This window comes from Dermacentor variabilis, chromosome 8, assembly GCF_050947875.1.
Source record: "Dermacentor variabilis isolate Ectoservices chromosome 8, ASM5094787v1, whole genome shotgun sequence".
NCBI lineage: Eukaryota > Metazoa > Arthropoda > Arachnida > Ixodida > Ixodidae > Dermacentor > Dermacentor variabilis.
Window position 1 is genome coordinate 90956728 of NC_134575.1, and position 72089 is coordinate 91028816.

The window sequence follows — 72089 nt, forward strand, 5'->3', positions numbered from 1 at the left end:
TATAATGCAGGTCAACGAAAATGCGCTTTCTTAAAAAAAGCCATTTACCCACACTCACGTTGCGTCACATGCGTAGTCACGTCAAAAAGCCCGCGGATGTCTCATGGCACAACATTGATTCGTTTTTTTACATGTTCTGCATACTCGTTATCCAACGCTTTCTTCAGATAACTCTTTGTTGTGCGCCACATACGCTCTAAAAAGCGCTGCATTACATCTTTGGCGGTTTTGATGTCGTCATTAAAAATTTTTAATTCTGTAAAAGGTGGTTCTGTAGTGGTCTCTACCTTAAAATCCGTTGAAGTCGTGCTGACATGTAACGCTGAAAAAAAACGCAGCACATAAATCACTTGTTTCTAGAAAATACAAGCAAAATACATGTATTTTGCCACAAGTTAATGTACACACAAAAGGAAGACGGAAGACAACACGGGCGGCACTTCCAACTGCTTTATTAGTTTGGGCGGTGACAAAGGAATATATATACACATGCACGACGGCGCGGGCTGATTACACGAACTTATGTTATCCAGCGGTCAAACAACCTCGTTTTCGATTTGTATAGCGAAAAAGAGGTATCGCTAATGCAACTTTAACCTTTATTTTTATATAATAAGCTTCCATTAGCTCACGGGCTGCTTGATTTCTGCTTCTGCCAAGAATCTAATCTCAGAAAAATGTGGTTTGCACATGCAGGCCTTGCAATGTGCTGGCAAATGGGCCACACCATCCTTCATTAGATTTAGTTCATGTCCTCTGCCTCATTAAATTATGCAGCGTCCAGTCTATCCTATGCAGGACTTACCACACTCAAGGGGAATTTCGTCCACCACCCCGTAGCGCATTTGTCGTAGGGCGCGCCATGTTTCTTGCCACAGCCTTTCGAACCAGTCTCCTCGCGAGTGGTTCTCGAAGAGAGTCGAGCTAGTTTGACGGCGGTAGAAAAGGCAACGGGTACGCCATACCGGCCTGCCACCCTCTTGAGCTTATGGGAGATCTTATGAACATAAGGAATTACTGCAGGTCTTAGAGTTCTGGCACCTTCTTCCTCCCTTGTGGCACTAGTACCTTTAACCTTCCGTAAAAGAGTTTCGGTGACTGCTGGCACTAACGAGTCAAGGAACCGTCCTTCTTAAGTCCCTTCATCTGGTTATCGAACAAGGCCTGCATATTGTGCACACATGATTTTCTGAGGGCAGACTCCAAGCAGAGCATGGCACTTCCACACTTGAAAATTTTGGAACGACAATAATCATACGACAACAACCCTTTCTTGGCACGTGGGAAATTTTACCAACAAGCTTGCCCGTCACGACCAGATTAATCTTAAATCTAAGAATTGCAGATCTAAATATCATGTCCTTTAGCGAGCATCAACTAGGCCAACAAGCAGTTCTGTTAAAACACCAGCAATTGGCATATTGACGCATTTAACATATAAGTTAGGGCCCAAACCGAGACAATATGAGCAAATATACACCCTTCTCTGGAGCTCTTCTGCGTATGCGCGATCTGAACTTCATGATTGCGCGTGAACTGCAAAGAGCTGGCAAATATGTATACGTTCATACAGCAAAGCGAAAAAATTCTAGCAGGCATAAAAGTAGCACATCGAAATGAGCTGAAGACGAAGTTATATAGCTGGAAGAACTAGGTAATGTTATCCTAAAAATCTCTGATTCCCGATTGTTCTCACTTTATCCACACCGTACATGACTTAGAATTTATGCCATGGTTTGCAGATGTTTTGACATGTTGACAAACAACTGGCCGCTATTAACGATTAGCGGATGTCATTGCGCATAGTGAAAACAAACGCTGTGCTTTTTGCGGCTATTCGCTAAAAGAGGGACGCCGCTCTTGCTCAATGAAAGCTTTGCAGCATAAGGAATACAAGTTAAACTATGTACTTGGTAATAGCACTTACAATCAGATATGTACTCTTCTCAACTTTAAATAATACGTGAAACGCAACACCCTTTGCAACCTATCTGCGAGCAGGCACGTTTCACGCCTCACGCACATCAGTATGTGGCGTGATTGGCTCAGCGTATCTTTTCTCACTCCCTAATTTTATTAATGCCAAAATATAACCTTTTTTCTTACCGGAGAGGTCTCACCACGGTAGCTAAGTAAATGCATTTTTTTCACCAACGTTTTCAGCTCGCCTAGACAAAATTGCCGTTCCCCCTCCCCACTCACGTGCTTCCTTTCTTACGGAACGGAAAGTTTCAGGAGGTAAACTCAGAAATAGCCACATGAATAAGAAGGGAAAGGTTGGATTTTGGTCTGAATGGCGGCGGTGGTAGGGGAGAGGGCTCGAGTCTTGGCGGCGATTGCCTCTGCCATGCACACGCCGAAAATGTGCTCCCTGTCGCACCAAGAACAATCAGGCGAAAGCTGCGGCTTACTACGCGTCCGCATCAGCTCGCGTCTTATTGTGCAAAAAAACGACTATATTTGTACTTTTACAGTGGAGATGTTAGAAACTCGCTGGGTTTCTCTTGACGTCCACAGCTTCGCTGAGGTGAGGGAGCAAACGCTGAGAGAGAGTGAAACCAGAGTCAAAAATAGCATCGCGCAGCATAGGGGCGCCGCGAGGGTGGTTGTAGCCTAGCGACGGAGGATCCGAGCTGGGGAGAGAGAGCTGAGAGAGAGTGAAAGCAGAATATAAAAATAGCATCGCGCAGCATAGCGACCCGGCGAGGGGGCGTGGAGCCTAGCGGGGAGAAGGAGCGGTGCGGCGGCCACACAGGTGGTGTGACGTCATTGCTTTCCGATAAAAACCCGCGCGCTCGCTTCGGCAGTCTTTTTTCTCGCAGTGGATAAAAATTATGCGTGGCTCTGCTGTTGCAAACACCAGGGACCAGGGGAGCTGTGAGAAACCCAGCAAAAGTTAGACTAAGAGTGCGGTTTAGCACTACTTTACTGGCCTTCCCCCAGCTTCGCTGGTTTATGGCATTTGCGATACCAGAGCCACGCATAATTTTTTTGTAATATTACACCTGAACATTGACCAGAAAAGGGGGATGGTGCAAGGGAAAGGGGACAGGAATTGGAGAAAGCACTGATTTGGGAGCCTGAAAAGTACAGACGGCCTATTTCTTATAATTACATGATTTACACTAGTGAATATTATTACAATTTACTCAGATATTTCACCTCCCATTGGAGACTCACTGGCAAGCCGGCATGAATAGGGCGAGCTGACAATTAGGGCAGCCCATTTCAAGTGGCGCAAGCCGGCGGGCCGTTGCATCTAGTGAGACTAGAGAAACTTGGGGGCATTAGCTTTGTTCACAGCCGGTGTCAAGGTGCTTTCCAAATGAAGACAAGTTCATCCGCATGAGTGCTCTCCCCAGGCGTGTATGCCTATGATGGGCACATAGAGATTACAAAAGCAGATATATAGAAAAACGTTATTGAAGGGAAAATGGGGGACGACGCGTAGAAAATAGAATTGAAGAAAACTTATTATTTAAGAGAATTTTATGCGAGACGAGGCGCATAAGAGCCATAAAGAGCGAAGGTGTCGAGAAATGAGGGATGCAGAAACAGCGTCGCGTCAATGCCCGATCCCTCGACACCAGACGGATTCACCTACCCTGTCGCAACAGGTAACATGCCTCTCTGCAGTCTTCAGAGCAGCCGGGCATTATGAGACACGACACTGAAATCTCTCGGAGCTGCTACACCTTATTTTACTGCGAACCACGGACGTCGTAATTTTGACAAGCGCTGCTAAAACAAAAGCAGCCTGCATCGGACTGTCTGCTGCAGTGAATCCAGACTGTGAGCAAATAACAATATGCGTCATGTGATGTAGACTACAATACCATGGTTACAAGTTTCCTCCTATGATCTGAAACAAGCCGGGCAGTAGGTCACCGGAAGAGAGTGAAACGTGCATCAGATGCTCCTATGGAAATTCAGGTGCAAATCTTCATTCGTGGATATTAAATGCAGAAGAATATAGCTTCGTCACAACGCAGAACGCGCAATTGAGCAAAAGGGGCTTGCAAAATATTACCCGTCCTCTTCCATACGTTGCCGTGTACCGAACCACTGAATAGAAAATCTGGTTGGAAAATAACACTTATCCATTCTGTTACCTGGGCTGCGAAAAATTTCTTTTTTGCTTTTTGCCATTCTTTCCAGCGCCTTTCTTTCTCCTTACTTTCTTTTAGTGAAGTAATGACTGAAGGAGATCACACTACCATTTCCGTTCCCGAAAAACGGATAGACTACGGATTCTTATAGACCATTTGCGAAAAATTCAAGTTTTCTATGTTGCCCGGCTGTTGGGCGTTTTATATACAGCGAAGCTGTTTATGGCTTGAGTTCCGCGTATTTTTTTTCTGCGTCAACTAAAATGTGCGCCGATCCTGATGGTAGACAGGTTCCAAGCGCAATGCCACGTACCCCTTTTGAGTCCGGGTGGATGGCTCCGGAACCTGTAACGCGCTCTTTAACTAACCTTATTACACCTGGGACGAAGATTTTGCATACACAAGGGTAAGAACAAGTACTACGATCGGTTATTTCTCCAAAAGGCCAACCCCTGTCGGCCATGTCTACGTTCTCACCGCCTTCTCTTTGTCGGCGTTCCAAGCGATTGCGTATCTAAGTTTCCTTTTTTAGCACTCTCTCGTGGTGGCGGTGCCATGGGAACGTCACTTTAGAGCTTACCCGTGTCTAGTTTCCTCGGGCTTCTCGCGGCGGCGGTCCCGTCGTCCACACAAATAGATATAAAAAACAAGGGAAACAAGTTTCCGTTCGCCACTTTGAATTTCACATTCTCTTCTGTTGTATAGGCTGCGTATATTCCGTACTGCGACGTCCGGCATGCGCTTGCCGTTTTGTGCACGATCTTCATCGGTGGTGTTTGCCGCCCACAGGCAACGATTGCATTCTGGCCACAGTTCCTGCCCTCGCTCTTCGTTAGGCGCGTTCTGCTTCGGGAGTCGGGACTATACGCGAATATGATCCGAATAATATAGTAATAACAGAGGTGATACGACAATATGTGTGGGCACCTGTCATCACGAAGCCCACCAACAAAGGAAATAAATCTGTTCGTACCTTTTTTCAAGGGAAGAAGAAGAAGCGCCGAGCAGTGCAGACGTGGGAGCTTCGGCTCCGTTTCTTTTTCCATGCTCCGCTCGTCAGTTTTGAGAGTGCAACAAAAAAAAGCATACCACTGGATTCAAGAAGCGACGGCGAATCGACTGACACCAAGATTCGAGGTGGGGCTCCTATTTTCCCAATTTTACGGAACATTTTCTGCTCCTAGACGCCGACTTGAGCATAGCGGAGCTAAGCTTAGTGAGGAGTAGGGCCCTTGTTGGGCCTAGTAAACCCACCTGCCCGCAGGCATGGCGGATAAAAGCATGGACCATGAAGATTTTTCTGGAAATGAAAGAAACAACGCTCAGGACGACTTCGGCTGGCAAGTAGTGTCTGGCGAAGATCACGAGCTAGCACAAAGGCTCCGGATGAGGAGAGCGCATTGCCACGCAATCAGCGAGAGCATGGCGTCAAGAAAACCGCCGTCGGTGGAATGGTTAAGAATCGGGTTATCAGAGCTTCGAGAATGCCTCAGCTGCCTGAGGAGCACAGAAAGATCATTATACGGCCTCGAGGAAGGCTCCATTTGAACAAGGTGAGCACCACCACAATTGGTTCTACTGTCATCGAGGCGTCTGGCCTAACGGAAGACGAGGCCCGTGAAGATGTCTGCCCAGACTTCACTCAAACTGTCATCGTAGTCAGCACACCTAAGCCCGAACATGCTGCGAAGTACGTCAGAATCAAGTCTTTCAAGATCATGGAAGCGGAATACGAGGTAAATGCATACGAAGCGGCACCACATGCCACATGCGAAGGCGTCATCCGAAGAGTGGATGTCAGAGACTCCCAAGCTATGATAACAAGAAATATCGTGCATGACTTGAACCCGCTTGCGCTGGCTGCTGAGCGCATCAAGACGTCGGAATCGGTCATTGTACTTTTCGATGAACTCAAAGTGCCCAATTTTGTCAGGTACGGATCCACACCAGTGAGATGCTACCTCTACAGGAAGCAATTCGACGTGTGCTTCACCTGCGGAACGGTCGGGCACCGCTCTGATGTGTGTCCAACACCTGACTTTGTTCAGTGCAGGGGTTGTGGAACTCGCAACCCAGGAGATCAACATGTGTGTGTACCTAGGTGTAAATTTTGTGACGGCGATAACCCTACCGGCGACAAGTTTTGTACGAAAAGATTTCAAGTCCCTTACATCGTACGACTCTGTCGAAGAGAGCGCAACACGACTCGGTCGTCAACAAGAGCGCAGTCGGAGGCGCAAAGTTAAGGCAATCGTAAAGCAATCGCAAGGCAATAAGGCAATACTTGACGTTCTTTCGGATATGGGTTTAGGTAAGAGACTTTTTAACATGATTAACGGCTTTCTTAGAAATAGAACTGCACAACTCATGCTGGGTGAGCTTAAATCAGAAGCTAAGAATTTGGGAAATAGGGGCACTCCACAAGGGGCTGTGCTCTCGCCCATGCTATTCAATTTAGCAATGTCCAAGGTTGCAAGAAATCTGGAGAAAATTGAGTGTATACATTATGTGATATATGCCGACGACATAACCATATGTAGTGCCAAGGGCAATGTGGGACAGACAGAGACCAGATTACAGGAAAGTTTATACGTTGTAGAGAACACACTGAAAGACATGGGGTTGAAATGCGCGGCAGCCAAATCAGAACTCTTAGTCATTAAACATCGCAGAAAAGGTCATAAACCAAGAGGTTACATTCCGGAAGATGAGCCAAGGGTGTGCTTATACACTCATGAAGGACCCGCAATCAGGATAGTTGAAAACATCAAGGTTCTTGGGTATCACATAGATGGAAACAATACTAACTATAGAACACTACAACATATCTCGAATAAAACAGATGAAGTCATTAGGTCACTAAGGAGAATTACCAATAGACACAGAGGCTTAGGAGAAGACAGCGCTTTGAGGCTAATACATGCCTTTGCTCTCTGTCACTTCACTTATGTGGCTGAATTATTCAAATGGAAGCAGGCAGAACTTAACAAACTTCATGTGATGCTCAGGAAGCTCGTTAAAGAAGCCCTAGGGATACCCAGTAAGGCCGCAACCGACAAACTCATGAGTCTAGGGGTTCACAACACAATGGAAGAAACTGCAGAGGCCCAACAGCTAGCGTAACACGAAAGATTGACAAAGTCACGAGCGGGCAGGAACATATTACAGGCAATAGGTGCAGAACTGAATGCATCAAGGAGCCCAATAGAGGCTGAAGTAGAATTAAGGTCTGAAGTCAGGAACAAGATCAGAACCAACCCTCTCCCCAGAAACATGCACCCAGAATATAATGTCGAAAGGAGAAAGGCAAGAGCTAAAGCACTCTTGCAGGAAATAGAGCAGCAGAACCAACTGGCAGCTATGGTTGATGCTGCCTGGGTGAAAGGTAAAGAAGCATATACGGCCATTGTATCAAATTATCAAGGGAGGTGCAAGACGCTCTCACTATTTTTACCAAGGACCCCATAGTGGCGGGACAAGTGGCAATTGCTCTAGCAATCAGGAGTAATAAGTGGGCCTGCATTTACAGTGATTAGAAATCCGCTGTAAAGTGTTTTGATGAAGGCTACGTAGCTGGAGTTGCAGCTAAACTTTTTGAAAACATTGGGATTATGACAACTGAAATCCGATGGTTTCCTGCGCATATGGGGAAAGTGGACGAGACTCGGGTAAACCTCAATGAAGTTGCTCATGACTTGGCACGAGGACTTGCTAACCGTGACAGTCACAACCGAGCCGTTCACCATCAAGCCAGGGAATCTAGAGATCATTTAATAACATATAACGACGTTACCAAACATTACTATTTAGAACACAGACAATTCCCATTGCCACATTCAAAAGTGAACAGGGTTCAGGCAGTCTCATTGCGCTTATTGCAAACGGGTTCATATCCCACACCGTACACCATTAATAAAATATATCCAGAGAGGGAGATTAAGATTGACTGCAATGATTGCAATGGCATCATTGGAATCAGACATTTGCTGGCGGGGTGTCCCGTGACTGTCCCCAACCTCGTTGAAGAATGGACACAGTGGGCGAAAAGGACTCAAAGCCCATTGTTTCAGGACCAACTAAGGGCAGTCCAGAAGGCCCATGCTGTCGCTGAAAGGCTTGGCCTGACAGTGCCAACGTGGCCGCGGCGCGCCTTAGCTTGAGAAGTCGAGCCTCCGGACCTCATTACAATAAAGGTTTTCACACACACACACACACACCTTCGTTCAAAATCTTTTGCCACATCTGTATCGTGCACTACATAGCTACGCTGGTCATCCACGTTCACAGAGTGAAATGGCTCATGGTTTTTTATTTATTTTGTATATATATGCTGCCAATTCTAACGGGGATTTCAGCTTTTCTCAACCAACTCCATTCCTCCCTTAACAGCAGTCTGTCAAGGGAAGGAGCGCGACCTCAATGGCTTTATTATGCTTTCTGAGAAAATATGTTGTCATGGTTACGGAGGTCTGACGTTGCCGACGACAGGAAATGTATTTTTCTTAATTCGCAAGAACACCGCGTAGTGGTATATGGACTGGTAAAAGCGAAGCGGTTCAATGGTAAGAACACAGTGTTGAGCTAGTCCGTGTGCATATCTGGCCTTTTGTTGAACATATCTACAAAGGCATGGCCACGATGGGTTAGCTTGGTAACTATGGACTTTTAAACGATGTTCCTTACATATAAGCGGGCAAGGACAAAGAGCCCTTAAAACGGGGCTAAAGAAACTGGCACAAAACAGTGCGAAGTCGTGTTTCTGTTTGGTTCCATGCATGTACATATACAGGAAGTTTCAGCGAACACTTACAAAATTGTGTGAAGGTTTCCTGTGCCAGGTAGCGCAGTTCAAGTTCGTCAGGTGGTCTACTCGAAAAGGCGACACTACTTGTGCAAAATACAGTAATGCAAAACCATTTAATTACCAAAAATTCACTAATTACCTTTTCAATTCACCACATTATGATCCATATTGCAATTTACAAATTATAGACGTGGAGTTCGCAAACCGGATGCACTTGGAACGAGTTCTCAGGATGGCACCAGTTTCGCGATATTAATTTCCGAACATTGTGAAGAAATGCATTGGGGTTCCACTTAATCTGTTAACAAAACGTCTTTTTATGCATTGAAGACCATAGACAGAGAGAGAGAGAGAGGGAGGTAGAGGTGGTAGTCATCATCAGCAGCAGCATGGTTACGCCCACTGCAGGGCAAAGCCCTCTCCCATACTTCTCCAACTACCCCAGTCATGTACTAATTGTGGCCATGTCGTCCCTGCAAAAATCTTAATCTCATCCGCCCACATAACTTTCTGCTGCCCCCTGCTACACTTCTCTTCTCTTGGAATCCAGCCCGTAACCCTTAATGACCATCGGTTATCTTCCCTCGTCATTACATGTCCTGCCCATGCCCCTCCCCTTTCCTTTTTCTTGATTTCAACTAAGATGCCATTAACTCGCGTTTTTTCCCTCACCCAATTTGCTCTTTTCTTATCCCTTAAGGTTGGACCCATCATTCTTCTTTCCATAGCTCGTTGCGTCGTCCTCAATTTAAGTAGAACCCTTTTCATGGGCCTCCAGGTTTCTGCCCCGTACGTGAGTTCTCGTAAGACACAGCTGTTATACGCTTTTCTCTTGAGGGATAATGGCAACCTGCTGTTCATGATCTGAGAATGCCTGCCAAACGCACCCCAGCCCATTGTTATTCCGATTATTTCAGTCTCATGACCCGGATCCGCGGTCACTACCTCCCCTAAGTAGATGTATTCCCTTACCACTTCCACTGCCTCGCTACCTATCGTAAACTGCTGTTCTCATCCGATGCGGTTAAACATTACTTTAATTTTCTGCAGAATAATTTTCAGGCCCACCCTTCTGCTTTGCCTCTCCAGGTCAGTGAGCATGCATTGCAATTGGTCCCCTGAGGTACTAAACAAGGCAATATCATCAGCGAATCACAAGTTACTAAGGTATTCTCTATTACCTTTTATCCCCAATTCTTCCCAATCCAAGTCTCTGAATACCTCCTGCAAACACGCTGTGAATAGCATTGGAGAGATCGTATCTCCCTGCCTGACGCCTTCCTTTATTGGGATTTTGTTGCTTTCTTTATGGAGGACTACGGCGGCTGTGTAGCGGCTATAGATATATTTCAGTATTTTTATATACGGCTCGTCTACACCCTGATTCCGTAATGCATCCATGGCTGCTGAGATTTCGACTGAATCAAACGCTTTCTGGTAATCAATGAAAGCTATATGTAAGGGTTGGTTATATTCCGCACATTTCTATATCACCTGATTGATCGTGTGAATATGGTCTGTTGTTGAGTAGCCTTTACGGAATCCTGCCTGGTCCTTTGGTTGACAGAAGTCTAAAGTTTTCCTGATTTTATTTGCGATTACCTTAGTAAATACTTTGTAGGCAACGGACAGTACGCTGATCGGTCTATAATTTTTCAAGTCTTTGGCGTCCCCTTTCCAGTGGATTAGGATTACCGTTCTTCCAAGATTCCGGTACGCAAGAGGTCATGAGGCGTTGCGTGTACATGGTGGCCAATTTATCTACAACAAGCTGCCTACCATCCTTCTACAAATCTGCTGTTACCTGATCCTACCCAGCTGCCTTCCCCCTTTTCATAGATCCCAAGGCTTTCTTTACTTCTGCCGGAGTTACTTGGAGAATTTCGAATTCCTCTACGCCATTCTCTCTTCGATTATCGTCGTGGGTGCCACTGGTACTGTATAAATCTCTATAGATAGAACTCCTCAGCCACTTGAACTATCTCATCCATATTAGTAATGATATTGCCGGCTTTGTCTCTTAACGCATACATCGAATTCTTGCCAATTCCTTGTTTCTTCTTCACTGCTTTTAGGCTTCCTCCTTTCCTGATAGCATGTTCAGTTCTATCCATATTATACTTCTTCATGTCAACTGTCTTACGTTGTTGATTGACTTCGAAAATTCTGCCAGTTCTATTCTAGCTGTAGGGTTGGAGGCTTTCGTACATTGGCGTTTCTTCATGAGATCTTTCGTTTCCTGCGATAGCTTACGGGTATCCTGTCTAACGGAGTTGCCACCGACTTCTATCGAACACTCCTTAATGATGCCCATAAGATTGTCGCTCATTCTTGCAACACTAAGGTCATCTTCCTGCGTTAAAGCCGAATACCTGTTCTGTAGCTTGATCCGCTGAGGTGGTAATGGCCGGCGCGAAATACCGTACCCCAAATAAATTCCTAGTGACGCCGCTGAATCTGAATATTCTTTTTCGCCAAAGCTGGGCATAATCTACGCGCGGCTGTGCAATTAACAAATGAAGAATCCACGATTTATCTTTACGATGCTCAGCAAATTATCCTAAGGTGTGCTTCACGGGCATCTGAAGCAGAATCATTTCCTCTAAGCGTGAATTGTCGCTTTGATGTCGTCTCAGCGGAATGCCGGATCGATGTTGAGAGGTATATCTTAACGTTCTGTTGCTGCAACATTTTAAACTACCAGAAATAAATCGAGAAAGAAAACTGGTTTATTTCAATCATTCTTTTGTTTATTTAATTACAAAATACTACCAACCGTCCTTTATCACCTGCGGTAGGGGTGGGTCACAAGAACAACAATACACTCGGATAGAAATCGAAACATAATATGAAGCAAAAACGCGCGAGAAACGTCAATTTGAATTCAGAATCTTATCCGTTGCACGTATAACTAAACATGGCGAACAAAAGTGAAACAAAAACGTAGAGCTATCTCCGACCAATATACATCCGTTAAAAATATTTAAACAAACGTACCTATAACAACGAATTACAGCTACAAAGTCAGCACATTATGCTTTAACGCAAATCGTATCCATATGGGAAGTTTATCAAATGCAAACATAATAAAACACTTCGTGGTGCAGTAACCTGACATGCAAGAAAGAATAAAAACAAAAAACAAACTTCGAGATAAACGGCGCGGAATGATAAGTGAAGAGTGGTACATAAAACAATACCCAGTGTCTTGCGTGAAGTTGCTGGTGATACAGCCTCTACAAAATTCTACTCAAGACATGCACATGACGTCATTTGAAGTTCATTCCAGAGTGAGATAGATCTCAGAAATTTTTTAGGTGGCCGTTCTGCATAAAGGCATTACTGAGGTTCCGCCGTGCTTATCGCACATTGGTCTTGTGCGGTTAAACATCATGTGCTCGCTAAGATTTAGTTTTGTTGTTCCTTCTGGTACGCGCCATTTTTAGCCGGTGTAGCTTACGGCGACATCCTAGCATTGGCATTCCGGAGCGACTAAATCCGAAGTTTTTTCTTCACACATTGCTTCAGTATGCGCGATAAAATAACATGAGTGCTTTGTGATGGGCATGTTTAATGTGATAAATGTCGGTATATCTATACTAGAAACATACAATACTTGCATATTACAGTAATGGTTGAAGAAATGAAGACTCCGGAATCAGTTTAGTATTACTGGTTCAGTGCTAGCCAGAAGCATTTAAAATCGGCCGAGCTACATTACCAATGTGCATGCTTAAGCTTAGAGAGAGAGAGCAATACATTTATTTTAGTAGAAAGCTGAGAGGTCGGCGTGCATAAAAGTCCTGACCTGCTACTCAATATTGTGGTAAAAAAATTACATGACAGGGTTTTACGTGCCAAAACCACTTTTTCATCATGAGGCACTCCGTAGTGGAGGACTCCGGAAATTTTGACCACCTGGGGTTCTTTAAGGTGCACCTAAATCCAAGTACATGGGTGTTTTCGCATTTCGCCCCCATCAAAATGCAGCCGCTGTGGCCGGGATCCGATCCCGCGACCTCGTGCTCAGCAGCCTAACACCATATGCACTGAGCAACCACGGCGGGTAGCATTGTGGGAAAGTGACGGGAGTAAATAGGATTTAGACACTACTAATAACTATATACAGACTTGAGGGAAAGCTTCGTTAACAAACGATAGCCGGCAATCAGCACTCGAGAATAATTATAACCCTAATAATAATTGTAAATTCATCTCATCTATAGGATCTAATGCGCGCTTTATTGCTTTGTCTCTGCGTGTAGTAGTTAAGAGAGCCAGTTTAAGGGCGGAGAAGAAGGAAGGAAAGAAAAGCAAAATTGCAGCGCCGCGGTTTTAAAGCGCACCCGTGGTAGAGAAACGAAAGGCGATATAAGCGTGCGTGGCCATGATACGCACACGACAAACTGCCTTAATATATTTAGACTTGAGGGAAAGCTTCGTTAACAAACGATAGCACAGCAACCAGCACTCGAATATAATTATAACCCTAATAACAATTGTAAATTCATCTCATCTATGGGATCTAATGCGCGCGTTGTTGCTTTGTCTCTGCGTGTAGTAGTTAAGAGAGCCAGTTTAAGGGCGGAGAAAAAGGAAGGAAAGGAAAGTCTCGGAAGCAAAATTGCAGTGCTGTGGTTTTAAAGCGCAATCGTGGTAGAGAAACGGAAGGCGATATAAGCGTGCGTGGCCATGACACGCACACGACAAACTGCCTTAAAAATTTATACTTGAGGGAAAGCTTCGTTAACAAACGATAGCACAGCAATCAGCACTCGTATATAATTATAACCCTAATAGTAATTGTAAATTCATCTCATCTATGCGATCTCATGCGCGCGTTGTTGCTTTGTCTCTGCGTGTAGTAGTTAAGAGAGCCAGTTTAAGGGCCAGTTTAAGGGCGTACAGGAATTCTATAGCATTAACGTGCGGGTGGCAGGTCTTGTTGTGAAACTTAATTGGTACAAGTCTACGCCCCTACATGCAGTCATGATGACCAGGAAGTCGAAAGCTTTTATGAAGACGTGGAATCGGCGATGGGTAAAGTCAAAACAAAATACACTATACTGATGGGCGACTTCAGTGCCAGGGTAGGCAAGAAGCAGGCTGGAGACAAGTGAGTGGGGGAATGTGGCATAGGCTCTACGAATAGCAGATGATATGATGATGATATTTGGGGTTTTACGTGCCAAAACCACTTTCTGATAATGAGGCACGCCGTAGTGGAGGACTCCGGAAATTTTGACCACCTGGGGTTCTTTAACGTGCTCCTAAATCTAAGCACACAGGTGTTTTCGCATTTCGCCCCCATCGAAATGCGGCCGCCGTGGCCGGCATTCGATCCCGTGACCTCGTGCTCAGCAGCCCAACACCACAGCCACTGAGCAACCACGGCGGGTTAGGGGGGGAATAGCAGAGGAGAGTTATTAGTAGAGTTTGCAGAACAGAATAATATGTGGATAATGAATACCTTTTTCCGCAAGCGTGTTAGCCGAAAGTGGACGTGGAGGTGCCCGAATGGTGGGACTAGAAATGAAATCGACTTCATACTCTGCGCGAACCCTGGCATCATAAAAGATGTAGACGTGCTCGGCAAGGTACGCTGCAGTGACCATAGGATGGTAAGAACTCGAATTAGCCTAGACTTGAGGAGGGAGCGGAATAAACTGGTACACAAGAAGCCAATGAATGAGTTAGCGGTAAGAGGGAAACTTGAGGAATTCCGGATCAAGCTACAGAACAGGTATTCGACTTTAACTCAGGAAGAGGACCTCAGTGTTGAAGCAATGAACGACAATCTCATGGGCATCATTAAGGAATGCGCAATAAAAGTCGGTGGTAACGCCGTTAGACAGGAAACCAGTAAGCTATAGCAGGAGACAAAAGATCTGATCAAGAAACGCCAATGTATGAAAGCCTCTAACCCTACAGCTAGAATAAAATGGCAGAACTTTCTAGGTTAATCAACAAGCGTAAGACTGCGGACATCAGGAACTATAATATGGATAGAATTGAACAGGCTCTCAGGAACGGAGGAAGCCTAAAACAGTGAAGAAACTAGGAATAGGCAAGAATCAGATGTGTGCGTTAAGAGACAAAGCCGGCAATATCGTTACTAATATGGATGAGATAGTTCAAGTGGCTGAGGGGTTTTATAGAGATTTATACAGTACCAGTGGCACCCACGACGATAGTGGAAGAGACAATAGCGTAGAGGAATTCGAAATCCCACAGGTAACGCCAGAAGAACTAAAAAAACCCTTAGGAGCTATGCAAAGGGGGAAGGCAGCTGGGGAGGATCAGGTAACATAAGATTTGTTGAAGGATGGGGGTCAGAATGTTCTAGAGAACCTGGCCACCCTGTATACGCAATGCCTCATAAACTCGACTGTACCCGAATCTTGGAAGAACGCTAACATAATCCTAATCCATAAGAAAGGGGACGCCAAAGACTTGAAAAAATATAGACCGATCAGCTTACTGTCTGTTGCCTACAAAGTATTTACTAAGGTAATCGCAAATAGAATCAGGAACACCTTAGACTTCTGTCAACCAAAGGACCAGGCAGGATTCCGTAAAGGCTACTCAACAATAGACCATATTCACACTATCAATCATGTGATAGAGAAATGTGCAGAATATAACCAACCCTTATAAATAGCTTTCATTGATTACGAGAACGCGCTTGATTCAGTCGAAACCTCAGCAGTCATGGAGGCATTACGGCATCAGGGTGTAGATGAGCCATATGTAAAAATATTGGGTGATATCTATAGCGGCTCCACAGCCACCGTAGTCCTCCACAAAGAAAGCAACAAAATCCCAATAAAGAAAGGCGTCAGACAGGGAGATACGATCTCTCCGATGCTATTCACAGCATGTTTACAGGAGGTATTCAGAGACCTGGATTGGGAAGAATTGGGGATAAAAGTTGATGGAGAATACCTTAGCAACTTGCGATTCGCTGATGATATTGCCTTGCTTAGTAACTCAGGAGACCAATTGCAATGCATGCTCACTGACCTGGAGAGGCAAAGCAGAAGGGTGGGTCTGAAAATTAATCTGCAGAAAACTAAAGTAATGTTTAACAGTCTCGGAAGAGAACAGCAGTTTACGATAGGTAGCGAGGCAGTGGATGTGGTAAGGGAATACATCTACTTAGGGCAGGTAGTGACCACGGATCCGGAGCATGAGACTGAAATAATCAGAAGAATAAGAATGGGCTGGGGTGCGTTTGGCAGGCATTCTCAGATCATGAACAGCAGGTTGCCATTATCGCTCAAGAGAAAAGTTTATAACAGCTGTGTCTTACCAGTACTCACGTACGGGGCAGAAACCTGGAGGCTTACGAAAAGGGTTCTACTTAAATTGAGGGCGACGCAATGAGCTATGGAAACAATAATGATAGGTGTAACGTTAAGGGATAAGAAAATGGCAGATTGGGTGAGGAAACAAGCGCGAGTTAATGACATCTTAGTTGAAATCAAGTATAATAAATGGGAGGCTTGGGCAGGACATTCAAAAAGGTGGGAAGATAACCGATGGTCATTAAGGGTTACCGACTGGATTCCAAGCGAAGGGAAGCTTGGCAGGGGGCGGCAGAAAGTTAGGTGGTCGGATGAAAATAAGAAGTTTGCAGGGAAAACATGGCCACAATGAGTAAATGACCGGGGTAGTTGGAGAAGTCTGGGAGAGGCCCTTGCCCTGCAGTGGGCGTAACCAGGCTCATCATGATGATGATGATTATGATGATAATGATTATGATAATAATAATGAAGCAGTCCAAGGCGTCATCAATGCGTGGTAGTGGGTAGACATCTTTTCTAGTGATATTGTTTAAATGGCCATAGTCGACGCAAGAACGCCAGGTAATATCTTTTTTTTTCACAAGGCCGACAGGTGAAGCCCAATGGCTGGCTGAAGGTTCGATGACCCTTTTGCAAAGCATTTTGTGCACTTCTGATTGGATGACTCCACGTTCAGCATGCGATACGTGATAGGGATGCCGACGAATAGGATTAGTGTCTCCAGTGTTGATACGGTGGTGAACAACTGATGTTTGGCCTAATGGCCTGTCGCCGAAATCAAAGATGTCAAGGTACAATTCGAGGAGGAGACGCATCCGTGGTCTGTGCAGAGGTGAGGTCAGGTGCAATCATCTTCGCCAAGTCATCCGTTAGGGAAGCAGAGCTGGGAGCTGCAATTAGTGCTAAGAAACCGCTCTCGGCATTCATACTTTCAATGTGAAATTCAGAAGTATTAGAAACGCTAGTCAAGAACATGCCGGCTGGAAGCACATGGGGGCACAGGCTGAAATTCAGAAGCGGACGAACGACGTTGTTATTAGTAATCGTCACCTGCGTATGCAGAAGAGCAACGATCCGGTTCAGAAGCACGTAGGTGATGGTGCGAAGGACATATCGACCGTCGGGAATCTGTGGCTGTGCGGTCAAGGCGACCTAAGTGACTGCCTCAGGTGACAGACGCACATCTTGAAGCGAACACAAGTGCGGTGGAGCAGTGCTCGGAGCATCGGCGACTTGAGGCAGTTCCAAGTGAAGAATGCCGGTTGCGTAGTCGATGAGAGCGGAATGATGGGATAAAAACTCCAATTCAAGGAAGATGTCTTGAGGGCAGTTGTCGATCGCAGCAAAGAGAACAGAAGTAGGGCGGCCGGCTATACTAATACGCGCCGTACACATTCCAAGTACAACCTGCACGCCGCCGTAGGCCACACGAAGTACTCGGGTAGCTGCTGGGGTGACGATCTTCTTTATATGTATACGTAGGTTTGCACTCATCAAAAATACGTGGACTCCAGTGTCGACGAGTGCTTGGACATGTAAGCAGTCTATTTTAATATCAATCACACTTCTCTTTGTGGGCACAGATAGAGGATTTGCTGCAGTAGTGGGCAATGTAGCATGACCTCCGAGGGCTGCATTTCTTAGTTTTCCAAAAGGGTGCGGCCAAAAGCCACAGGGGATGAGAGGCGACGTGGCTGCGGTGAACGGGAGGTTGGGCGACGTGTTTGCAGTGGACGAGAATGGTGCCCGCGCGGCGATTGTGAGCGATTGTACCACGTGTTCCTAGCAGAGTTGCCGGCGCTGTTAGACTCCGGGGTGGGTGAAACATTGCAGGCATTTCCATTAAAACGGCTCAGGTTGGTCGGCGTGCGAGGTGTTGAGGGCCACGAGTTGCGACAGTATCTGGCGACATGACCAACGTGACAACAGGTGAAACATATCGACTGGTCGTCTGCAATTCTCCACTTATTCGGGTTGCGATAACGTGGAGCGAAGCGTCGAGGCGGATCGAAAATAGCAGGAGGGCGTTCATTGGCTCTGGGGTTGGTGACAGCACAGACAGAATATAGGCCATAGTTTTGAAGTTCCTGTCGAACGATGGCTTGCACGAGCGGAACTGTAAAAGGGGTAGCATCAGGGCTACGCGAACAGAAACCTGCGGCTGCCATCGCGCCCTGTTCACGTCGAACGATTCGCACCACGTCCACGGCGAGGCATGCTGCTGTGCTGGCTAATCTTCACACGTAGACGTTTCAGCAGTATTGGGAAGTTTGGTGAATGGGTGCAGGACGCGTCGACTTTTGGCCTGCTCGAATGGTCGGCACTCTTTGAAAATAGCATCAACTGTGGAGCAGCTTTTGCACATGAGCAGAATAAAGGCGTCGTCAGCAATTCCCGTGAGCACATGCCCTACCGTCCCAGTTTCTGTTATGTCGTGATCGGCTTTACGACAAAGCGCGAGCCCGTCCTGGAGATAGGAAACATAGGACTCTGTGGGGCATTGGGCACGAGAGGCTAGTTCCTGCTTTACGGCAATTTTACGGCCGGCTGGTCTCTCTTTGCGATAACTTCTCTTTGCATTGGTCTCAGCTGGTCAGCTCCTCTTCATGGATTTTGAACCAGGCCTTTGCCTTGCCCCTTAGATAGAACAACAAGTTAGCTAGCATAAGCGTAGAGTCCCATCTATTGATTCCACTCAGACGTTCGTACACAGCCACCCACTCTTCAACGTCGGCGCCATAAGTCCCGCAGAAAGTTCCGGGATCCTTGAGTTGCACGACCACAACCGAAAGGGACAGCGACGTACCGTGCCACAGTGACGTTTGAGGTGGCAACGACGTTGATCCCGAGTGCTAACCGTAATTCATGGTGAGGACGGTGATACGACATCCACCGCGGAGCTCCGTTTCCAGCCGTGGTAACCAGCACCTCCCACCAATATGTTACGGGGATGTTCAGATTATGAGACTGCATTTACAATGTATATACAAGGAGAGTCAGTTGGGTTAAAATGACTGACTAGTAACAGCATGCAGCAGCCAGCATCTCACGATCTTCCTCGAAGGAAGCCAAAACTTATTGTTTTTATATTACGCCAGAGCTTCTGCATCAATATGTCTCTGTAATGCCACGGATTTCAAAACATCTTGCCGTGTATGAAGTGTTGTCGATGGATGGATGGATGGATGGATGGATGGATGGATGGATGGATGGATGGATGGATGGATGGATGGATGGATGGATGGATGGATGGATGGATGGATGGATGGATGGATGGATGGATGGATGGATGGATGGATGGATGGATGGATGGGCGGGTGAGTGGATGGATGGATGGGTGGATGGAAATAACTTATTGAGGTTTCCCAGCCCAAAGCGGGCCGCTCACACGTTGCAACCCAATGGCGTAGCCTTTCGGCCACTTCGAGGGCCCGTTCGACTGATCAAAGCTGTTCTTCTAATGTAAGACTGCACAAAGCTGCCTCCTACCGCTCTTCAGTGTCGTCTTTGTCACTGCGTCACACAGAGCAAGGCCAGACCATATGACTAGGTTCTATGGTGTCCTTACATTTATCGCATGTTGTAGGAGTAGAGAACTCAGGATAGACCTTGTTGATTAATTGCTGGTTCGGATAGGTTCTTGTTTGCAAGAGCCTTAGCGTAATGACCTGAGCTCTATTTACTGTGCGGAGGGGGGAAGACCCTGCGTCCTAAGTGCTTTGTACGTGAGGAGGTGGTCCCTGCAATCTGGAACCTCAGCATCTTCTTGCCTTGTGGTTGGCAAGGTTGACAAGTCCTTGTGCAGCGTTATGGGTAGATTTGTTGAGGTTCGCGGTAGGACCGGTGATTTCTCGCATATGAGCAGGAAACCAGATGACCGTGCGGGTTGACGACTTTTCTGGCGAAAATTGCCAGGGCCTGTCCAGAGATGACTCCTTTGGCAAATTCTCGGGCGGCTGGCTTAGAATCACTGTGGATCGTGGATCCCTATGAGTCTAAAAGTGGTAATGCGATGGCTACCTTTTCTGCAATTTCTGATTGTGTAGTGTACGTGGAAGACGAGTTGACGACTTCACCTTTGCCGTTCAAAAGCTGTTAAAATTTGTCTCTTGGACAAGAAAGCCGCGTCGACGAACGAGCATCATTCAGCGTGATTTTTGCTTTCTCTAGTAAGGCTTTGGCTCTGGCTTGCCTTCTGCCCACAATATGAATGGGGTGACCATTCCTTGGAACAGGCATGAGTGTGATATTTTCACGCAGGTTATGGGGAATTTCTATATGATTTTTATGTATTGCTGTAATTGGTATACCAATCCGTGTAAGTATATATCTTCCTGATCCCGTGGTGGAGTCTAATGAACTGGTCTCTTTTTTGTGCCTCGGCTATTTCTGCCCTAGCCCTAGTTACAAGAGCCTTTCAGTTTCTGTGTATATAGGTAGGCCAAGAGCTACCTTGATTACCTTCCTTAACGATGGATTCAGTTTGTCTCATTCGTATCTCTGCCACTCGTGTATGGCTGCTATGTAGGTGAAGTGACATAGTACAAAGGCGTGAAGCAGTCTGACGACGTTGTCGTCTCCAAGCCCCGTCGACGGTTTGTTAGTCTTTTGATGAGCCGGATTGAGTTGTCCACATTCTTAGCGATACGTAGAATCGTTTGATTATCGGACCCGTTGGCTTCTATCACCAAGCCTAGGAACCGGATGGAATTCACCCTTGGGTTGACACTTGCGCTCCTGGTATAGAGCGTTACGTCGTTCTCCCCAGAAGGAAGCCATCCCCTGGGTTTGCGACATCGTCTTTTAAGTCAGTATAGTAGGAGTTCGGATTTCTTGGATGAACACCGTAGTCCCATTGGGATGACGTACACTTCAATTACATTTACGGCGTCTTCCAATGTTTGTTCTATTTCTACGTCAGTGCCTCCACCACACCACATCGTGACGTCATCCACATAAATAGTGTATTCTCTGCCTGACCTATGCCTTTTGAGACCTATCATGGAGATATTGAATAGAGTGGGCGAGAGGTGTACCTCGGGTACCTAGCTTCATTGTATGTAACGTTATGTCCCCAGCCTTGAGCGTGGTCATCATTGCACTGAGAAAAGCTTCTGTATATTGATGGAAGCGACTACCCAGACCGAAGTTCAAAATGGTTTTGAATATAAACGTATGGAGGACAGTATCCAAGGCTTTCTCCATGTCTAGTCCCAGTACTCCTCTCGGGTCTCTATCTTGTGGCTGATTACTTGGTTCTTTAGTAGGAGCATGGCATATTGCGTAGATAGACCAGGTCCGAAGCCGACCATCGTGTGAGGGTAAACCTCGTGCTCTTCAAGTTACCACGATAATCGATTCAGTATTGCATGTTCAGCAACCTTTCCTACGCACGATGTGAGTGACCTCGGTCTTAGAATCTCGAGGTTGCCCGTTTTCGGGAATAAAAATGTGTGGCACAGTCTTGGGACAGTGTGTGGATAGTCTGATTCAGTAGAGGTACCAGCAGTGATATAGGCATTGCGTTATCAAGGAGTAGAGACCGCTTACGTAAATACCCTGGAAAATATCTACAGAGACTCCACAGCCACCTCAATGCTACACAATAAAAGTATGAAGATACCTATAAAGAAAGGGGTCAGACAAGGAGAGACAACCTTCCGCACGCACGATGTGAGTGACCTCCGTCTTAGAATCCCCAGGTTGCCTGTTTTCGGGATTGAAAAGGTGTGGGACAGTCTTGGGACAGTGTGTGGACAGTCTCACTCCGTAGAAGTACCAGCAGTCATATAGGCATTGCGTAATCAAGGAGTAGAGACCGCTGACGTAAATACCCTGGAAAATATCTACAGAGATTCCACAGCCACCTTAATTCTACACAATAAAAGTAGGAAGATACCTAGGAAAAAGGGGGTCAGACAAGGAGACACAATCTTTCCCATGCTATTCACTGCATGCTTATATAAAGTAATAAACCAATTAAACTGGGCAGGTTTGGTAGTAAGGATCGACGGCGAATATCTCAGTCACCTTCGATTTTGCCGATGACATTATTCTATTCAGCAATACTGCAGACGAGTTACAAAAAATGATTGAGGACCTTAACATAGAGATTGTAAGACTTGGGTTGAAGATGTGTAAGACTGGGGTTGAAGAAGCTGTGGCAGGCAGTAATATTGCTGCTGTACTGCCAACTTGAACACGTGCATCACGAGCGTCGTTATGCAGTACACAATGCCATGTAGAGGAAGGTAGAACACTGTTTAATTGTCTCAGTTATGAGGGCAAACGTGCGCACCCCATCCCTGAAGGCAAGTGCGAAGCGGACCAGTCAGCGCGCACGAATCATGTAAACTGCACTTAACTAAGCTGCATAGGCTGCATTTCGAGAGTACCCTTACCCGCGCAAAATCTGCTTGTCGAACTCTCTCAGGATGTGTCGTTCTGTGAAGCTGCATTGCTCTCTTCACGATAGAACACATTAGACTCAGCCAAACATCTTCGTACTGCCTTCCTGGCGCACGTTAAAGGGACACTAAAGGCAAATACTAAATCGACATGGACTGTTTAAATACCTTTCCAGAAACCTCGGAAGGCTTCTTTCGTTCCAGAAAAGACTTAGCTTACGAGAAAATTCTATCTGAGGGGCCCGAATATCTTTTCTTGAAATTCAAGTCTCCCGCCGCCAAACCGGGGAATTAGTGACGTTGCACACGCAATCACCGCCCTTTGCTGCCGTCGGTGAGTAAAACGGCACCCGACAGACGGCAGCGCTACGCGATCAGGAAAGTACTGAGACGCGAACGCATGGACGGCGCAGAGTCGAGTGAAAACTAAACCTTTCGACCGCCCGCGTCGTTGTCAACGGTAATTTCCAAGAGTTCTTTTTTCCAAACATTTATTTATTTATTTATTTATTTATTTATTTATTTATTTATTTATTAAATACTGTGGACACATGGTCCAAGCAGCGAAGGCGACATATGGTACATACAATGAAAATCAGAGTGACAAAACAAAAAGAGAACCATGAAATTACCAGATTAGGAAGTGGAATCAATTATACAATTTCATTTGGTTACAGTTTGAGGGAAAAAAATCTATAAGTGTTTGTTCTTGCAAAGTATGGGGTTAATGCATCATGTCTGCGGTGGTGTGTAGTTCTGGTCGATAACTGCGATAAATGTTCAGATGGGTCAAGAGATAAATTGTTGGTGTGATGTAGTTTAAGAACTTAAGAACTTTCTTTTTAAGCGAACTTGTTAAGAACTTTCTTCTAAGCTCGAGTGGTTCAAGGTTGTCAATTTTCATAATTTCGGTGGGGGAATCACATCTGGAAAATTTGTTAAATGTAAATCTGACCGCTTTTCTTTGAATTCTCTCAAGACTACTCATATTAGTTTTTCTGTATGTATCCCAAACTATGGAAGCATATTCCAGCTTAGGTCTAATTAGGGAGATGTAGCAGATAATTTTAACGTTAGATGGGGCTTTCATAAGTTTGTGTCTCAACAGGCATAGTTTTCTAAAGCCTCAAGCGCAAGTGTTAGTTATGTGATCATTCCATGATAGTGTATTGTTAAGGGTCACTCCTAGGTATGTATAGCTAGTGACTTCATGAAGAAGTGATGGACCTAAGTTATATGTATAAAGCAGGGGTGATTTCGTATGTGCCATTCGCAGTAGTACGCTTTTACCTGTGTTTAGTGTCATTCCCCAGCCCCTGCATCGTCCAAGAATATTATTTAAACTACTACATAAGCTAGTTTGATCATGGAGAGAAACAATATCTTTAAATAGCCCGCAATCACCGGCAAATAATTGAATCTGTACACCACCTTCAACCGTGTCAACAATATCATCAATATATAGAACAAAAAGAAGAGGACCTAGCACACTGCCCTGGGGAACACCCGATGTGACCGGAAGGCAGCCCGAATTTTTTGCCATTTATCTCAACTAATTGCTTCCGGTTAGACAAATAAGCCGAAACCCAAGAGATAAACACCTGAGGGATTCCTGTATTTTGAAGTTTTAGAATTAATTTATCATGAGGGACCGTATCGAATGCCGTACGGAAGTCACGGAAAATTATGTCTATTTGTCCGTCCTTGTCAAGGGTTGGTGCAAACGAATGAACTACAGTGGCCAGCTGTGTGACAGTCGAATAACCTCTTCTGAACCCATGCTGAAATTTAGTTAAAATTGAATGCTTTTCTAGATATGTGGTTAGGCTTTTTGCTATGATATATTCGATGAGCTTGGAGCATGATAACGTTAACGAAATAGGACGGTAATTTTCTACAAGTAGACGGTCTCCCTTTTTCTAAATTGGCGCTATTTGGGCTGATCTCCAATCACTCGGTAATTGAGACGACAATAATGAAGCATGAAATATTATAACAAGAAATTTTGATAACATTACAGCCTATCTACCGAGAAACAAATTAGAGTTATTGTCAGGCCCACTTGAACATTTCGGTTTTAAGTTCAGCATCATAGAGAGTACACCAGCATACGATACCAAATTCACATCAAACGACTGGTACACTGGGCAGTTACGTGAAGAGTCACTGGGATTCGAGAAGACTCTGTGAAAAAACATATTAAAGTGATCAGGGAGTTCAGCCTTCTCCCTAACCATCTGTCCGTTTATTGTCATTTGGGATAGTGCTTTCTTCTCGGCAATGTAATTCCAAAATTTACTTGGATCATTTGTAATAAAATTAGACAAAGATGAGTTCAAATAATATTCCTTTGGTCTACGCACGGCAAGTGCAAGCTTGTCTTGCACTTCAGATAATCAGTTTGGCTGCGTACGGGCCTTTTAATCTCTTAATTTTACGTTTCATATGAATGGTGTTACGATTGATCCATGGTTTTTGCTTGTGAACTTGTTTTTTCTTATTTGGTATGAATTTAGCAAGGCAAAAATGGCACATGTCCTTAAAGGGGGTCTAAAATGAGTTAACATTATTTTCATCAAAATCAATTAGACGATTTTCCAAGTAATCAATCACGCATGCGTCGTTCGCGCGAGAATAATCTTTGACAAAATGGACGGATTATTTTTTTAGTTTTAGCTGAGGAAACAAGCTGTAAGCAAACACAAACAAGATAACGGTCAGATAGCCCCTGCTCGATCAGCACGGTGAATTCAGAGAATTTCCGAGCTAAGAAAACAAGATCCAAAACTGAAGATGAAGAACCTTGCACACTTGTCGGCTCAAGAACAACTTGTCTGAGATCATGTGTTAACATGTTATCAAAAATACATTAATATCCTGACTGTCACGTGGCCCAGGCTGAAGGCGCATCCAGTCTACACCGGTAAAATTAAGATCACCAAGTAGAATAATTTTACTTTGTAAATATTTATTCATACAAGACCGTAATTCAAGCAAAAATTCAGGAGGTTAGTCAGGAGGTCTGTAGATTGCCAATATAACGAGAGTATAACCCCAAAGAGATACCTTAATGCATAAAAATTCCAACGTAGGTATTATGTCCAGAGCGACAGCCTCTATCGGATCTTTAATTAGGACCGCCACACCTCCTCCCCCTGAAGACCTATCCACGCGATAAACACTATAAGAGGGAGGAAAGATGTCTTGGTCATTAATAACCTCGCGAAGCCAAGTTTTGGTAATAACAGTAATGTGAGGGCCGTGTTGAAGCAACAGTATTTCTAAGGAATTTGCTTTATTTACAATATTTCTAGCATTAATATTTACTAATTGTAGTTGCTCATTCCTTGAAGGTTCATTGTTTCAGGACTGTGTTTGCCGAGAGCTACTATCTGCAACCTGTACCTGTCTGTTTTTCGATTCGTCCCAAAAGAAAACATGCCTGTCTACTTTGAGCTTGTCGTGTATAAGTGACACGTTCTTTCCTTCTTGAAGTTTATTGTTGCATTTCTTATCATTTCTCATCAATCATTTCTTGCACTTTCCCGCAGAAGCTTGCGCTTCTTTAAGGTAGATTGCGAGTAGTCGTTCTGAATGAAAATACTGGTCCACCTTAAATTTTTCTTTGCATTTTGCAGTACTTCTTTCGTTTCATTAAAATTCTGAAGATACAGAATTACGAGACACTTGTCTCCTTGCTTGTCTAATCAGTGAATCCGACCAACAGAATCATACTGTACATTCAATTTTTCATGAAATACATCTTTAACAACTTTACCTTTGAGTGCATCTTCTGTCTCATACAGAATTTCAGGTATCCCATGAATGATCAGATTAGATCGTTGGCTTCGATCCTCAAGGTCTGTTAGCCTCTTAAAAAAATCCTGGAAGCCGATCAAACGTTCAATAGGCTGTAAACAATGGGTATTTGCTACCGGGGTATCTTTCTTTGCGAGATTTGTGTCTGCATTTTGTTACATGAAATGGAACTGGACAAGTAGGATTTTATTTCCTATTATAATACAATACAAGGACGTTTTTTGCAACGAGTAGGTGAGTATTAGTGACAGAATTTAATTGAGAAGCGCCTTGGTCATCGGGAATGGGCTTGAATGTCCCGGGGAAGTCTCTAATCATGTCCTGCATTTAGCTCTATTTCTCAATTAAGAAAGCTGTGTTCGCTATAATATTCAAGCCTTAGAGATTATCGAGCACCAATCTATCACTTTACTTGACTTAGTATTTGTCCTTAGTGTCCCTTTAATTACAGGACCCATGTTCACAGCTGCTTCTCATTTGTCGTTAGTAAAATGGTCAAGTCAGAAATTCCGAGGACAACTAAGCACTTGTTTTGAGTAGCGAATACGAAAACATTGATGTCCAATTCAACGTCACTGAGCGGCCCTTCGAGTTTTGCGCTGCGAGCAATGTGTCATAGCGGCACGTGCTTTCCGAGGAAGCAATCAGCAGCAGTCAGCAGGGCCAACGCCGCATGCCACCCAAGGCCTGCGCGACAAGAGAACGAACAAGTAGCAGTGGACACCAAGAACGGCGAGTGCGCGCAGCGGCTGAGCCCAGTGGGGGTGAGAGAGAGATACGGACCTTGCGCCAGCTTTCGAGAGCGATACGGCGATGGTTGCTTTTCACGCACGCGAGTTCGTGCCACACCGCAACTTTGTTTCTGCTTGTCTGATTGTTTCTGCTTGTTTGTCCCCTTTCTTTATAGCTATCTAATTCGCCTGGACATCACCCTAAATATTTCCCTCATTTTTACTGACTATTAAAAGGGCACATAAAAAAAATTCGCCTAAGAGACCAAGATAAACTGGCTACAAACCCCATACAACGCATGAAAATGAAGCAACAACTAGGGTTCAGAAATTGTTTCCAAACTGATCAACAAGGAGAAAAGACGGGATATTCGAAATTATAACGTGAGAAAGACTGAGGAAGCGGTATAAAATGAACGCAGTATGAAATCAGTGATAAGGAAACTTGGCATAGGACCAACGAAGATGTTTGCACTGCAGATTAAGCAGCATAGTATTATCAGCAGGCTCGAAGGTATCAGCAGCGGAAGAATTCTATACTGACCTGTACAGTACCTATAGCGACCAATATACCTCCATTCGAAGTAGTAATGAACAGGTTACAAAGGCTCCTTCTATAACTAGCGATGAAGTTAGGAGGGTCTTGAAAGACATAAAACTGGGAAAAGCGGGAGGAGAAGATAGAATAACAGTCGATTTAATCAAAGATGGAGGAACCGTAATGCTTAAAAAACTGGCAGCCCTTTACACGAACTGTCTGTCAACTTCGAAGGTGCCCTAGAACTGGAAGAATGACAACATTATACTAATTCACAAAAAGGGACACGTCAAAGAATTGAAAAATTATAGGCTTATTAGGTTACTTCCAGGATTATATAAGATATTCATCAAGATAATCACCAATAGAATAAGGGCAACACTCGACTTCAGTCAACCAAGCTCGCTTCAGTGAGGGATAGTCATCCTTCACTGAAGTCATCATCATAGTCATCATCACATCCATGTTCTCAATCAGGTAATCGAGAAATCCGCAAAGCACAATCTGCCTCTTTATATGGCTTTCATAGATAACTAATAGGTGTTTAATTCAGTAGAGGTACCAGCAGTCATACAGGCAATACATAATCCAGAAGTACAGGACGCTTACGTAAATATATTGGAAAACATCTGCACAGATCCCACTACTGTCTTAATTGTACACAAGAAAAGCACGAAGATACCTATAAAGAAAGGGGCCAGACAGGGAGGCTCAATCTCTCCAACGCTATTCACTGCGTGCTTGGAAGAAGTATTCCAGCTATTAAACTATTATTAAGCTGTCAACGGCAAATATCTCAGCAACCTTCGATTTGCAGATGACTTTGTCCTGTTCACTGCAAACACTGGGGAACGAGTTACAGCTGATTGAGGTCCTTAACAGATAGAGTGTAAGATTAGGGATAAAGATTAGCATGCAGAATACAAAGGCAATAATCAATAGCCGGGCAAGGGAACAAGAGTTCAGGATCGCCAGTCAGCCTCTAGAGTCTGTGAAGGAGTACGTTTACCTAGGTCAATTACTCGCACGGCACCCTGATCATGAAAACGAAATTTACAGAAGAATAAGAATGGGTTCGAGCGCATACGGCAGACAACGTCAGATCCTGATTGGAAGCGTACCGTTATCATTGAGAAGAAAGGTGTACAATCAATGAATACTACCGCTGCTAACATATGGGGCACAAACTTGGATACCTACGAATAAGCTTGAAAACAAGTTAGGGACCACGAAATAAGGGTTAGGCGTAACGTTAAGAGACAGGAGGAGAGCGCTGTGGATCAGAGAGCAAACGGGGATAGATGATATTCTAATCGATATTAAGAGAAAAAATGGAGTTGTGCAGGTCATATAACGCGTAGATTAAATAACCAGTGAACCATTAGGGTTACAGAATGGGTGCCAAGAGAAGGGACGTGCATTCGAGGACGGCCGAAGGCAATGTGGGGTAATGACATTAAGGAATTCGCATTCGTTGGTTGGAATCGGTTGGCGGAGGACAGGGGCAATTGGAGATCCCAGGGAGAGGCATCCGTCTTGCAGTTGGCATGAAATAGGCTGATGATAATGATGATGATGATTATGATTATGATGATGACGACGACCGAGAAACCTGCAATGACGGCTGACTCACGCTTTCAAGCAGTTACTAGAGAGAGAGAGAGAGAGAAATAACTTTTATTTATATAGCCGGCAGATTCGTGGGGGGGCCAACCCCGCCTAGATGGCGGCCAGAAGCCCTTGAGCTCTAGCGGCATCCTCGGCCTGCTGGACAGCCAAAAGTTGGTCTTCGGGGGCCGAGCTGAGCAACACGGTCTCCCACTGCTTCTTATCTTGAATTTTTTGGCCCTGTCGGGGCGCCCGAGGGCAGGCCCAGATAATGTGATCCAGGTCCGCCCTTTCTTGACAAAGTTTACAATTGGCCGAATATTGGTCTGGGTAATAATGATTGTAAGTCACCGGATTCGGATATGTATTTGTTTGAAGGAGGCGCCATGCCACCGCCTGCTGCTTATTAAGTGATGGGTGTGCGGGAGGAAAACGCACCCTCCCCAATCTGTAATGATTAGTGATCTCCCTATAGCCAACCATCCGGTCCCCTGTCAACCCCAACCGCGGCGCCCCGGTGGCTCGGTTTGTGAGTCCTCGAGCCACGGTGTCGGCCGCCTCATTGCCGGGGAGAGAGGAGTGCGCAGGCGCCCAGATGATATGGACAACCCGCTCACCGCGAAAGTTTTCCAGGATACGTTGTGATTCCGGCGAGATGCGTCCCTTTGCGTAATTTAAAATGGCGGTTTTAGAATCACTGACTATTATCGTGGCCAGTGTGGAAGCCATTGCGAGAGCAATGGCCGATTCCTCAGCCACCTCGGCTCTGTTAGTTTTAATAGATCCGCTGACCTTATGCTCACCTTCCGAGTTCACTGCAACGATACACATATTCTGAGTAGTCGTGTACTCTGCCGCGTCGACGTACACCACGTCCTGAGAGCGTTGGAATCTCCTCTGTATAGCCCTTGCCCTTTCCTCCCACCTTTCCCTGTGGTGTTCGGGATGCATGTTTTTGGGTAGCGGTGGGATAATAAGCTGCTTCCTTATGTCGTGGGGAATGTCTACTTTAGTGCCATACTGTGATGCGTATGTTACTCTAAGCTTGTTAAGTATGTGTCTGCCAGTAGGTGTTTGTGAGAGTCTTTCATATTGCGCTATCGTATGGGCTTCTATGAGTTCTTCGAGCGTGTTGTGGACACCTAAGGCTAGGAGCCTGTCATTTGATGTGTTTATCGGCAAACCTATGGCTTGTTTGAATGATCGTCTAATGATGCCGTCGATTTTTGTCTTTTCTGCTATTTGGAGATTTAGGTAAGGGGTTACATATACTATGCGGCTGATGACAAAAGCCTGCACTAGTCGTACCAGATTGTTCTCTTTCATCCCATAATGGCGATTAGCTATTCTCTTAATTAGTCTCATTGTTTGTTGTGCGCTGTTTTCTAGTATTCTGATTGTTTCCCCGTTGTGACCGTTAGCTGATACGTGGAGCCCGAGGACTCTAATGCTGTCGACAATAGGTATTTGGTTGCCATTTACAAAAAGCGTGATGTTTGGTTTATCCGTAGAACTCTTACGGCCCCTCCGTGTCGGTCGGTATAGAAGTAATTCTGATTTTTGCGGCGAGCATCTCAATCCTTTATCCACAACATATTTCTCAACTGTATGTACGGCTGTTTGGAGGATTTCCTCAATCTGCCCATCACTTCCACCTGTTACCCAAAGGGTGATATCATCGGCGTACAGGCTATGCTGTAATCCTTTTATATCTTCTAATTCTGCTGGCAGGCCAATCATAGCTACATTGAAAAGAAAGGGAGATAAGACTGATCCTTGTGGTGTGCCCCGGCTTCCGAGTTTTATCTCTTTGGATTTCACTTCACCGATTGTGATTTGCGCAACACGGTCAGAGAGGAAGTCTTTAACATACGCGTGGGTTCGTTGGCCCACTCCTAGGCCTTGCAAGTTTTCTAAGATAGCCCTGTGGGTGATATTATCAAAGGCCTTCGTAAGATCAAGACCAAGGATAGCTTTTGTATCTAGTGTTTGAGGTCCCGCGTCTATTATTTGGTGTTTGATTTGCAACATAATGTCTTGTGTAGACAGTTTTGGTCTAAATCCAATCATGGTGTGCGGGAAAAGGCCGTTATCTTCCATGTAATTAGTTAGACGTGTGAGGATGACGTGCTCCATGAGCTTGCCAGCACACGACGTTAACGATATGGGCCTGAGATTCTCAAGTTGAAGTTTCTTTCCCGGCTTTGGAATCATTATAACCCGGGCGGTTTTCCATTGACGTGGAATATTACCCTGTTCCCAGCAGGTATTAATATACTTGGTGAGGGCCGAGATAGATTCATCATCGAGATTTCTCAGGACCTTGTTGGTGATTCCATCCGGGCCTGGCGTGGATTTCGTGTTGAGCCTGATGAGTTCCGCTCGAACTTCAGCCTCGGTTATGGGGCTGTCAAGATACGGGTTTTCCTTACCAGTATACGGATGTTGTTGTTCTTTGGTTGTAGTTCCTACGTACACTCTAAGAAGAATCCCGGGGAAAACGGGAGCAACTGGGCAGTTCGTCCTAAAAAAGGGCGCTTTCGTCCCTCGAGGGAGTAACTGTATGAATGTGCGTGCCGTGTGCAAATTTTGGAGAGTAAGTGTTTAGTCCCTGGTCTGAAAGAGAGCAACGGGAGGACGAACGGCAACAGTTACTCCCCATGCGCTCCGCTGTTTTCGTCCGTGTCGTGGAGTGATGCGGCAAAAACGGTATTGTCTATAAATCGTGACTAGTTCGAAGTTCTTGCACTGTCTATTGAACTACATGCAAAGTAGCACTTTACCTCTTTGTGATAAAATTGCGTTTTAAATTTAAAATCTGCAATGTGAAGAGCCATGCCCTTCGTGCGCACACCATAAGTGAGCGATACACATTAAACGCGCAAGTCATTGATAGACTGCCAGATTTTGCTGGTCAATGGTACCTAAGTTCCTTCCGTTCCAAGGAGATTACGAACTTAACTGAAGCGATGTGTAGCTCAAACGGGACACACTAAGCAACAGAGAAATTGTCCGTCTCTGTCGTCTTACGTGCCCCATTTGAGCTCGCTACACGTTTACATCGCGTAGTGCCTCAGCCTAAATCACCCTAAGAATACTCCGGCAGATTTCTTTCCGCACTCGCTTATGGTTGCAAGTACGCTCAACGTTACACTCTCCCCGCACAGCATACACAATATGCCGAGTTGCTTTTATATTGCCGCACCTGCGTTCGAATGCTTAACCTGTCGAAATTTCCGGTCTTGTCCACCGATCTGCCGTGGTGCAGTGGTTAGAGTACCTGACTTGTGAGCGCGAGGACGTGAGTTCGAATCCTGCTTTTGGGCACTTTTTTTTTCTTTTTTTTTTCAGCTCAGTAATCTTTTTTATCAGGGTATAAATGCCTAATTTCATTAATTCCACCTTTGCGGAGCATCGAAAATAATGACCGTTACTCCCTAGAGGAGCATCTCAGAAGAGCAACTGTTAGTCCTCGGAGGAGTAACGGCATGGGGAGTAACAGTTCATCCCCTCGCACTTACCCCCTAAAGGGAGGAATGGTTGTGGCAGATCAGTTCCTCCCCTAAAGGAGTAACCTCAATACCCCATTTCCTCCTTTTCTTCTTAGAGTGTATAGACTTTGTGGTTCCTGTAAAAGTTCTTCTTCCGTGCCTTTGTATCTGTGAATTATTTTGTACAGGCAGTGTCGTTGTGTGGACTTGCTGTTTTCCGGGTCTAAAAGATAACGCAGAAGATCCCAGGTTTTAGGTAGCCCTATCTGTCTCTCCATGGCGTTGCACGTGGCCTCCCAATTTTGACGGCTTAATCTATTCGCATAGTCCTCTATTTCCTTATTGAGCATGGCGATTTTCCTTCTCAGGTTTCTATTAAGTTTTTGCTGCTTCCAGCGTTTCTGCATACTGCTTTTTGCCTCCCACATATGTAGGAGTTTGCTGTCCGCCTCCTCTATCCCTGCTTTTTCCGGAATAGTCTTAGTGGCTCGTATCACACTTTGATGAAGTTTTTTAGTCCAAATATCGATGTCATGTATGACTTCATCAGCTTCCTCCTCCCGGATTTTGCGGAAGGAGTCCCATTCGACAATTGTTATTTTTCTGCCTTTCTTTCGTGATGGGCCTGCGTGTACAGTTGTTGCTACAATGAAGTGATCACTACCCAGATTTTCTTGCGTGTTTATCCATTTTGCATCAGGTGTGTTCTTTGTAAAAGTTAGGTCTGGTGTGGTGTCATTGCTGACACTGTTACCCATTCTAGTGGGCGCCTGTGGATCCGTTATGAGAGTGAGACCCTCCTGCTGTGCGTCTAGCCATAGATTACGACCCTTGACGCTCTCCAAACGGTATCCCCAAGCCGCGTGTCCTTGTCTGTCTTCCTTGTGTCCGTGGTTTTATTTGCGCTAAAAAAGCGCTTGTCCTTGTCTGTCTTCCTTGTGTCCGTGGTTTTATTTGCGCTAGCGCTTGTCCTTGTCTGTCTTCCTTGTGTCCGTGGTTTTATTTGCGCTAAGCTACCTCTTCAAATAGGGTGCATTAAAGTCCCCTACAATTACCATTGCATTTCTTTCTGCTAAGTTTAAAGATTTACGAAAAAGTGGGCCGAATCTCATCTTGTGTCGAGGGCTACTGTATACATTTAAGATGAAAAGGCTTCCTTCTCCCTTGCGCATGGGAATGATTTCAAGCAGGACGTGGTCTACACCGGTCACGCCAGTGGTGTGTTCTATGACCGTAAGGTTTCTATGTACGAGAGTTGTAACAGACGCCTTCTCGTCGGAAGCACCGTATGCTTTGTAACCGGATAATTTAGCCAGTCCCCCCGTTTCTTGCAGGGCGATGACGTCTGGGGCCTCCTTGCTACTTAGGAACTGCTGCAGGTGTCCCCGTTTCCGGCGATACCCGCGACAGTTCCATTGCCATATTATGTATTTATTACGCGGAGCCATGTTTAATTGTTTGATTCTCCCCGCTGACTTTACTGGTTTCTGTCACTACGGGTCGATGATATGGTTTGGTGGTCGCTTTTACCGGTCCCACTCCCGCAGGCCTCAAGTCCTTTTGCGCGTTTTCAACAACTGTTAATCGGGTTTCAATGCCTTCTATTCTTTGTATAATTTCCACGAACTGTGCTTGTAACCCGGCGAATTGTTGTTGTAGCGTCTTGGTTAACTCCACAAACATTCCCTCTACTTGCTTTTCTAACTGCGTTGAGACGCTGCTTTGCGCGTCTGGCGCGTCTTCGGCTTTTCTTTTGTGGGGGCGGCGTCCCTGTCATTTGCGCGAGAGCGGGCGTTGACTCGCGGCTAGGCGTCTGTGCCGTACTGGCGGTAGGCGTGTGACTTGGCTCGTGTGTCCTATTCTGCTGAAGCCTAGCGTTTTCTTGCTTTAATTGTTGAATTTCCTCCCTCTGCTTAGCATTTTCACGAGTAATTTGCGCTAGTAATTTTCTAATTTGGATCATTTCCTGCTCCAGGGCGGACCCTTCTATTTTAGGTGTTATATTAGACGGAGAAACAGCGCCGGAGACCGTGGCTGCCCAGCTCACCTGCGTTTTGTTGCCGTCGTACCCGCCAGAGCCCTCCGGGGTTCCGCGTAGTGGGGATCCTCTCGATCTCGATTCAGACCTGGGCCGGGACCTGGACCGGGACTTGGAGTTGGAGTGGCCGCCACCGCCTCCACCAGGGAGTCTTGGGAAGCAGCTAGAGCGGCTCCTGTCGCGGTGTCTGCTGCCGTGGCTGTTGGTCCATGTCGATCCCTTGTGCGATTCGGTGCTGCCCGACCGCTCCCTGGGCCGACTTGGGCGATTGTCCGCCATAGTTTTCTTCGGTGGATGTTCATTCCGTTGTTGGTGTTGTTGTTGTTGTTTCCACTGCCTCTTTCTGAGAAGATATGGGATCTTGAACCGTTCACGGCACTCTTTGTCTCCTGTGAGGTGTCCCTTCCCACACATGAAGCATCTTGGCTCGCACTGATGATCTTCGGGTGGATTGAGAGTTCCGCACCCGCGACATTTCTTGCTGTTCGGTGTCGGGCAGACATCCGCTCGGTGGCCGAGGCGGCCACAGGTGGTACATGTTTCGTACTGCTTACGATATAGTAGGCATCGGTATTCAGCTCCACGGTAGTACACGTAGTGTGGTACGTACGTTCCTTCAAATACTATCACAACCGAATTGGTGCGTCCCATGCGTCTTGCGTGTAGTATAGTCGGGTTTCTGCAGTTCACCAGGCTTTTTTCACCGTCTTCAGGCGTGTCGTATTCTGGTATACCGTGTATGACTCCCTTGGAGGTGTTCTCCGGCGCAGTAATGTAAGCGGCCGTACTGTAGGTGTTTGATCCAAGTTGGATTTACCGTATTTTGCTGTAGCGTTTCGCATTCTCCAGTTTCGGCGTGCTCATGATCATGGTGTTTTGTCTTGGATTGATGCGTAGCGTATCTTCTCCGGCATTTTCTGGTGTCAATGCGGCTGCCAGCAGAACGCCATCCTTTATGTACGCAATGCGTTGTTGCGCCATGTCGAGCCCACCTCTCGGGCGGATCACGACCTTGTAGTCATCCTCCGGTAGCTGCGGTTGCCTCGGGGCCATTGGTCGCTGTAGAATTCGTGCGTTCGTGGTTTTACACGCCGTTGAAACCGGCGAGTCTCCGATGTTCTTGGATCGTTCATCGAGGTCTGGGCGTCTCTTGGCGTTACTGCGGCGTTCGTGAGCCGCAATCCAGCCCTGGTCGTCATATTCTTCCGGGGAAATTCTCTCCCCTTCCACTTCTACGACGTCCATCCTCGCGTCTCGTGGCGAAGCGGGGGCCCGACCGCACCCGAGACAGGCGGCGTTCCCGCCGAAGTGGTGGGAACAGTGGCGTCGTAGACCCAGCTAGTTAGGGTTAGCAAGGCCGCCGGCGTGGCAGTGTATTAAAACTGCCTTTGTGGCTCAAAAAATCGCCCACCTGGGATAATCCCGATGTCTTCGTAGTCCGTCGACCTTCCTGTGTGAGATGTGGTAGTTCTAGACTCGAGAACTGCCTTTTTCTGCCACAATCAGGGAAAGTTTTCGGAGCCCATGTGCATCCCGTCTTGTCGGCTCGGCCCCCTAGCGGCGTCCTCCAGCAGTTACTAGAGAAATTGTTTTTCCAAAACCTGTACTTTAGCAATGAATTTACCTTTCATATGCTAATACGCCATATAGTTCCCTCTTTCAAATTGCATCTTCGCGACAATCACAGCACAGCAGGCAGAATCGACGCCGTTTGTAAGAAACACCTTTAGCACTTCAGAACGCCTGCATACGCGACTTACAACAAATGCTGTATATTAACGTTCACACTTCGCACTTAACCTGCACATTACCCTAAATATTTCCCTCGTTTTCGCAAAAAAATAAAAATGGCACCTAGTTTAGTTAACCGAAGACACCAGGAAAACCGGCTACAAACTACACATAATGCATGGAAATAAATAGAAAACTAGGGTTCATTAATTCTTTACAAAGCTCTGAGTTAGGTCAGAAATACTGAAGTTTCGCAGCACTTTACATTTAAGAAGTCCCTCCATTATCCCCAATTTGAGAGTGTTTGTCGTAGGATTTTCCCGGGACACTGTCAAACATAGAGCACTGGTGATCTGTTTGCAAAAGTCCCGAGACAATTCCACGACTGTTACACCTTATGCGTGTACGCATACCTTATGTGCATACGGTATAGACGGTTTCGGCCGTATAACGCTTTAGAGCACTTCCTTAAGCAATTTTAGAGCTCGGCTCTGAGGCACCCGTTCGTGGGTTGAACGTCGGGTCCCTCGGCGGAACCACGCGAACGCGCTCGTCGCCGTCTTCCACAATGGCTCCAGCGCCTCCCATCGTACCAGCGTTCCCATACTGCACTTCGCGCTCGATCCACTGCTCGCGCTTTTGTCACCGTCTTCCTCCACAGCTGACTCCGATGCCGCTCATCATTCCAGCGCTCCAAAGAGCTGATGGCACTGGCCCACTGCCAGTCGGTGCGTTGATTTCAGTCTCTTAATTCTTTGCCTCTATATATCACATAATGAAAAGACGCATGCAGCTGTGCTAAAATTTCGCATTAGGGAGTGTCGTAATCGTCCAACATTTTCCTCCGAAGCCTGTTAATAAGTGATGCTCTTAAAGCGCTGCCCACACATTACTCACGCGGCGCTCCCTATGTGCTCAGAATTTCAACTGTGTTTCGCGTTAGATTTTTTCAGGGCATTGCTCAAACCTCCTGCGTGGTTCGCAATATTCACTCGTGTAGCTCTGGAAAGATTGAACGAGCATTTTTCTACAAAGGCTCTTATGAAAGTATGTTTAAAACTGTTGGTACGCGTCGATAACAACACATGCCTCATTTTCTCGTAATATCGAATTGCTACTAGCATTTGTTCTTTTTGAGCAGCTAGGAAACGTCCTAAGGGCTTGAAAAAAATGCTTCTAAAACGGCACTATATTAAAGATTTGGTAATTTTTGCTCAGTCCTTATTCCACTGACACAATTCAAGATTTTTCTCGGCATGATCCCTAACGCTTACCCACTTTTCCGCTAAATATAAACTCCCCGAATTAGGCAGTTCTCCCAGGACATGGTAAAACGCGCATGTAAGCGCTTTACCCTTTATGTTAACTATTATAGGTGAGCCAGCCACAAATTCGCTTTTCTCCCTATTATGAGGATTACCCTAAAAAAAGCAAAAAAAGTATTTAATAATAAAAATCAGAATGATGCCGCTCAAATGATGCTATAAGGGGATTTTACCTAATGAAACTTTTATTAGGCGAACAGTTAGAGCCAGCACAAAAGAAACCTCAAACGTGAGCAACAAAAGCCGGGAAATGCAAAGTATGGGGAGGAAAGGGCAGGGGGGAGGCTTCTGGCCCCTCCGGAATAATTCGGGGGTAGGTGCGCTTGTAACCCCGCGCATCCCTGTAGTCGGCATCTAGCCTTCTACTAATATTATTGCGCATTATTGTCGCGTTCATGACTTGAAACGGCCACCGCTTCTTTACTGAAACATTAGGGCTTTCGTGCTGCATTTGTATTATCGCACTAGACTTGCCTAATTGTTGCACTACATTTGTCATTAGCCGTGCGTTTGCGTAACGTTTGCTTTAACATTTCTATGAACATCAAAGGAAGCATTCTTTATCATCACTCTCGACGTGTGCATAGGATTTGCCGATAGTATATAGATAGTGATCTCTAACATAAGTGCGCGGCTTCTTGATAAGCAAGGTTTTTTTTTTACTAGAAGGAGGCTATTTGTTGCACAAACTACGGACATAATCGTGAAAAAGAATATCGTTCTAAATTATTTTGTTTACAAGTGCACCAACACTCCACCTTTAAATATGTGCACACAACTTCGCAGTCATCTGCCGTGCAGAATTCAATTTAGCTTAAAGCACATGGATTGTCACTGGTAACTGAAACACCTTTGAAAATTTATATTGCTGTTTCATACGAATGCAATGACGCTAGACATAGTGTGTCATGTGTCAGCAATCGCTGTGCAATGCACATTAAAGAAATTGTGCTTTCTTAAGAAAAAAAGGTTCAGCCAAACTGCTACATGCGCAGCCATATCAAGAAGCCCGTGGATGCCTCATTGCACAATCTTTATTTGGTTTTGTATATGTTTTGGGTACTGACTTCTCAACGCATTCTTCACGTCAGGCTTTGTTGTGTCCCACATACGTTCCGCAAAGAGATCCATTACTAGGTCGGCGAGGCCTGTGTCATTATGGAAAATTTTTAATGTTGTAAAAGGTGGTTCTGTAGTGGTCTTGACAATAAATTCTGTTGTGTACGTAGTGACACGTAACCCTGAAAAAAAAACACAGCACATAAATAACTTGTTTCTGCAAAACACGAGCAGTTGGCATATTGACTCATTTCGCGTATACGTGAGTGCCCAAACCGAGACAATCAGAGCAGACATCCTTCTCGGCAGCTCTTCTGAATATGTGTAAACAGAACTTCATAATGGCACGTGAACTACAAGCATCTATAATACATACACACACACACACACACATATATATATATATATATATATATATATATATATATATATATATATATATATATATATATATATATATATATATATATTTGTATACTGCAAGGCAAACAACTGCTAGCCGGAATAAAATACGCACATTGAAATGAGCCCAACAATAACTCATATAGCTGGACAAACGAGGTAATGTTATATTGAAAATCTCTGATTCCCACTTGTTCTCACTATATCCACACCGCACATGACTTGAAAGTTATGCCATTGTTTTTAGTTGTTTTGATATGTCGACAAACGGCTGGCCGCTATGACCGGTTAGCGGACGTCATTGCGCATGGCGAAAACAAAGGCTGCATTTTTTGCTACAATTAGAAATTTCGATGTAGCTAATATGACAAAATAAGAACGCTTTTCTTGCTCATTTGAAAGCGCTGTAGCGTCAGAAATATCTTAAAAGAAACTAGGTACTTTATATTAGCACTTACAAACCGATATATATTCTTCTCAACATTCAATAATACGTGATACGCAACATCCTTTTCCATGCGTCTGCGAACAGGCACGTTTCACACATCACGCACATTAATATGTGGCCTGGTTGGCTCGGGGTATTTTATCTCACTCACTACCTTTCTTCATCAAAAATATAACCTTTCTTTGTAAACCAAGACAACTCGGCACGATAGCTTAGCTACCACCCTTCGTCGTCTATAGTTTAAGAACACGTAGACAACATTGGCGTTCCCCCTCCCCCCCATCCTCGCTTTCACACGAAATCGAAAGTTTTAGGAGGCGGGCTCAGAAAGCGCGACATGAATGGAAAGGGAAAGGATTCATGTAAAAGCAAGTTGAGCGCTAGGGCCGGTCCGAAAGGCGGCGGAGAGGGTAAGGGGCTCAGGTTGTCATGGCGGCGATTCCCTCTGCCACGCGCACGCCAAGAACGTTCTAGCCCTCGCACAAAAAACACATAAGCGAAAGGTGCATCTTACTACGCTGCCGCGTCATCTCGCGCCTTATTGTGGAAAAACCGACTACATTTGTGCTATATGGAAGCTGACACCTGAACATCATTGGCCAGAAAATGTGATGGTGCAATGAAGAGGGGATAGCAATTGGAGAAAGCACTGATATTGGGAGCCAAAAAAGTTCACAGGGCTTATCTACAGTAATCACAGCATTTACAATAGTGAATATTAGGGAAATTTACTAAGATATTTTGCCTTTAATTACGGACACAATGACTAGCAGGCATGAATAAAGAGAGCAGACAATTAGGAGTGCCCATTTCAAGAGGCGCTAGCTGACGGGCCATTGTATCTAGTAAGATTACAGAAATTTTGGGGGCATTAGCTTTGCTCACAACCGGTGTCGAGGCGTTTTCGAGGTGAACACAAAGTTCATGTGCGTCAGCGCTCCCCCCAACTCCCCCCCCCCAAAAAGAAACTCATCAAAATACTTTAAGGGAAAATGTGGGATGACACGCATAAAAGGGAATTTAAGGGAGCCTATTAACATTTAAACAAATTTTATGCTAGACGACGTGCATAAAAATCCGTCATATGACATTTGGCAGTGGCGACGGTGGCGTTGCATCTGGCCAAATCGCTGTCGGTTTTCGCTGCAGCTTAGTGCTGAGGGAACTTACGATATTACCGTAGTTTTTTTACACGTCTCCGTTGTTCCTACTGCCACAGTGCTTTGTTCTTCTCTTTTTGTAAAAGGGCTTGTTTTAAACTTCGAATTCCTTGCCGTAGCATTGTGTGAGTATATAACGCCTGCGACAGAAAAGTTGTTCCACAACCACCGCCAAGGTTTGTGAGTGGTGGTACTGGCTAACACTCCCAGGGTTCTAGTAGGAAGCATAAATGCTCAAGAAAGTCGATGAGAAAACGTTGTCACGGTAGCTGAATCGGTAGAGCATCGCACGCGTAATGCGAAGGCGTGGGATCGTTCCCTATCTGCGGCAAGTTGCTTTTTGATCCACTTTCATTTCCATTACTTATAATTTCTTTAATTCACTTAGTAGGTACGAGTAATTTCTCCTATGTTTACCTTGTTGGCAATGTTTGTTGGCTTATGATATGATTAATAAAGATTGGGCCTCTCGGTTAACCCCCTTTCTTCTTGTTTGTTTTTAGAGCCAACCGATGAAACCGAAATCTTCAGAACCTTCACAAACCTCAACATTAGCAAGACTTTACATGTAAATAATATGCCAACGGAGCCTGTGAAATACGTTATTACATCTATTACTTCTGTGCTAAAGCATATATTCAATCTTGCGCTAGAAACTGCACTTTTCCTGAAGAAATGAAGAAAGCAAACATTTCTATAATACATAAAGTGGGTGACAAGCAGATCATAAAGAACTCCAGACAAATTCCTGTTCTCGCGGTTTTCTCAAAAGGCTTAGAAAAAATAATTTGCCCTCATAAACAAGTTTTTTTATAAGCAAACATATCTTATCAGATGCGGAATTCGGCTTTCGAAAGGGAAGGTATGCGGACAGTGTTCAAGGACGATAAATAGAACAAGGGTGTAATGGTCCCCAATGGTCACACGTGCTGTGCACATTACAAGGACAGGTGAAGTGCTCCCGTCGGCGACTCGCACAGTGCCCAGTACGGCGGGTGTCAGAACCTTCTTGAGTCCTCGGCGGAGAGGAGCGCTCATAACTGAAAGCTGCGCTTCTGTATCAACGAGAGATCTAACTGGAACGCCATCAACTTCGATGAACAGTAGGTTTCCACATGTAGCCAGGGTCAACAGAGGATTTGTGGGCTGGGTCGTAGTCGCATCTTCACCTCCGGGAGCTACACCGCCTAGTTTCCCGAAGAGAAGTGACCGGTTGCAGAAGGGGACGAAGAGCGGTGAACGAGAGGCGAACCGGACGTACGACATTGCGTAGACGGGGAGCGGCTAGATCTTGGTGCAGCACTGTCGGCGTTGATGTTGCTAGTCGGCGTATAGGGCGAGAAAGTGCGATTGTCTGGTACTTGGCGGCAGTGACTCGGAGACGACCACCGAGGAGGCGACGACCAGTGGTTGCGGCAATGACGGGCGATGTGTCCAATAGCGGAACAATTAAAGCAGATGGGTTTATCATCCGCTGTGCGCCAGTCAGCTGGGTTGCGACGGGGTTGCGGAAAGCTTTGCGTCTGGGAGCGAGTGGCCGGGAAAATCTGGTAGGTGTTTGTATGGCGGACTGAGCCGAGAGATGGAATGCCCAAACTTGCTATTTCCTCCCTAACGACCGCTTGTATGACGGAGATAGCGGGCACGTTTTCACGACAGTCAGGACGAACTGGAGCTGGAGCCATGGCCTCAAGTTTACGGCGAACGATGCGCGTGATACCTTCCGGTCCTGCGGGCTGAACGAACTGCGGCGAGTCTTCGCAAGAAGATGTCGCGGTGGTATTGGGCAATCGGTCGAAAGTTTGTCCGACGCGGAGGCCCTTCGCTTGTTGGAAGCGCCGGCACTTCTTTACAATTGCATCCACAGTGGCACAATCCTTACACATCAGGAGATTGAAGGCATCGTCTGCAATACCTTTCAGTATATGACCAATCTTGTCTGCCTCGGTCATTTTGTCATCAGCCTTGCGACAGAGGGCCAGAACATCCTGTATGTACATGACATAGGATTCTGTGGACGTCTGAGCACGGCACGCAAGTTCTTTTTTTGCTGCCAGCTAACGACCGACAGGTCTGACAAACAGGTCCCGCATTTTTTCTTTGCAGACATCCCAGCTCGTTAGGTCAGCTTCGTGTGTGTCGCACCATTGCTTCGTAGTTCCTCTTAGGAAAAATATCACGTTTGCTAGCATCATTGTTGGATACCACCTGTTGTTGTCGCACACTCGCTCGTACATCGTAAGCTAGTCCTCGACGTCGGCGTTGTCCGTGCCACAAAATGTCCTGGGTCCCGCGGATGAGTGAGGATGACCGTTGGCACGGGTTACTGAAGCGTTGTCACTTGTGTGGGTTGATTTGCCATAGTGGCGGCAGGTAGATGACGTCTGCTGCCAAGATCCGTGATTGTACCCCGCACCATCCTCCAAAATGTTGCAGGAAGAAAGTAGGCCCACGAGTGTAAAATAATGTAATTTACAACTGATGTTAATGGCGTCCACGCAACTGTCAGACATCGTCTTCGTCTAGTCCAATCAACTTCTTCCTTCCCTTCACCGTAACAATATGATTGGAAAACAACGCTTCTCTCGGCTGTTACATGGGCTACAACAAACAGCTCTCTTGCTCTTTGCTATTCTTTCCAGTGCCTTTCTTTCTCCTTACCTTCCCTCAGTGAAGTAATGACTGAAGTAAACGTCAGTCCTATTTCTGTTCATTAAAAACGGATAGACTATACGATTCCAACATCCAAGCTTGCTGCCCGCCCCACTGTTTGGTGCTTTATATACAACGAAGCAGTTTATCGGTAGGATTCCCCGCATCTTGGTCTGCGTCAACAAAAATGTGTGCCAATCCTGGTGATAGTGCAGAAAAGGTTCAAGCGCGATGGCACATACAACTCTTTGGACTCCGGGTAGTAGGTTCCGGAACCTGTAACGCGCCCTTGTCAGACCAGGGACCCAAAGAGCTTCGAGGCATAAGGGTAAGAGCAGATGTTATTCGAGTGTCAGCGGCGTTCACGTCAGTGACGGCCAGTCTCTTCAAGAGCCGTAGGTAGGACCGTGACTAGAGCCGCCGTATCGCGAGGTCATTGGCAGAGTCCCAAGAGCCCAAGCTCCCGACGATAAGGCCCAAGGGCCAACTCCGTGGCGGGCGCCTGCAGCCTATCGATACGAACCTGGAGAGACGACGTACTTGTCACGATTAGCGTGAGGCCATCGGCGTGCGCCAGTATGTTACGCCACTCAGTTCTTATCGACCAGATCTTAGCCCAAAAGGCCGACCCGTGTCCGCGATGTCTACGTTCGCACTGTCCTCTCTTTGTTGGCATGCCAAGCGCTTCCTCATCTAGTTTCCTTTCCGTCCGCTTTCCCATGGTGGCGGTGCCGTCGAAGCGTCACGCGTGTCTAGTTTCCTGCAGCTACTCTGGGCGGCAGTCTCGTCGTCCACGCAAGCGCATATAAAGAAACCAACGAGACCAGCTGCCTTTCTCCATCTTGAATTTCACATTTTCCTCTGTCGTCGCAATGGAGATGCCACGTATGGTCCGTCCTCTCGAGGAGCAACGCGCCTACGAAAAGCGACGTTCCGCATGCGCTTGCCGTTTTGGGCACGATATTCATCGGTTGTGTTTGCCATCCGACGGCGACAGTTCTATTCTCGTCACTCTTCGTGCGGTCGCTCTTCGTAACCGCATTGCTCCTCGGGAGTCCGGTCTACATGCTAAGATGATGGAAATAATATAATAATAACAGCGGTGATGCGAGATCGTGTGTGCGCACCTATCGTATAAATGACCACCGATCAAGACAATAAATGTGTTCGTACTTTTGTTCAGAATTCTGTGCCACCTCTATATCGTGTGCTAATCAGCTTCGCAGGTCATCCACCTTCACATTGTGAAATGGTTCATGTTTCTTTATTTCATTTGTTTTTTATACACTGCCATTTACAACGGGAATTTCAGCTCTACTCCGCAGACTCCACTCCTCCCTATAAGTACAGTCTGTCGAAGGAAGGAGCGCGGCAAAGTATTTCTGGCAAAATATTTTGTCTTCATGGTTTCCGACCCCTGACCTAGCCGACGAGAGAAAATGCATTTTTTTCTACTTTCCAAGAAGTTCAAGTAGTAGAGCTTGAAGTGGTGAAGGCGAAGCGGTTCGATGGTAAGAATACATTGTCCTACTGGTCGGTGGACGAGAATATTGTAGTTGGAAAATACATCTCTCCTGCGTGCGCAAACTATATCTGCAAAAGTTTGGCTACGATGGGCCACGTAGGTAATTATGGGCTAGTAAACGCTGCTCCTTATATAATTGCGTAGAAAAACAAACAGCGCCAAAAACGAGGGTGAACAAGAAGGCACAGAACATTGCGCTGTCTTGTTTTTGTTTGGTTCCACGTACATATATTAGAGAGAAAGAGCTGAAGGAAAGGGAGGAGTGGCAGTGGCTGGGGTGAAGAATCTTCCCCGAAAAAAAATTCCGGTTACTACACCGTAGCTGAATATTATCTTTCGCCAGAACTGACGTAATCTACGTGCGGCTGTCCAATTAAAGAACGAATAATCAATTATTTATACTTCTTCACGTTGCTCAGCAAATTACCCTACGATATGCTGCACGGGCTTCCAAAGCAGAATTATTTCCTCCAAGCGTCAATTGGCATTTCGATATTGTTTCGGCGGAATGCGGGATTCGATATAGAGAAGTCAATCATAACGTTCTGTTTACGCAACATCTAAACCTATGAAACATAAAACAAGAGATCTAATTTCTTTCATTATTTCTTTATTTATTTACAGAATACTAGCAGCCGCCCTTTGGCAGCTCTGACAGGGATGGGTCAGAAGAACAATAATATATTGGCATACAAAAAAAAACGTCACAACGCTCAAGAAACCTCAATGTGAATACAAGATCCTATGCATTTTATGTATAGTTAGAAATAACAAACAAAAGTGAAAGCGAGCATAGAGCTATCTGCAACCAATATCATCTGCTTCGCATATTTAAACAAACGCACCTATTACAACGAATCGCAACAACAAATTGAGCCAATTATGTTTTAACGTAGATTTCATCCATCTAGAAAGCTTATGAAATGCAAAAAGAAAGAAAAGCTTGGCGATGCAATAACATGACGTGCACGAAAGAATAAAAATGAACGACAAATTTCGAGATAACTCACGCGGAAGGATAAGTGAAGAGCGGTATATTAAAGAACATCCAGTGCCTTACGTCAAATCGGCAGTGATACAGCCTCTACAAAAGTTCTACTGATGACAAACACATGACGTCTTTTGAAGTTGATTTTAGAGTGCTATAGATCTCAGAAAGGAACTTGACAGGCCACCGTTCTACCTAAAGGCGCTAGTTTGGTTCTGCCGTATTCTTATTGAATTGATCTTGGATGTGTAAAGTGTCATTGGCTCGCTTACGTTCAGTTTAGTTTTATTGGTAATTATTATACTTATCATTTTGGATCGGTGTAACTTATGGCGAGACACCAGTGTTGGTTTTCCGGAGACACTGAATGCGAAGTTCTTTTTCTAGACAGATACCTGCAGTATGCCTGATAAATGAAAAGGACGGCTTTGTTGTCGATCCCACTATTCTTATAAATTTCGGTATATTTCCACGGGTCACATACAAGATCCGCATATTACAGTAATCGTTGAATAAATGAAGTCTACGGAATTGAGTATTATTTGTTGAGTTCTTGTCAAGTGTTTTACTGCTTAAATGTTGTTATTGAGTGCTAACTACGAACAATAAAATCGGCCGACTTATATCGCAGAGGTGCGTGCTTGAGAGTAGAAAGAGAGAGGGGGGCATTTGTTTTGGTGAAAAACCTGAGCTGAGCTATTTTGGTAAAAGCTGAGCCGCCGCCAGGAACTCGATCCTGCTCCTGGCGGCGGATTCTTCCGATCAAGTAGTGCCGTCCGTGCCACTACCCCGCGATCCCGAGGTCACCGCTCTCAAGCTCCCAAAGTTCGGGTCGTCGGACTCGGAAAATTAGTTCATTACCATCGAATCCTTGTCCCGCCACGACCGCCTCAGTTCGCAGTTGACGATGTTCGACCACTTCGTTGGAGCGCCTCCGCTTACTACTAATGCGATTGTTCGCGATGTTCTACACTCACCGCCCGTCGACTTCCCCTATGACCAGCTTAAGGCGACGCTTTTCGAAAACACCACTGAAACCGGGCAGCATCAATTACAGCTACTTCTCACATTAGAGGAGCTCGGCGACAGCAAACCTACCGACTTATTGAATCGTGTGCAAGCCTTCGCTGGAGACCTGGCTCCTTCAACTGACAGCGCACTTCTCCGGAAACATTTCAAGCAGCACCTTCCACAGCAGGTGCGCATGATCCTGACTGAGTCTTGATTTTCGACGGTGGAATGTTGGAATCGCAAGTCCAGTTCGCCGATGAAATCATGGATGTTGGTTTTCCCTCTGTGGCCTGACTTCATCGCCCTCCTGACCCTCCGTCCCACGGCGCAGCCGCTGGCGACAGCTATGCTCGTCTCCTCGAAGCTAACGAGTACCTCACACGGCAAGTAGCGTGACCGACAGCTGAGGTCGTACTTCGTCACGACCTCGCCGCCCCAGCCCAGGTCACTCTGAATTCGCTTCTCCTCCTACGCTTACGCTTTGCTGGTACCACCATCGCTATGGCTCTCGCACAAACCAGGGCCGCCAGCCCTGCTCTTACGGGGGAAATGTTTGGGCAGAACACTGACGGCGACTGCTGCTCCCAACCCCAGATCCAGTCCCCTTTTCCACATCACTGACCGCGTCACAAAAGTCCGCTATCTCGTCGATACAGGCGCCGAGATTTGCGTGCTTCTTCCTAGGTTGGCTGAGTGCCGCCATCCTCCCGACACGCCTCCTCTTATCGCGATCAACAGATGGACCGTCTGGACCTACGGACAATAGACGGCGGCTCTTGACTTTGGCCTGAGCCGTACCTTTCGCTGTATCTTTGTCATCGCGATCATGCCCCAGCCCATTATCAGAACCGACTTTCTTTGGCACTACAAGCTCGTCGTCGACGTGCGTCACAGTCGCACGTTGGACTTGGAGACAAGCTTAACTGACCATGGAGCATCCTGTCGCGCTCCACCCCTTCGGCTTCTCCAGCCACTCATGGCCATTTCCGACACTTGTTCAGCCGTCCTTGCCGAGTTTCCGGGTGTCTTGCGAACCCCCTCCTTTCAGTCCTCAGTCGCCCACAGCGTGAGACATCTTATCGTCACGACTGGCCCTCCCCTGTTTGCTCGGGCTCGTCGCCTCGCGCCGAATCGTCTAGCTGTCGGCAAAGAAGAGTTTGAACAGATGTACAATGTTGTTTTCATTCGTCCCTCCAGCAGTCCTTGGGCCTCGCCACTCCATATTCTGGCCAAGAAGACCGGTGCCTCGCACCCCTGCAGTGATAACCATGCTCTCAACAAGGCCACTGTCTGGGACCGGTACCCAATATACTTCCTATTCAGGACTTTACACTTCCATCGACCATCTGAAAGATGCCTACTTGGACTCTGAAACTTTAAACACTTCTTTTGCCACATTCTCTCCCGACCAGGCCAATCCTATTCGCCGCGTGCTTTTCGCACCGCCGGCACACGCGCTTCACCATTCCTCAAGCTCACGGCTTCCTCGCTAGAAGAGGGGCCCTGTAGCGCTCTAATACGTGCCACAATGGACCCATCACCAAAGGCGACGATGACACGACCAGTACGCTGATGGTCCACCAGCCGTGGAATCGGTAAAATAAGGCTTCCGCTTCATTGAGCAGGTTCGGCTAAATATACAATTCGTGGACGCCAGGCACCACCGTCTGTGTGGATTTTCTTCACCCATCCTACTAATAATTATACCAAGGTACCTAAACTGCTCAACTGCCTGAATTTCTTCTTGGTTATTATAGTACGCACAGTTTAATCATGTAAGCACAGCTATAGTAAGTACAGTTGAGCACGCTGCGTTGACGCATTTTGAAGAATTGAGCTTCATACAGTTTTGAAACATTCAACATTGAACTCTTGCAGCTGAGGACAGCACCATCGATTTGTGTGGCCTCAAACCACACCTTTCCAAGAACCATACCTTTGCATAATGGCCAACAAAGTCTTCATTGAATACAATACTGGGGTGACAATGTTGTCCGAAATACATTCACAGACGCGCCATTCTCGGGATCTGCTTAGCGCAAGGAAGTCGGCATGAATTGCTCATCGCAGATGTGACACAATGCTGCAGCAGTGTTTAGTACGTACGGCGTCTTGTTGAAAACACGCGAACGCCATTACGCTCAATATGTTCTCCCAGAAAAAGGGCCATGTGTAAACTGCGTTGTTCAAAAAACTGTCGCATCCCACGCTAAACATCTTGCGCATTTTACTTCACGCTACCGTTTCCGTATCTTCTACAAGACTTTAGAACGCACGCACCTCTTAGGCGCCAGTTCCAGCGGCGAGCGTCGTCGTCCTACCTCGTAACCGAGCGAACGAGCACAGCGAAAGATGAAAGCGAATGCAGAGCGCTCCAGCGCATAGAAAAAGCGGCGAGAGCGAAGACAGCGCAATGAGGAACGCGGAGGAGGAGGGTATGGGCAAACGTAGGGGAAACGTAGGAATACAAGCGGAGTGCCACGCACGAGGGGCTCTGCGGGGGTGATCGCTATGAAATGGAGCCAGTATAGAGAAGCTAGTTCGTATGACAAAGCGCTGCATGAGCGGAGGATGTCTACGGCAGCTGCTGTCAATCGCGCCCGCACGTCACCAACACGCTTGCTCTCGCGATCTCCCTGTAGTTCCCTAAATGACACAGCTTTTTGTGCACAGGTGAAGTTTTTTCACATTCCCGGAGGGGGGGGGGCACTATGCCACGATGAGCCTCTCCCTTTTCCTCCTCGTCTCTCTCTCTCTCTCGCTCACTATATATATATATATATATATATATATATATATATATATATATATATATATATATATATATATATATATATTGTGACGTAGCAGTTGTCACTACGTTTATTCCGAGTCGAAGATGCGGCGAACCGATCACGCCCACAGCACGGATCACACTCGAGAGCCAGCCCCACAAGCGATGATGAAGAAGAACCCCATATGAACCCCAAATGATGATGGTCATGTACAGATGACAAAGACAAGCTTATAAATTCCCACACTAATGTCCCCTCGCGCGAGAGCGGCCATCCTGGCCGCAATTCAAAGGGGCGGTGAACGTCTCGTGAAAGGCTTCATACGGGAAACGTGGACAATCTCAGCGGCGCGGCAGCGGCGGTCATTTGGAACAATAACTGGTACCACGCGATAGTTAACCGGCGAAGTCTGCTCCAAGAGTTTGTAGGGGCCGATGAACCGAAGTTGAAATTTGTCACACAAGCCAGGAGTACGAACTGGTGTCCGGAGTAGCACTTCGTCGCCAAGGCGGAAGCACACGACGCGATGAGAGGCGTCGTAAAGCTGCTTGCGGTCCTGTTGACGTGCTTCGGTGTTGATGCGGGCGAGCTGGCGACAACGCAGAATGCGGGACACATATTTTTCACAGGAGGATGGACATTGATTGACAGTTGGCGCGAAGAAAGAGACGTCAAGACAGGAACTGGGTGAACGACCATAGACAAGGTAGAATTGCGAGTAACCGGTCGTCCGTTGAACAGCGGTACTATGCGTGAAAGCCACGAATGGCAAAATTGCGTCCCAGTTTCTGTGATTCGGTTCGATGTACATGGCTATCAATGTCTGACAGCGTGCGATGAAATCGCTCTGTGAGGCCGTTAGTTTGCGGATGGTAACTGGAGGTAGTCTTGTGGGTGGTTCCGGAGGCTCTGAGTACTTCGTCTACTAGTTGCGAGAGGAATGATTTTACACGGTCGCTCAGGATGACGTGAGGAGCACCGTGGCGCAGTATTAAGGATTGAAGTATGAATGCAGCAACTTCAGAGGCTGAGGCAGAACTCACACAAGTTGTTTCGGCGTAGCGTGTCAAGGGATCAACGGCTGTCACAAACCATCGTTTACCGATGAGAGTCACAGGAAGAGGACCATACAGTTCAATGCCAACGATTTCAAAAGGTTGCGACGGACAAGGAACCGGTTGCAGTTGTCCGCTTGGAGCTGATGTAGGGAGCTTTCGACGCTGACATAGGGCGCAGGAAGCGACATACCTCGCTACACTGGCGGACAATCCAGGTCAGTAGAAGCGACCTTTGATGCGGTCATAGGTTTTCTGGAAACCAAGGTGACCAGTAGTCATGTCGTCGTGAGAAGCCTGCAGGACATGAGCACGTAGAGAGCGTGGGAGGAAAGGAACCCAGCGTTGACCGTCAGGGTGATAGACAAGACGGTACAGGACGCGGTTGTCAATCTTAAATTGCGTCAGCTGTCGACGAAGGCGGGCGTTAGGCGGGCGCGAAGCTCCTTGAAGGTGGTCTATGATGCGCCGACAGTAAGAGTCCGCAAATTGATGAGATTGGAAGAATCTGTTGTTGTGTTTAGGCATCTCGTCTACAGTGGCCAACAAGAAAGCATGTGAAGAGGGGTGGTGCGAAAGCTTGTCACGGATGGTAGTTGGAGGTGCATTGCATCGTGTCGTAGGAAGCGGACAGCGAGAAAGCGCGTCTGCATCCTGGTGTTTTTTTCCACACTTGTAGGAAATAGTAAAGTCGTATTCTTGTAGACGAAGGATCCACCGACCAAGCCGTCCAGACAAGTTCTTCAGCGTCGAAAGCCAGCATAATGCATGATGGTCTGTAACAATGGTGAAATGGCGGCCGTGAAGATAAGCTCGAAACTTCTGTACAGACCAAACCATAGCTAGGCATTCCTGCTCCGTGATAGTGTAATTCTTTTCGGCGTTTGTCAGAACGCGACTTGCGTATGCGATGACCCTCTCCCCTAAAGTTTCGTCTCGCTGTAGGAGAATGCCACCAATGCCGTGACCATTAGCATCCGTATGCAGGAGGGTAGGAGCAGCTTCATCAAAATGGCGTAGTACTGGTTCAGATGTGAGAGCGCGCTTCAGATGGGCGAACGCAGATTCACATTCGGGAGACCACACAAAGCGAACATTAGAACGCAGTAATTTGTGTAGAGGTGACGCTATTGAGGCGAAGCCTCGTATGAATCGGCGAAAATAGAAGGCGAGGCCTAGGAAACTGTTCAAATCTTTGGTCTTTTCGGGACGAGGGAAGAGCCGAACTTCCGAAACCTTGTCAGGATCAGGACGAATGCCATCTTTGCTCACAATGTGACCTAGTACCTTGATCGTCTTGCTCGCAAAATGGCATTTATTGGTGTTTAGCTGAAGTCCAGCGTTGGCAAGGCATGTGAGAACTTCATCCAGACGTTGCAGCTGCTGAGAGAAGGTTGACGAGAAAACAACAATATCGTCCAGATAGCACAGGCATGTCTTCCACTTCAGGCCACGAAGAACGGTGTCAACCATGCGCTCGAACGTTGCGGGTGCATTGCAGAGGCCGAATGCCATGACATTAAACTCGTAACACCCATCTGGTGTTGAAAACGCTGCTTTCTCTTTATCGTCCTCATGCATAGGTATCTGCCAATAGGCGGAACGCAAATCGATGCTGGAGAAGTACTCGGCACCCTGCAGGGAATCCAAGGCATCGTCTATTCGCGGCATAGGGTATACATTCTTTTGTGTGACCCTGCTAAGTGCTGGATAGTCGACACAAAATCGAACACGGCCGCCTTTTTTCCGAACCAAAACGGGGGAAGACCAAGGGCTAGCAGAAGGGCGTATTATATTCCGTTGGGGCATGTCGGTGACGTTCTCGTCAATGACTTTCCTCTCGGCTAGCGATACGCGATATGGTCTACGGCGCACGATGGATGTACCATCTGTCTCTATCCGATGCGTCGCAATCGAAGTCTTTCCCAACGAAGCTGAATGCGCGTCAAACGAAGCTTCATGTTTTTGGAGCAAAGCAAGCAATTGTTGTGACTGCGAAGGTGTCAGGTCGGAACTGACGGCAGCTGCAAGAGCTGGAGGAGATGCGGCCCGTCCGGTACAAGGAACTTCAGACGAAGGTGGTTTAAAGGAAACAGATATAGACTCCGATTCGGTGGCGGAAGCCAATGTAATGCCTTTAGGGATGAGAATTTTTTCGGATGTTGGGTTTGTAGCGTAGAGAAGTGCCGAGCCATGATTAAACCTAACCAGCCCTGATGCAAAGGCAATCCCTCTTGCGAGACAGCGTGTAGATGGTAATGCGAGCACGTCGCCGCAGTCAATCACATCAGACGTGATAGTCATAATGCTTTGATGGCGAGGAGGTAGCGCGGTATCTTCTGCAGCAAGAAAGTGAAGTGGTGCGTAACTTGCATAAAGTGAATAGGTCGTGGCGGTCATGTGGAGAACGCGTTGCCCACAGCAGATGGAGGCGGAGGCCGTAGAAAGAAAATCCCATCCCAATATGAGCTGCTGGGCACACTAACTTAGCACTGCAAATTGTACGTAATGCAGAAGTCCATCCATGGAAATACGAGCTGTGCACATGGCGATAGGTCGGATGGCAGCCCCTTGAGCAGCGAGTAGCGTAGGTCCATCTTAGGGGGTCGTATCTTACCGAAGTCGCGAACACAATTCACAGTGAACGACTGCAACACTAGCACCAGTGTCTATTAAAGCTTCTACTTGTACACCTTCTATTACAACCATTATCACATTGCATGGACGCGATGGAGGAATTTCTGTCCTGTCGTTCGATGCAGCCTTTCCTCCAAAAGCTGCGTAATTTAGTTTTCCGGACGACGCTCGGCGAATTCAGAAACAGGTCTCAGTGGGGACGTAGAGCGGCGAAGGGGTGACGGCGAGCGGCGTCTCGCAGGACGGTACGTCTGAGCCGTCTCGGATGCTGCAGTAGGCGATGGAGAGCGTCCGCGCGGTGGGCCATAAGGATGGCGTTGGTTATGGAAGCTCCCTAGACGTTGCAAAGTAGCTCCGGGCGAAAAGTCATCCCGTTCGTATACGTCATATCCGCGACGCTCGTCTTGCTGGCGCTTGCGGCAAAAGCGTGCTATGTGGCCACGATAGCCGCAGTAGTAGCAGATGGGACGAGGAGGACGCCGCTGCGGATAGCTGGTTTGGGTAGGTGCGCTGGTAGTCATGGACGCGATGGGGGCCGGTGTTGGTTCTGGAGGCATCGGTGGAACGATGACTGGAGTAGCTGCGGCTACTTGTGCGTACGTGGATGGGGCCCTAGGGGTTAGAGGGTCTGTGTACGCTGCACCAGCCATGGACGCCAATTCCTCCTTGATAACGTCTCGCAGATTGGTATCGGAGCCATAAGAAGGCATAGGCCCTGCGGCTAAGCCAAGACACTGGAGCTCTTCTCAAATTATTGCGCGTATCATTGCTAGTAAAGTAGGGTCGTCGGCAGTAGTGTTCGCAGTGGTGTCTGATTGCAACCATACTGATTCGAGTTCGTCAAGGCGGTGGCAAGTAGCGACGATATCAGCGACGGTAGCGGGGTTCCGGATGGCTAAAGCATTGAAAGCAATAGCTCTGATGCCTTTCAGGATGTGGCGAACCCTGTCTGGTTCGGTCATAGCCGTGTTCACGCGTCGATGAAGAGCAAGCACATCCTCGATGTACGACGTATAAGATTCACCGGTTTGTTGCTTGCGAGGGTCGAGCGTCTTTTTTGCGAGGACGCAACGAACAGCCGGTGTGCCGAAGATTTGGCGGAGCTGCTGCTTGAAAGTGCCCAAATTCGTGAAATCCACCATCCGGTTGAAAAACCAAGTCTTCGCTACTCCGGTCAGATAAAAGGCGACGTGACGTAGCTTGGACGCATCGCCCCACGGTTAGCCGAACTCACTCGGTCGTAGTCATCCAGCCAATCCTCGACGTCTTCCCCACGAAGTCCAGCAAACAGATGGGGATCACGCTGGTGTCCACTGACAACCCAGTACGGGGAGGCTGGGGTAGCCGAGGCCGAGATGGTGGAAGTAGAAGTGCCTGTCGGCTCGTTCTGCGACATGCTGGCGGACAGCCGGCACAATCGGCGACCCGATCGAAGCTCCAGGAGGTTGAGCGGGGAGTCAGAGGACCGAGCACCGAAAAGCACATTCCACCACTTGTAACGTAGCAGTTATCACTACGTTTATTCCGCGTCGAAGATGCGGCGAACCGATCACGCCCACAGCACGGATCACACTCGAGAGCCAGCCCCGCAAGCGATGATGAAGAAGAACCCCATATGAACCCCACATGATGATGATCATGTACAGATGACAAAGAATAGCTTATAAATGGCCACAATATATATATATATATATTTATATATATATCGCACCGTCAGACCCGCCGTGGTTGCTCAGTGGCTATAGTGTTGGGCTGCTGAGCACGAGGTCGCGGGATCGAATCCCGGCCACGGCGGCCGCATTTCGATGGGGGCGAAATGCGAAAACACCCGTGTGCTTAGATTTAGGTGCACGTTAAAGAACCCCAGGTGGTCAAAATTTCCGGAGTCCTCCACTACGGCGTGCCTCATAATCAGAAAGTGGTTTTGGCACGTAAAACCCCAAATATTATCGCACCGTCAGAGCTGTAGTTATGTTGTATCTGCTTTAGTAGCTAACGCCTATTGAAACTGTCCAAGAATGCTCCCACGATGACGGTTGCACAGACCGCCAGTGCAATAAGCCGCATCTTTTCGGAGCGCATTTCTCGAAACTGGTGCAAGACTTGGGATTCGTAACGGATGAGCGTCGTTTGCATATTAAACCGTTTTAATTTTCCATTACATTTTGGGGAAGTGTGGTTGCAAGATTAATCAGTTAGTTGTGCTAACTTTAGTTAGTAGACCAGCACAAAGGTGAAACAGTTTATACAAAGCCAGCACGAAGATCGTAAAGATCGGATCACCGGTCGACTCGGATCACCAGTGAAGCACGAAGGCATGAAGCCATGAAAACCTCTTTCGTTCGCTAGAAATGGTTCCAAAAAAACTTACACAATGCATTGTTTCTGACTACGACAGAATGGCAAGCATATCCTCCATGAAATCAAGTCTTGACTGATCATCACTTGCATAAACGTCCTAAGTTATTTCGTTTGAGCATTTTGCCCGCATTATTTCATCACCCTCAGCTCCTCAGCTACGCACCAAAAGTTCGAATTTCCTTTTGCAAATCTTTTTTCGCTCACTCTCGCCACTGAAATCACAAGAATGGAATGACTTTCCTCCGCATGTAACCTTCATATATATATATATATATATATATATATATATATATATATATATATATATATATATGTATATATATATATATATATGTATGTATATATATGTGTGTGTGTGTGTGTGCGTGCGTGTGTGTGTGTGTGTGTGTGTGTGTGTGTGTGTGTGTGTGTGTGTGTGTGTGTGTGTGTGTGTGTGTGTGTGTGTGTGTGTGTGTGTGTGCTCCATCGAATGTAACGCACTTCCCTCTCTATTGCCTTTGGCCCTGAGGATATGTTAAATAAACAAATAAATAAACATTGTCATTGTCGTACCATGGGTACACGGTTGTATAAGTGTAATACGCAAGTTGAGGGTCCGAACCGTAACTGGCGCATGAGGGATGTCACCTGTGAGACGAACCCGACCGCAATGACGCCGTAAGAATTTGCATAGTTGCTGTGCTTTACAGCAGCTTTAGCGAATACTAAAAACGTCATAAAGTAATGTAACATAAATACACGGAAGGAAATGAATCGCAACACCAGCGATTGCTACAGGTGCTCGTTTGTACTGCTTCTGTGCTGTGGAGGATTCCCGAACGTTGTAGCCATCTGCAAAGTAGTCTCATTAAAGTGGAACTCAAACAGTCAAGATTTCATTCGAAAAGAAATATGTTTGGCAGAAGAATGGATTAAACCACCTGTTTGGCTCTGCATGGGTATCAGGAAATCAACTTTTGGTGATGAGTTTTCTCCTTTTCTTGCCAATACCACCAAATGTTTTATCATGCAGTAATAATTGATGCTCCATAAAGGTTACATGAATACTCAGGATAGTCTTCGGGAAAAAACACAAGAAGGTCAGTTTTCAGTTTTACTGTATTTGAAGACCATGAACAGCCTGTCTTGGGTCATCAGAGGAGCTGAAAAAGAAAAGGAGTCAATGTAAGTCAGTGCCTGAGGTCAAGCAAGCAATAATAAAGAGAACTCACAGAGCTACGCGTCTTCTTCAATATCGCAATCTATGCGCAAGCCGCCAGAGCATTTGAGCGTGCTCCTCTGTTTCTCTTCATTTGCTGGCGTATGCTTTCTTCTTCGCATATGCCAACGAGGTATCCGGAATGAACATGCGATAGGCAGACGCCAAATGCAATTAAAGACATCCATGGAAAAAACAATTGACACAACTAACTCATATTCCCAATTTATCCCGCATCAACTTATAAACCTGGCATGTAATCGAGTCCCTAACACAATCATAACTTGTTAAGGTACACACGGAGCAGCCACACAGAATCATCTATGCAAATCTTGGCCCTCATACTAGGCTATTTCACACTGCTACAGAAATACGTGTAGCCACGATGGTCTCCAGGCGTGAAGACTTTGTGTAACTATATGTGTACCTGCATTCTTAACAAGCATAATCAGTGATGGGTCAAATGAGAACTCTTCTTATATACGCATGAAATAATGTGATTAGGATAACTTATGAGCACGAATCTGCCACATGTCAGCAAAGAAATGATATTTTCAATGTATTACGATCCAGAAATGAAAGACGGCATGTTGTCTTGCTGATGGAGAAGTCAAAATCAGGTCCAATAAAAGAAAACACCAATGACACTTGTATAATGAATCTGTCGGGTCCTCATTTTCTTGACTATTTTTATAGGCAATGCTATCTATGCGATAAAGGTAAGGGGGATTTAGCACACTAATACACGTCCCTTTAACTTGCGGATACAACTTGCAAAATATACTGGTTAGTCTCACATGCTTCTTTCAGGGTGTCATTACCTGTTTTTTGTGGTTATTATGAAAAATAGCAGGGCATAACAGCTCTGTGTATTGCACAGTATTTGGTTTGTTCGAATAATTTACTATTTCCTCAGACACCCATGCAAAGGTATTACATTAAAGGTGGGTTTATGTCGATAAAAACATTCGATAGTGACCTTGAATTGATATACAATTTGATCGGCAAGATCACTCCAGTCCCTGGTGGTCTGAAAGAACAAGGACTTCAGGTACGAAAACGTACGTCGGGTAGGCAGATATACATGTTCTTCTGATGGATGCGCAATGGCCCAGTGGCGATGTACAGGTAGAATTGCAGAGTTAAGAGTTGTAGAAACTGAAATTTAAAAAAGCATAACTTGGAAATTTTGTGTCTTACATTGAAGTCGTGAAAGTTAGTTTGTGGGGACACGCTACCGAAGTATAAATGCTCATTTTAAATAAAGATAGCTATACTATATTGAATAGATTCGAGGTTACCAGACTAGAGAGGAACATTTTATGTTCGGTCGTACTTTGGCAAATATCTTAGTATTTTAACAGAAGGAGGTGCTAGTATCAAGCAACGACGCAAGCAATGAAGAACGCAGTTAACTTCCTATTTTAGTGCAAAAGCACTACTTGCCTACCAACCTGGATTTCGCGTCCGTCTGGATGAAGCCTCTTTACAAGTGCCGCTCAAACTGAAAAAAAAAATTGACACTCACTTTAGCTTAGGCTGAATGCGTAAGCCTGCGCGCTCAAGAGGCATTCATTGCATTACTTAATTCGTAGTAACTTCTTCCATCCGCCAAAGATCGTGGATTTGAGTGCACTAACATGACGCTACATTAATTAGTTGCGCCGTAATTACCTCGGTCATAATTAGCACCAATGGTCGTGGGTTCAAGTGCGTCAATTGACTCTATAATAATTAGGAATATCTTAATTAGATTCGCCTTAATACCAAACGTCGTGTGTTCAACTTCAACAAAATCTCGAAGGTTCGAATTTCTCAAAACTCAAGCCTCGACCTTCGAACACAGCTACCCGGTGCATTAACCACTAGGCCACGATTCCATGCATGCTTGTCTCGTTCCCAAGCAAGCCAGCCACCTCTTTGAAACGCTCGGCGCGTGCACCCCATTCCACTTCCTGGTCTTTCGTGTGACAGCTCGTGCCTGACATCATGAAAATCAGCTGTGCTCCCTTAAATGTGCACGCATGCTGCGTCGCTTAGTCCATCCTTTCTTAAGCATACCTTGAGCGCAACGACGCCCACAAGCATATATGTGTGAAAAATAAAAAAAATGGCAGTGGATTAGCTCGGCTATTCCAGGATATACGTAGCGAAAGCTAAGGCGTAGCATGGTTAGCTTTGGTTAATCTTGATTGCAAGTCCAGGTTAGTCTGCTTGTCTAGCTATGTTGCGTCGTTGAGCCAGTCGTTCGGCGCGCTGTTCGTCTGTTTCCTGAGCGATTCGTTTCCTCTTCATCTCGTTCCATGTCGATTCCAGGCCTACTCCTGCTTATCAGAATTGTCGCCGTCCATACCGCCGCCTCAACTGTGGTTGCGGCGCACGCGCGCTCTCCTTTTCAATCCTCCGACATGTTATCAGGCATGCGACGCAGCATGCTAAGCGAGCGGAGGCGAGCGCAACGACGAGGAACGTAGTGCGACGTCATACAAAACGGCGGCGCAGAAAGGAGCGGCGCTGCGCAGCGACGAAACATCTGTGGCTCGGTGCTAATAGTGGCGCATGCGCAGTAGTAACTAGGGAGCGAGAGAGACAGAGAAAGAAATTCCGCGGTGAGGCACGCGTTGGGACGTCATGTGCCTCCTCGGAGCACCGCCACGGCAAAATTGCAAGTTCGAGGCCAGTAAAGCTTTCGCTTTAAAAACAAATGTCGAGACAAACAAGGAAAAACATATGAACAAGATATCTGATCCGTTCCGGCTGGAACGCTGCTACGAGTGGTGTTTTTGTGGAAGTAGCGCGGTTTTTACCAGCGCCGTGTTAGCGGCCAGCCTTGGAAGCGACGTGAAATGTCCCATCAAAAGATAATCGCGCTGTGATAACTGCAGCTGGCTTGCGAATTTCTTTCCAGTGTTAGTCGAACGGGCCCTGAGCACTGGCGCGAAATCTAACGACAATGGGCCAGTTTCAGGCGCGGTGGTATGTCTTGCCGTGCTTTCGCGCTTTATTAATGCGAAGGCATCGTATGCCCCATTATGTGAAAATCCAGCGTTGTCGTCGGAGCCTAAAGCGGGTACCGAATGTAGCCGAGGACCCTATGAGCGAAAACACATCAAAATGACTCCAATTGACATCAAATTTACCAGTCAGGTTTTTGTAAACAAAGTCAACTGGTCCAATTGAAAAGAAAACGGGGTACATTTTGGTCGGGCTTGGAATCGAACCCCCTTCCCCAACGCGACGGTGGGCCCAAAGTTACGGTTAATTAAAGTTGTGCCTAATGCGTGTGTCATTGTACGCGTCGCGTCTCTGGCTCCCACGTGTCACTTGCTCTTCCGATTTTCGGTGCTGTGTATACTGTGATGAACCCTCGACGCCAAATCATGACTGTATACAACGAGGTGTGAATAATGCGTGCGTCATTCCACACATCACGCCGCTGCCTCCCGCGCGTCATTTGCTCTTCGGATTTTATCGGTGCTTTGTCTACTCGAACGCCCCCCGAAGCGTCTAGCTCCGCGGCATCTGTGCAACTTGGTCGCCCACGGAAGCGCACCGCAGAAGGCGAAGCAAACGAACACAAAAGGGAATGCCGTGCAAGCTTACAACGTGCACGACCCCACACGGTTGAGGCGGGGCGCTGCGAGCGCTCGGCGGCGTCGGACGTTCTTCGCTCTGGCTCCGCGGATTTTCCCGTATTTTTGCGCACTATCACCGTCATGCCCCTCACAACCAATTTTATCGTGATCGCCAAGTTCTGTGCTTTGCCCGGATACCACTCTCGTCCAGGTGGGCCAATTTTCGGCACTGCTAGAGACTGTTTTCACTCCCGGCTACCACGCCGCCTCGCTAGGCTTTGTCTCATTACGCCTAGCGCCCCTAGTCGCGGCTTTCAGCCCGACGATGGCGGCAGCCACTGCGGTTACAGGCTACGACCCTGCCTCACTGCAAGTGATTACGATGGAGACTTCCTCTGCCGACCAAATTATGCCATCAGAGAATGAATACCTCGAAGACATGGTGAATATCTGGAAAGGCAAGCAAGCGAAATGCAAGTCCGCGTGCTTGCACCGAGATGCCGCAGCTGGCAGTCATTCCGCAGCTGCGCAGGGCACGCATGCGCGGCGTCCTACAGACGCCGCGCGCACCTCTGTTTCTTCGCTGTTGGCGAAGCAACGCAAGTGACGTCCGCGTCAAACTCCTCGCCTCTCCCGAGACGACTACATCGTGGTCCTAAAGCCTCGCATTCCCTGCGAGCTCAGAACCTTTTCGTCGGCTGATCGTCTGGGCGACCCAATCCGATCTTACCTGGGTGACCCGACCACCACACAAGTGCAAGTGTGGCCGATCTGGGGCCAAAACATCATCATCTGCAGCACCACCGTGCTGCCCAAGGCTGAACAACTCCTCGGAGATTTCCAGCTGCCGTTGGGGGACCAGCTGCTACCTGTCCGAGGTCACGCCAAGCCTACCGGGGAAACTTGCCGGGGGGTTATCACCATCAACCCTGCCGAGACCCCTCAAGAGATAAAGCTAGAACTTCACTGGCCCAAAGGTACCATCCTTGCGGTCCGTAAACTCGGCGACTCCACCGCGGCCGTTGTTACCTTCGAGGGTACGAAGCTCCCCCACTTCCTCTTTTACCACTGCGTGGCGACGTACGTTCGACCGTATAAAAAGACAATCCCGGCCTGTCCTCAGTGCGGCACCATAGGCCACCGGCCGTGTGTGTGCCCCCATCCCAACCCAGACCGCTGTACCCAATGTGGGACCCTCGCTCCCGAAGGCCTCACCGACCACGATTGCCAACCCAAGTGCCTCCTCTGTCACGGTGCTCACGAGACCGGGGCCACAGGTTGCACGGACAAATACCGGAAGCCCACGTCGCCCTCGGCACATCCTCGAGCGGTCACGTCACCACCACTCCACGACAAGAAGGGTGCCCACCCGAAACAGCCTGGCTCCCAGCGCCCGGCCGAAACCCAAGAATTTCCGCCGCTCGATGTCTCGACGGCGCCACCACAGGTGCGTAATTGGGCAGGAATTGCTGCTCCCAAGCCTCTCTCTCCCCCACCTACTGCCCCTCCCTCCCCTGAACTCGCGGCCCTTCGCAAGCAGAACGCAGACCTTCAGCGGCAAATTGCATTACTGACTAAGCAAGTTGCATCCCTGCAACAGCACACTTCGCAGGCGCCCGGCCCTGCCGTCCCTACCCAGGCAGCCCCGCTGGCCGCCCCCCTCAAGCGTAGCCCTCAGGCGCCGCCGACACCGAGTACTCCCCCGGCTACCGTAGCTAAGGCTCCTCTGCCGATTGATTCAACTTTGCCCCTCGAGGAGCGCGTCTCCCGCCTTGACAATCTGCTCCTTCACCACATCGCCACTTTTTCCGTTCAACACATTGTAGCTGAGGTAGTGCAGGCCATTCAGGCCTGGGCGATTACTCAGTTCAAATCCAAAACATCACGGTCCCGCTCTACCTCGCGGAGTAGTGTCGGTTCCGCTCCCCGGCGCCGCAAGGTGGCCACCGCCACCTTGGCACAGGGCAACCCGGCTTCCATCCCCCTTCCTGTCTCCCAAGGCTCCGAACAGGGCATGGAGGATGACATATAAAATCTAGGACATTCATGATGGCTACCAATCGTACACCCATTTCAAATCTGCCGTCCCGCTTCGATATCGTACAGTGGAACTCCAGAGGTTTCGGGAACAGGCAAAAGCGCTCACACTTTTCCCTATTTCTCCAATAACTTGACTCTAAACCGGCCGTCTTGGCACTCCAGGAATCTGGCTCAACCCCAACCCTTTCCGGCTACTGCCCCTACGTAGGCGGCACCACCACTTGCCTCCTCGTGCATAAGATGTACACAGCGGTTCATATCGATCTCGATCTGGACCTCCCGTATGACTACTGCATGGTTTCAGTGCTCCCTCTGTGGAGGGGCCAACCCTCGATTCATATTCTGAACGTGTATTGCCCCCCTCACCTATCGGGGGTCTCCTTCGCGCAACTCTTCCATCAGGCCTTGCGTACGGCGGCCCGTTAACCCCTGGTCATAGTCGGCGGCTTTAATGCCCCCAGCCCTCACTGGGGCTACCACTACGAAAAGACCCGAGGCCGACAGCTTAAGGAGCTCATCTCCTCGCTTAGTCTCACGCTGCTCACTGATCCCGTACATCCCACACGTTGCGGTAATTCGGTGTCACGGGACACTTACCCGGACCTCTCCCTCACCCGTAACATCCGCGATGCTATGTGGGGGAATCTCGATGAAACCCTCGGTAGCGATCATTTTCTGCTCCGCATTGCCTTCACACCACAACAGAAAATGCGCCAACACTGAGGCCAGGCCCGTCTTACCGACTGGACCAAGTTCAGGTCTCAACCCTTCCCCCCGATCCCTGATTCAGACGAATACGCGGCGTGGGCATCCTATGCCCTTCATACGCAACGAGAGCACACACAGACCCTTGCCACCTCTAACGTGACTCCCGCTATCGACCCACACCTCCTCCATCTCTGGGATGCTCGCCGTGGCCTAATACGCCGTTGGCGGCGAAACAAGCTGAACCGCAAACTCCGCTCCCGTATCGAGGCGCTCACCACACAAGCGGCTGCATATTCTGTGCAGCTTGCCGATTCAAATTGGACCGACACCTGCACAAAGGCAGCAGGCCAAACGAGCTCCAAGAGCACGTGGCGACTCTTCCGGAGCCTTCTGGACGCCTCCACCACCCGTGGAGAAGCACAGCGTCAACTCCGTCGCGCCTTGCATGCCTATCAGGGCACGACGGATCAACTCGCGAAGGATCTCTGCGACCGATACATTTGTCGCACGGTTGACCCCGTAGGCCCGGAATACACATATTCTGGTTCCCCCAACTCCAACCTCGACGCTCCATACACGCTTCCCGACTTGCGGGCGGCGCTGGCGAAAATGCGGCGGGGCACGGCTCCTGGCCGGGATGGCATCACAGTGTCGCTCCTAGCCGATCTCCCCGACCAGGCTCTTTTGTCGCTGCTCCACCTTATTAACTCGATATGGGACGGCTCGCCACTCCCATCAGAATGGACCACATCGCTGGTCACGTTCATCCCCAATCCGGGCAAGCCGGTTAGCATTGAGGCCCTGAGACCTCTGTCACCTCTTGCGCCGGCAAACTCATGGAAACTATGGTCCACGACCGCCTTTCCGCCTACCTAGAGGCTAGGGGGACCTTCGCCAACACGATGTTTGGCTTTCGCCCGGATCTGTCGGCACAGGACGTCTTGCTACAGCTCCACCCCGATGTCACAGAGCCGACTACTATGCGCCAAAATGACAAAGCCGTTCTCGCTCTCGATCTTCGGGGCGCGTTCGACAATGTCAAACACAGTAGCATTCTCGCTAATGTTTCCACCACAGACTGCGTACAGAAGACTTTCGACTACATCCGCGCTTTTCTTTCTAATCGCGCCGTCTTCATCCGCCTCGATTCCACCGAGCACGGCCCTTACCCACTAGGCACACGGGGTACACCTCAAGGAGCGGTCTTGTCACCTCTACTCTTCAACATGACCATGCTGAACCTCCCCTCCCTCCTGCAGAAGGTCGAGGGGATACACCATGCGCTCTATGCTGACGATATTACAATTTGGACCAACACCGGCTCTCCGGCTCAAATCGAGGAACGCCTACAACAGCGGCACTTCTAGTGGACACTTACGCCACTTCTTGCGGCCTAGAGTGCTCTCCATCCAAATCGGCACTCCTATCAGTCTCCCACCTACCGCCAACCCAGATTACTCTCCCGTCCGGCGCTGTCCCGTCGGTCCAGGACCTTAGGATTCTCGGGTTTAACCTCTCGTCCTCCCTGGACCCTAAGGGTACCATAGCTGCTCTCAGACGCACCAGCGAACAAGTGAGTCGTATGATTCGGCGGGTCTCTACCAAGCGTGGCAGCCTCCGAGGGACCCAGTCCCTCCAGTTCGCCCAAGCGTTTGTGACTAGTCGGGTCCTCTATGCCTCACCATACCTTCGCCTGCGTCGTCACCACGAACCCCAGCTGGATATTCTTCTCCGTTCCGTGTACAAACGCGCGCTGGACCTGCCCATCGCTACTTCCAATCGTCGCTTTGCGGCCCTGGGGGTGCACAACTCCTTCGCGGAGCTGCGGGAAGCCCATCGCGTCAATCAACTCACTCGTCTGTCGCAGACGTCGTGCGGGCGCCGCCTGCTACACAGACGTGGCCTCAGCTCAATCTCTAACCCGTCCCTCCCTCCCCGATACCGAAACTTTGGCGCCAGAAGCTATGGGTGAAGCCACTCCCCCGCAACATGAATCCCGAACAACACGCCAGTCGCAGGCAAGCAAGCGCCGCGGCCCTCCATGCGCGCCACTCCGAACACCCTGGCGTATTCTACGTAGACGTCTCGGGCCCTTCCCCCTCAGGTCACTTCACGGCCGCTGTGATCACCGAGGGTCGCCACGTCGACGGCCTCTCGTTCAGAGCTGACACTGTAACTCATGCAGAGGAGGTTTCCATCGCTTTGGCCGCCTCCCACCCCACCACTCGCACTATCTTGACAGATTCGCGCTCAGCCTGTTCTCGATACATCCAGGGTTCCATCGCCCTGCTGGCGGCTAGTCTCCTTCGGGCCGCCTCCTGGCGCTTCAACCCTCACTCCATCAGAATAGTCGGGACCCCATGCCACACAGGTCTTCCCAGCAACGAGGCGGCGAATGCCGCTGCCCGCGCTTCTTTCCTCCGGGCCGCTGCCCCTTCATGTCCTGTGTCGGATCCTGGCAACTCGAGCCTCACGCGCTACAGCGATATTCTGGATTATTATCGCACTTCGCGCCGCTTCTACCCTAACCCTGCACGCGGTTTGGCGAACGCGGACGAACGACTACTACGCCGCCTTCAGACCAATACTTTTCTTAGTGCGGCGGTCGCCCGGCACTTCATGCCGGAAATCTCAGGCACGTGCCCGACTTGTCAGGTCCTCGCCGATACCTTTGACGTTGTGGCTTCGTGCCCCGCCACTCCACTTTCCTTTTCATCCCCTTTCCCCATCCCTACTAGAGAGGCTTGAGAGGAGCACCTGCTCGGCTGCTCTACCTTGGAAGCTCAATGTTCCTTGGTGGCACGCGCCCGGGCAGCGGCTATCTCCAATGGCGTCCCGGAATAGGGGCTGCCACTCAGGCGCACAGCAAGCAACTCTCTTATTAACTTCTTCAATAAAATGTTTCTACCACCACCACCAGGGTTGAATACGTAAGAGAAAACATTTTCCCGAAGGGACTACAATGCTTTCGCATCCCCACGCGTAAGCAGTCTTCAGCGCCTCTGCCGAATTGTATGAGCAGTTATGAGACGTACAAATGAAACATGAGCACGAATTCGATGCCGATACAAACTCTTGCAACGACACACCATGAATTTTACCACCGCACAGGCAAATAAGATAGGCGTATTCGCTCTGTGAGCGGCTAGACGAAGTGACAAGCAAGCACCCGCCGGTAATTCGGCAACCAATTTTAATTTCCCAGAGTCGATAGAGCAACCTACACCGAACAGTTTCATGCACAGAAAAAAATGGCGCACACGGCTTAAGGTCACACAAGCACTCGCATGAAATCTAGAATATTAACCTATGGCAAGAAAGCCTGCCATATAAAAAGGCAGGCGCATGGGCAGGGAGTGGATCAGTGATTCGTTGATGAACAGCTTTCTGATACAACAACAAAAATTAAGTTAATTCCAACTTACCGTGCAATCCTTTGACAGGAGCCGGAGAATCCCGAACTCTGCATGGTTTGGACCTTGCAGCAGCGAAAAACGCGGGAAATGGTGAAACCCAGGATGGAGCCGCCGCTGCTCTCGCAACCGAAACCGCCACAGAAACAAGACTAGCTTGCGCCTGCCCGTGTTCTTCCAGGCGGTGGCGTCATCGCGCCAATTTCGAGCGAAATTTTCGGTTTAAGTTTTAGTGCTGAATGAACGAAACGGATATAGGATGGGCCTCGTAGAAATCGCAGAAAATAACGCTACTCACCACATCTGTCACACCAAAGTTAACTAGTTATCGCACCCGAAAATAACATTCCATTGCAAAACGGGTTCGGAGCAGTTGAATCCCGCTACAGAACATGCCAGGTAAGGCGTTCGCGCGGCTGCGATCTCGTAGGATGTTTAATTTCACGGTTCTTTTGACAGTGCATCCATCCATCCATCACCTATTTAATAACGCTTTCTTTAACTGAACTGACATTTGCAATCTTATCGCGCTCTCGCAGTTTACACTTACCATGGGGAGGATATGACATTTTTATATATACAATAACGAGAGCAGGATTGGGAGGTGATTGATATTCCTCCATTGTTACATTAACTTTGAATGACTCGGTGGATTGTTCTCCAAGTGGTTGTGTTCCATTGTATATGATTCCGTCGTAGGTGGCGTTCCAACCCGCCGTTGCTACACGACAGGTTACGTCTATTTTAGTGCCGCTTGCTGCGACGCACGCTTTGCTGCGTTTACTCTTGCCTGGTATCAACTGCGTATGCAGCACTCCATTTGTCAAATTGAATGTGTAGACTTTTTCTGAAGAATTTTTGCTCATGACAGGTATGGTAATATTGAAATGTTGATCTGGCAAGGGCAGGTTGGCATCCTTCGAAAGTAAGGCATCCGCTAGGCTTCCGATAGCCGACGTGTGGGCCAAGGAACCTGGAAGAAAAGAGACATATAACGAGCGTGAATATTCAGATTACTCTAGTTATCTTATAATATACCCTGGCAAGCTTCCCATACAGCTTCTGCAAACATGATATTCCTTAGGACCTCATTACCCTTTTCAATTCCGAATACAACTAAGCCACATACTTGCTTCCCAGATCGGTTCCTAACACCCACTGGCGTATTTCCAAGCTGAAAAGCCCATTCCTTGCTTAAGTACGTCGGTTATGCGCTGCAGGTTCCATCTTCTTTCGGTTGGCAAAATGACGGTCTGTTCATGATGCCTGTTTTTGTAAGCCGTTTTACTCCGACAGAAATTATGCACGAACTCGAGACAACTTCGCGCCGCCTCCGCGATGTCCTGACGCAAAGTGCCTCGAGCGGCCAGTCGCGTGGCAATTTTGCGTGTACTCGCTGGCTTCTTTCACGCTCGCAAAAAACACTGTTATGCAGCATGTATTGCGCAACAAAAGCTGGATCGGGAGTTTTTCATGCTGCTCTACAATTTCTCCTTGACAGTTCTTATCTCGTTATATTTGAGAAGTTCGATCATTTCACTAAAACTAATTATATAATTCGGCGCAATGCGAAAATAACCCTAGTATCTCAAAGCGAAGGCGAAAAAGAACATTTCTTTCGTTCTGTCTGCCTACATTTCATTTGCATATCTTTAAATATTGATCATGGCAGTTGGGACTCCCTGTATGTCACTTCTTAGGACCCTCCTTCATAGTAAGTAGTACCACGAGCCATACGAATGAAGTCGTTTTGAAAAAAAATTGAGCACCTAATTGGGGTAAGCGTAAGCTTAAGCGTTGTCTGCAGGCAGCATAAATAGCTTTTAACGCCATTGCTTACCATGTATTAGAAAGGAGATGAAAGCAAGGATTTTCATGGCTGCAACAAAAGAAAATGTCATGATTATCTCACGATGTGCGAATAGCACCAAAAGATTGTGGTCGTCACTAATATCGCATTTAGTAACTTATTTTATCTTGAGAACAATTCAGTAATTGACTCTGGTAATACACGCAGAAATCTGCAAAATACCGCAACTTATCTCCAACTCAGCTAATGAGACACTGTTTCACAACTTTGAATCAACATGTCAATTCGCTGCCTAGTTCTTCCTCGACGCTACGGTATGTGAACTTAGTAAACTTAGTCACTTGCAGGAACTACTAGCAAAAACTACGATTCGCTCTTGTCTAAACAAAGACGGCAGTTTATCCATGTATATTGGAAGGTAATCGCAGTATTGTTACAAAATGTGAGCGCTCTTAAGGATCAGGGATTTGCGTCCTCAGTTTAATTTGTGAAAAGCGGCAAATATTCTTGTAGTTGTAGGTTTACCGGCACGTGCAGCGAATTATTCGCCTACGTAGACGACGTCGCGTAAAATGTTATGAAAATTTTATATACTTCAATCAGAAATATTATGGACCAATAACTTTGGAAATAAACGAGATGTCACTATAACTAATATTGAACCAGAGCATGACGCTCTGTCAGCAGAGTGTCTTTGACGAAGCTACGGGTGAACGTGTCGTATATTCGTACAGCGCTGCCCTTACTTGGGCTCCATTCTTAGTGCCCCGCCAAAAACCAAGTGCACAGATTGGACACACGCGATGAAAGCTCTGTCGAGTGAAGCTCTCGTAAAGCGCTGATATTGAACTATACAACGCAATGCTATGCGCCCACTTACATTTATTCTTTTTGTCCTGCGCAAAGCTTGGAGTCAGCAATGTGCATGTTTATGCACTACACAATTGATAATGTACAGGGAGAATTGAGAACAGAGAGGTGCTCCTTGGACCCGGCAAGCTGGCATCGGCAGCCTCTCCCCCCCCCCCTCCGCCCACCTGGTGGCCTCCAGTAAACAATAAGTTTCCATCTCTGACTCAAAAACATTTCATTGGCTAGTATCAATGTATGACTGGGACGCAACCCCGATGGCCTGGAAGACCGGTTCCCGCTTCTCAAAATGATTTCGGTAATTTAATGTGAGCCCAGTTCGACTATTTTAGTGCCAACGGACTCATTAAGTTGTGGCGATCCCGTAGCTACCCGACTCTTGTAGGTGGGTGGCCTTGTTGCGATTTTATCGGCCTTCTCCGTCCAGACGACGCCGCTGCGGCTCTAGCCCTAGCCGCGCTTGGGTCAGCGCGGCGAAGTGCTGCTGCGGAGCCAGCTTTTCTCCCCTGTGTTTGCAGTGATAGAATGTGAAGTGGAAGGGGAGTTTCTGACTCCCAAGGAATTTTCCATGGACCTTGGTTGGCATACAGTTGCTGCCAGGCGTTCCGGAGCCAAATTAGCGCCCGTTGAGCGAGTTGGTGCCATTTCTATCGGCGCTAAGCCAAATGAGAACGTGACCGCCGACGGTCGCCAAGACCGAGGCAGCGCTAAAGCGGAGATTATTCGGGGTGGAAGGATGCCTGCGCTGCCCAAAGAAGATGCGAAGCTCATCGTAAGGCCGAGGGGAGGTTTGAACCTTAGCAAGGTGGGGCCGACAGTTGTGACCGAGGCCATATGGAACACGGTCGGTTTCGACCCGGCGAAGGGGACTAGGACACCATGTGCCCGAATTTCCAACAAAATATCATGGTCATCAGTGCCCCCCGCAGAAAGAACGCGACCCGCTACGTCAGGGTCGAGTGTATCGCCGTCGGCAGTCATCAGCACGAGGTAAACACGTACGAAGCGGCGCCCAACTCCACGCCCAAAGGCGTTATCCGCGGCGTCGCACCGAGTGACGGCCCGGAATAGCTCGACTGCAAGATTTTCAACTCGAAGAACCCACTGGCCTTGGGAGCGAAGCGAATCAAGAGCACGGGCACCGTGGTTGTGGTCTTCGATGGCTACAAGGTGCCAAACTACGTGTCGTACGGCGGCAGACTAGTCAAGTGTACATTATATAGGAAATAAGTGGAGGTGTGCTATGCGTGTGGCCGCCTCGGGCATCAAGCGGACGTCTGCCCCTCGCTGGACGAAGCCATGTGCAGGGGATGCGGCGTCGCCAACCCGGACGAACAACACAAGTGGGACCCCAAATACAGGCTGTGCGGTGGCCGACACTTCACAGCTGCCAAGGAGTGCAAGCAGAGGTACCATGCGCTGTACCTCGTTAGACTCAGGCGCGGAGACCGATCGCGAGTCAATAGAAACAAGTCTCCGGCCTTCGCCATGGGCGAGCGACAACTCACGCCCGTCGCCGCTCCCTCCGCGGCTCGCGGCAACTATAGATCCAGGAGCGCCTCTCCGCCTTCCGGACGCCGTTCCAAGCCTAAGGGGAGATCCAGGTCCAGCGGCAGATCCACGTCCAGGGGCAGATCCGGAAGCCGCTCCAGGAGCCGCTCTGTCTCCAGGGCCCGGTATGGGTCCAGTGCCGGCCAGCAGAGGAAGAGAAAGTCGACCCTATCGTGGTCAAATATGGTTGCTGGTGGCGCCGATGCGATTCCCTCCCGGGGCCCACGCAGGTCCGTTAGCTTTGCCGCCGTTGAGGTCGTGACATGCAATGTCTTTAACCGCAGTGTCATTCCTCGCGTTGGTATAACCACGGCACCAGCAGAAATGCACGACGTAGTTAATCCATCGGTATAGATATGCATGTGGTTGCTGTACTTCTCATGCAAAAGAAGTAAGCTCAGCTGTTATAGAGCAGGGGCCAGTATATCTGTCTTCTTCTATAGTCCTGGAATCATTATATGTACTTGTGGACGGCCCAAACACCACGGAGGAAGCACTGGCTTGGCCGCAGGTGCGTACCCTGAAGTAAACGACGCGCGATATGCACTGACAATACCGTTAAATGTCGAACAGGGCCTCCAGTAAACAATCAGTTTCCATCTCTGATTTTAAAACATTTTATTGGCTAGTATCAATGTATGACTGGGACGTACCGCTAAATGTCGAGCAGGGCCTTGATGCAGTGAGGCTCGCCAAGTGGTGGGAACGGGTACTAACATAATACCAGAGATGCATACGCATTGTCTCAACGGTAATGTGCGTCGTGATTGGGTAATCCTGTGCAAGGGCAGTGGTTTCAGCCATCGATGCAATGCGTGGTAAGCCAAGACGTATCTTAACGGCTTGGGCTTGAATACTCTGAATCGTACGCAGGTTAGTCTTGTAGGTGTTGGATATTGCAGGCAGGCTGTATGGCAGGAAACCAACGAACAACGTCATGTACA